Source organism: Sesamum indicum, linkage group LG16 (genome assembly GCF_000512975.1).
Source record: "Sesamum indicum cultivar Zhongzhi No. 13 linkage group LG16, S_indicum_v1.0, whole genome shotgun sequence".
Classification (NCBI taxonomy): Eukaryota; Viridiplantae; Streptophyta; class Magnoliopsida; order Lamiales; family Pedaliaceae; genus Sesamum; species Sesamum indicum.
Genome location: NC_026160.1, coordinates 666,908 through 738,996, shown reverse-complemented (window position 1 = coordinate 738,996; position 72,089 = coordinate 666,908). Strand labels below are relative to the sequence as shown.

The window sequence follows — 72,089 nt, the reverse complement described above, 5'->3', positions numbered from 1 at the left end:
CTGGAGTTCTTAATCGGACGATGGAGGCTAGAGAAACTCGATGGGCTAAAAGGGGATGGGAGGCGCGAACAAGAATACGTGTGCAGTCTACCAACTAGGATGAGGAAACTGCAAGAGCAAGCAGTTGAACGAGGTAGGAAAATGGAGCCACATGAGCAAAAATTTAGTTGGATCTTTAACAGAGAAGTTACTATTCAGGTTTAAATGCAACAGGCTCATTGTGAATGTATAAATAGGTAAAACTTGAAATTCTAACCCGAACCAAGTTTGGCCGAACTAAATTAATCATAGAGCAAGTTGAGTAAACCACTCCCCTAAACAAAAGAGAAAGGCAGTTGAGTAACTCTCTGACGCAAGGGACAGAACTGTATATCAAGAAATTAAAGGATGCTATATAACATTAAGTACATTGGTATATATATATAATGGATGGGGTTAGTTTGTTTCCAGGCTATGTATACCATTTCTTTTTAGTAATATATCGATTCAATTAATACATTAATATGATTAAAATTAATAAATGAATAAAACAAATAAATAACTCATATAAATATTCAATGAGACAAATACTCACATTATACGAAAAAAAAAAACCCACAAATTCAGTTGAACTAGAAGCCACATCTCGATTTTTTCTATAAAATCTTAGTCTTAAACTCAACCACAGGACTAAGGCATTATTGATTGGCTATACCATTTCTTTTCTTGTCAAAACTCTTAGAGGCTGTTTGGTTGTGTTTTCATTTTCATTTTCAGTTTTCAACAATTGGAAATGTGTAGAAAAAAGTTTTCCTAAGCATGGAAGAAATTATCTACTCAGAAAGCATGGAAGAAAAAAGTTTTCCTAAGCATGTGTTTATTTTTTGAAACACAAGAATGAAGTTTTTGTCACATTTAAAAGGTTCAAAACACATATTGAGAAAGAAACTAATTTTTAACTGAAACCTCTAACGATCGATAGAGGTGGCGAGTTTACTTCTATGAATTCAAAGCCTTTTTGTGAAAAACATGGAATTTGACATGCTATGACTGTTCCAAATATACCACACGAAAATGACGTTGCAGAAAGAAAGAATAGAACAATTCAAAAAATATGGCGAGAATGATGTCGAAAAGTATTTCTTTACTAACTACACCAGTTAAAGTGCACAACGTATAATATGATTATTCCTTTTGTACTTATTTTGTCATGGTCCGTAATTTGAAAGAGCATAAGCTATATGCTCTATTTAGTGGGTGTTTAGCTAAGTTTATAAGCTAATCGAAACATCTTAAAAGATGTTTGAGAGTTTACAAGCTCTAAAAAATTGTGTTGTATTTTTTTTAAATAGTTTATAAAATCTCAAAATAAGATGTTTTTGAACTTATAATCTCTTTAAAAAAAATTAACTTCTCAAAATAAAATATTTTTGATCTTATAATCTCTTCAAAAAAAAGTTAACTTCTTTTAACTTTTTCAAAACATCTATAAGCTCTATAAATTAATATGTTATGAAACAAAAAAATCCTTATTCCCACACAAACACACTCTCTCTCCTCTCTCTCTCTCACTCACACACATACACATTCTCTCTTTCTCTCTATAATTTAAAATATTTTATTGCTATTTATTCTTTTGCATTTAGAAAAAATACTTCATTATTTAATAGTAATATAGTTAAATATAAAAAAAATTGCTATTTATATTATATTTACCGAAAAACACAAATTCAAGATATTATAAACGACTAAAAATAGTTATTGATAAAGGAAATATGAATTATATATCTATATTAATATTCGACTAGCAAAAATATAAGAAATACTTTTATATTTTTTGAAGAAATTATCTATGGACTTTTTATTTAGAGTTAAACTAATGTGAACTACTTATGAAAGTATTTTAAAAATACTTAAATACAAAATATGTTAAGAAATAACAACTTATTTCAGCAATAAAAGACCTTATAATGCCAAACACCCTAACATTTTATAAGTTTTAACATCTTATTTTATCGAAACGATTTTAAATTTTATTTTTAAAATAGAATCCAATATTTTATAATCTCGTAAAATATCTTATAAAATGCAGGAGCATATAAAATATTTTAATAAATTTAATCAAACAATCATTCCGACATTATGTTAAATGAGATCACATGAAGTTAGGTGCTACTAATAATGACTTGAAAAACCCCTACTAAAAGAGGGAAATGCTGAGAACAACTTTTTGCAAGGGAAAGGTGGTCAGGTCCTCAACTGCACATTGCATTTTGGGAAAAATGGAATTTTGGTGTTGTATGTTAGGAAGTGCATGGGATATTTTTAAGTCTTGTCTGAATATATTTTTATAATTTTAAATTTTTTAATATTTTTAATTTATTTCCGAATCGAATTAGATGAAAATTGTATTTGATTTGCACATAACTCAATTAAATTTCAAATTCCTACGGAAAAGGACTAAAATTAAAAATTTAAAAGATATATGACTAAATTATAAAAATTAATTCGCGCAGGGCCAAAAAAGTCATTCCAATAAGAGGATGTTTGGCTAAGTTTGTAAGCTTCTCAGAACATTTTAAAAAAATATTTGAGAGCTTATAAACTCTTAATATTTGTTTGGTTTATTTTTTTTTAAAGAGTTTATATGAGGGTAAATTATATTTTTGGTCCCAAAAGTGGACTCGGTTCCAATTTTAGTCCATACTAAGGGCAATTCGCACATTTGGTCCCGTAAGTGGATTTTTTTTTCAATTTCAATCCCGGTTAGGGATTTCCGTTAAAACTTAACGGCAGCTGCTGAAATCCGTTAGGTGCTGTTAAATATGGAAGGAAAGCATGTAGAATTGGAGGGAAAGCATGGAGAATTGGAGGAAAAATCAACAATTTGGTGGAAATTACACTATACCCAAGTAACGATTACAGATATTTATCGGGCACATGCTCGGTTAAAATGATACCCACCATTGACAGGCCAAGTATAGCTTGATCTTTATTTTGTGTTGTTGACGATGCTCCCACACTCATTTTATACCATATGATGAGTCACTATAGAGTTCAATGAGTACTCAACAAGTTCCAATATTGGCCAGATATTATTTATTTCATAGTTATATTTTGCAAAAACTATAATTTTAATCATGTAACTTAGGAAGACTGACATTTTTTATCATAATTTGGGTCTGCAATTTTTTTAATTTTTATAATTTTAGTCCTTTTTCAGCCAAATTTATAGGAAAATCGTATGCGACTTACACATGATTTTAATATTAGTCCTGTAAATCAATTTGTATAGTCAAAAATGCCAACTCCCAAAAATTATATAATTAAACATGCCAACTTCTCCTAATTAAAGACTAAAATTGCAATTTTATTGGATCATGTGCCGGCCACATGTAATTTTCTGACCAAACTGACTTTACAATGACGAATTGACAAAACTATAAAGTTACAAGACTAAATTTCAAAGATCAATTCGTATAGTATCAAAAAATACCACCTCCATAAACTACACGACTAAAATTACATTTTTTTTCCTATATTTTATATGCATGTGACTTTGTAAATGATCTTAATATCCCAAATAATTTTTCGATGAAGCATTATAAAATAATTGAAGTGGATCATTTTAAGCAGTCACTAAGCCAAAGGTTGAGTGGTTGGTAGGGCATGCTAAGGTAGCATTAAATAAACAACCATCGTAGGTGTCTTGAACGGCAACTACACCATCCTATACGTAGGTAGTAAATGTAATGGAGGGCGTTTGGTGATTATCATATTAGCCTTCGCTTGATATGATCTTTCTACGAGTCATTAATACGTATATGATTCATTTCATTACTTTTATTATTTTTTTATTATTTGGTATTTAATTCTACACTCACACAAGGTTGGCCTCAGTAAGTGGTTTGAACTAACCTTTCTCCTGTCCTGAATGACATTCTTTCATCATGAATAAAAGTTTCCTTGATTTCAAAAGAAGAACAAAAAAAAAAAAAAGAAATATTGACTCTAAAATCACAAAAAGTGTAACGTGTGGGACGTAAATTACAATTTTTGGCTTGAGAGATCATTAAAATGAAAACCTAACTTTTGAATTGTTAGCTTGCTTCATCAAATGACTACTTATCTTTGATTGGTCACAAATGTACTAAAATAATTAATAGTTTAACAATATTTTCTATTTCGAACTTTTCGATGATAACAATATAAATTGAGGGTTAAATCCATTTTGACCCCCTGTAATATGTAAAAATATTAAAAATTCCCGTATGAAATTTTTAATATAAAAAATCACCCCTATGTTACGAATAAATACCGACCCTGGTCAATTTGAACCTATTTTTTTAGAAATAATGACTAAAATACCCCTTCTAGTCAACTGGTCAAGCTAGGCCTATTAATATATAATTTAATACTATTAAAATATATTTATAATATATAAAAATATAGTTTATAAAAAAGATAAAATAATAATTATAAACCCCGCCACCCCCCACCCCGTCTTCTCCCCCCACCCACCCCCACCCTTCTCGTGCCCTCCCTGCGCAGAAAATGGGCGACGACCGTGAAAGGGCATGTGAGTGAAGGACAAAAGTATAAGAAAAAAAAAAGGTACTTTCATATAAAAATCGCAGTCAAAACGCGTGTGACTCAAATTTTATACGAAGGGGTTTTTTTGAACTTTATTTTATATCACAGGAAGTATTTGATACTTTAATTTTTATAGGAAATTTTTTTAACATTCCTATCATCACATGGGGGGTCTCTGAATTTTTCCCTATAAATTGATGACATAACTTTAGTTGTAGCATCAGGTCAATAGCCATGAAAACTTTACTATTCTCCACCACCATCATCCCACTTGCATGCGGTGGAGCCACCACTTTTCGACGTCCACAATCCATCTCCGCCATCTCAAAACAACCGGTGTCAACACTGCATCAACGTAGAATTACCCATCCAATGCCACCAGAAAAACTAGAAGTGTTCAAGTCACTGGAATCATGGGCCTCCGATTATGTACTGCCACTCCTCAAGCCCGTGAACAAATGCTGGCAGCCGAGTGACTTTCTCCCTGATCCCACCCAGCCTACTGACGACTTCATGGATGAAGTTCGGATGTTGCGCGAGCGTACGATGGGGCTTCCGGATGAATATTTTGTAGTATTGGTGGGGGATATGATTACTGAAGAAGCACTACCTACATATCAATCTACAATAAATGCATGTGATGGGATTCGAGATGAGAGTGGAGCAAGCCGGAGCCCATGGGCTACTTGGCTGCGATCTTGGACTGCAGAGGAAAATAGGCATGGAGATTTGCTTAGGACGTATCTTTATCTTTCGGGCCGGGTTGATATGTCGATGATTGAGAAGACAATACATCAATTGATTGGAGCTGGAATGGTAAGACACTGTTTATTCTTACTTTCATTCTCAATTTTCACTTTCATATTTTCAAATTGAGCACATTATCTCCTTATAAAGATAATATAGCAATTTACCCTCCTGTACTTTTTAAAATGAAGCAATCATTCTAAAAAGTATAGTGAGGTAAATTGTTGTATTTTAAAAAATACAGAGAGATAAATCGCTATTTGTTTTTTCATAAGAGAATAATTTACTCATTTGTGATATCACAAGAGGATTACTTGCATTTTTTCCTTTTTTTTTTTTTATCTCAAATGCCACCAGTTGAAATATTGTAATAGTTTTTGTGTGGATTGTAACTAATTTTTTTTTTATCACAAATCCCACCAGTTGAAATATTGTAATAGGTTTTATGTTATATATATATATATATATATATATATATATATATATGATATGCATATAAATATGGATATGTAAAGCTGTGTATATTGCATATACAATCACATATAAGTATAAAAATACATCTATATATGATTCAAATAGCAATTTATATATATTTTTTAAAATAAAAATGTTTCATTATTTGGTTCTTACGGCTCCCAAGTTTGAAAAGTTGTGGTATGGAGTGTTGACGCGGCTTGTTACTTGATCGATCCCCATGCATAAAATATTAACTTTATATGAAATTCATAATTTTCTTTTTAAAATGCATCTTGCTAGGATATGGGCCCTTAGGGCATTATAGACTGGACATTATATATCTTGTGCTATAGAGGGGCAAATATTTTTTAGTCCCATAAAATAAAGACATAATTTTTTTTGGTACCGCAACAATTATGGCAGGTGATATTTTTAGTCCCATGAAACTCAAAATCTCGCCTTTTTAGTCTAAAAATGTATGATTTTGGGACATTTTCGTCCCAAAATTCCAACAACCAACACTACAAGAAAATGACTCAATAGATATAAAAAAAAATTGATACTAAAATCAGTGTCGAGCTAATTAGTAAATAAAACTTTCGTTGTTAATTAAATTATTTAGCATATAGTTTAAACAATTTGTTGTTAAATTTGTTAGTAAGTAAATTTTCGTTGCTAAATACACTATCAAATAAATTTTTTGTATTAAATAATATAGAGTAGCAATGAGAATTTTACTTGTTAATCAGCTCGGAGCTAATTTCTTATCATTGCTATTGAACTATTTTCTTATAGTGCAAGAGATCGTGATTTCGAGTAGTGTGGATATAGGTATATATCTAGTCTATTTTTAATAGCACGTAGTCTATTTCTTTGTTTACTTTGAATTTATTGATTGGTTTAGAAATTATGCATTGCTTACGTGAATATTAATAATAATAATATGTTAGTTAATTTAAAATTAAATAGCAATTTATTTTTTAAAAAAAGTAAATAAATCTTTTACCTCTCACCATAATATTTATTCTAGGGGCTTGCTAATTTAAGTATTCATACTAATTAAGTACATTTTTTAACTTTTATATCCTTGATTCTAAAGAAATGTCTATGTTAAGTTGACATTTTTTTCTTTAACTATTATCCAATTTGCAAGTTCCTATCTTCATTTTTTTGTGTTTTTTGTTTAACTTATATATTACTATTTTTTAGAGATTAATTTACCCATTTACAATATTATAGAGGGTTTTTTGCGTTTTTCCTATTAAATAAATATATACACATCATGTGTATAATTCTTTGAAAATAAAACAAATGATATGGACATGTAGTAGAAGATATTTTGTTGTCCATGAAATATCAACTTCATTTATTGATATGCATCAACCATCCATAGGATGTCGGGTGGGACAACAATCCTTATCTAACGTTCGTCTACACATCATTCCAAGAGCGAGCCACCTTTATTGCTCATGGTAATACAGCTCGACTAGCGAAGGAGGGAGGGGATCCGGTTCTTGCAAGGATATGTGGGACGATTGCGGCCGACGAGAAGCGCCATGAGCATGCATATGTGAGAATCATCAAGAAGCTACTCGAGATCGATCCAAATGAAACCATGCTAGCCATAAGTAAAATGATGAGAAAGAGAGTCATAATGCCAAGTCACCTAATGTGCGATGGTCGGGACCCTCATCTTTTCCAACATTTCTCATCCGTGACCGAACGGATTGGGGTTTACACGGCTATTGATTATATCGAAATCTTGGAGTTCTTGATCGAAGAGTGGAATTTGGAGAAGCTCGAGGGGCTAAAAGGCGACGGGAGGCATGCGCAAGAACATGTCTGCGATATACCGACTAGGATGAGGAAAGTGCTGGAGCAAGCGGTTGAACGAGTTGGGAAAATGGAGGCTAAAGGCCAAAACTTCAGTTGGATCTTTAACAGAGAAGTTACTATGTAGGGTTAAATATAACAATTCTCTGTGTGAAAATATAAAGTTAAAAGGGTTTTCTTAAATAAAGAAAAGACAATGTGCGCGACCCCCTGTTGCATAAGGTAGTGATTTTTAGTCTTTTTAACTAATATTATGATTTAATGTTAGACTTCTGTGTAACATATGTTTATATAAGATTATCAAAAATAAAAACAAGCTTTTTTTAAATATGTCAAGTGAAATTATTTTATATTAAAAAAGAAAAAAAGAAAAGAAGCATTCCGCCTCTTGGAGGCAAAATGCTTATCTTGAACATTTCAAAAACAGAGGCTTTATGAGGAGAAAATAATAAACTTCAGCACATTTAGGATCTGAATTAATGATCTAACAAGTGCAATATATTTGTTGTTTGATTGGTGTATTATTTAGAAAAATAATTAATTACATGATAAGTATATCATATTTACTCTATAGTTAGTTAAGTTAGAACGAGATTGATTTAATTAAAAAAAAATTGACATCAACAAATACTAACTAACTACAATAGCTGCAATGGGTGGAGGACATCTATGAACTACCTACAATGGGATTTGTATCGGTAGATTTTTTAATGGGTGGAAAACATCCAAATTCGAACCCGCTACAATAGCTCATACCCAAATACAGACTCAATAGTTTTTATTAGGTATAGGCCCGAATTCATACTTTTTGGAATAAGTAACAACTATTAATATTTATTGCGTTCAGCTCCGAATTGAATGATGCCCGCCCATTCACATGTTTATGTACATATTACTCGAAAACTTAAAGACTCAAGCTAGATAACCAAAAGTTTGGAAATTCTGACTCGGACTCGATTCGACCAAATATGAACTAATCATATGGTAAGTGTAATACACTTACCGTATAATAGGTGTACAGTTCAGAGCAGGTAACCAATCACATAACAAATGTGATACACTTGCTTTATGATTGATTTAGTTTGGTCAAATCTGATTCGGGTATGAATTATTTTGAAATATGAAAAACCTGACAATGTATTATGGCACCAAATCTACCCACAAAAACCAAAAAATTAGGAGAGAGAAAAGACGAAGAAGAAGATGATGAACTGTAAAAGAAAGAGGGGAATTTTATAAAAATTGAAACAGATCTGATACCAACTCCTCTGTACATCTCCTCAAACTAGAATTCTCACTAAGTACAACACTCTGTTCTCTAAATTTACACCTACTGTCAATACTAATTACACTAATATTTTCACTCTCTCTCACTGTTATCCACCTCTCTCCCCATTCCCATCTCTCCCTCCCTGAATTCATCGACAACTCCTTCACCCTCTGCGCTGCACAATCCAACAAATCTTGATGCCTCACCTCATTTATACCTTGTGAAAATTCTTCCTCAATTGAGCTCCAAATCCCCTGATCAAGAATACTCGTCGGCGAGCCTGTGCTGTTCATGATCATTTTCACATGGGAAGATTGAAATTCCTGGAGAAAACGATGTCCGAGGAGCTGTTTAGCTGTCCATCTCTCTCTTGGATCAACCCTCAAACACTTGCTCAAGAAATCCCTTGCTATATCGGACAAGAACGTTGGAATCCTAGGCGTCTCGCCCGAAAATGCAATCCGGTGAAGTGTGGACGGTTCGTTAGGCCACGGGGACTTCCCGGTGGACATCTCAATTATCGTGCAGCCCAGAGCCCAGATGTCAGCCGGGAAGCTTTGCTCCTCTCCACGTGCGACTTCCGGCGCCATGAACATCGGCGTGCCACCGATGGATGCCTCGTCGGCTGCCTTGGCACAGCCAAAATCAGCGATCTTGACATCTTCTTGGCTCAATAGTATGTTGCTCCCTTTAACATCGCAATGCACTATTCCCCTTGAGTGCAAGTACTCTAGTCCCTTTAGTACACGACTCGTGTAGTAACCGATTGTTGATTCGTCTAAGCGGCCACCCTGCCGGCGAATTTCATCAACAAGCGTGCCGTCGGGCGCATACTCAATCATAAGATTGAACAGAGCCTTGCCATTCTCTACGCTAACGCCGCACCCCTTGTAACCAATAATATGAGGGGAATTCAAAGACGAAAGAATTCTCTGCTCACTCCGTAAAGACTTTGACTGCGATAGCTCGGCTGATTTCACCGCGAAGGTATCGCCGTTCCGGCGGCAGACAGCGGTCGACACGGTGGCGGAGGCTCCCTGGCCTATGGTGTGGCCTCTAGTCCAGTCCATTTGGTGTGTTTTGTGTGTGTTTTTGACACGTTGTAAGTTTGGTTTGGAGCAACATATATATATAAGTACGGAATGATGAGAATTATAAGGTGGCAATTTGGGATTTATACAAATGTGAATATGTTGTCCAAATTAGTTGGGAACTGGTGAGTTGAAGGTTGCTTTAACGGGAACTTAAAACGTGGCGACATATTTATGGTTTATTGGCCAATGAGAGGCCAATGGGGTAGGCCGATGGGGGTCATTACATGGCCAGGTGGGCTGTCGACACGTGGCAACTTTCCGAACAAGGATGAAGAGTCGAGAAATATGATTACATGGACCATACCACATCAAAATTTAAATTAATTCAATCAATTTACAACACGTAACACTTCAAGAAAAGAAAAAACACTGTTTTTGTGATAGCATTAGTTTAATGGAAATTATATTTAATTTGTAGTTGCTAAATATCTCCAATCGCAAACATTTTATCCTAACCTTTTATGTTATTAAAAAATATAATTAGTAAATCCTTTTGAAAAAAGATCGTTGGCGAGAAATATTAAGAATATTAACAAATTTAAATTATACGCTCTCTATAGTTTAATTTATAAAATTTTAATTGACGACAAGTGCATAAATTTATTGTAAGTATGACCTGACTTAATTAGAATATTGATGTTCGTGAATATGAGGTCGGGAGTTGTAATTGCATTTATACATGGATATTAATTTATTTTAATAGTAGTTATTTATTTATTGTAATAGTAATTATTAATTAATATATATGATGTAATTATAATTAATTTACTAAAAAAAAATAAATTATCGGCACCGTATAATAATTGTATAGTGTAGGTAGGTGGATGGCTGAGATTGGATAATCGAAACTGGATGCGTGAATTTGTAATGAAGTGGGGAATGACTTTGAAGAATAAAGAAGGGAGGTGTGGTGGGTGACTGCTGAAGTGGGTTGAGCCAACCAACCGATGTTTGATTTTTATTTGAATTTTTGTACCTTTATTTGGTTCACACCTTTGAATTTTTTAAGGGTTCATTCCTCAACATTAATATCTCCTTCCCACATACATAGTCAATTTTTTTTAAAAGAAAGTCAAAGTTAAAATAGGTAACTTTGTTCAACTTGTATAGTTTAATTTAAGAATAATTACACTGTTATTTCGGAAATTTGGTGTAATTATATGTAAATTTATTTTAAATTGAGAAATTACATCTGATACTTCTGGCATTTGTTTTTTGCGTAATTATTTATAGACTCATCAGTTAGTTAAAAATCATAAAATTTACTGATATTAACAAACACGTTGAATGCAAATCTGTATTTACTCCAAGGTCACTTATTACTGGCATATTGCGAGTCAAATAAATCTTTTTTGATCAGACTATTTTTATATGGTATCTTCACACGATAATGCATGTGAAAAGGTATATATGTATTTTGGGGAAGCTAAATTTGGACCGTGCCAAGAATATTTGTTTTCATGATTGAATTATGAGGTGTGATTTTGGTCTTTTTCATGATCACCTTCTAGATGAAACACAAGCAAGGAACAATCATTTTTTTGAATCTTAAGACATAAACAATCCATCTCATCAACACTAAAATCGTGTGTTGTAGCAGCGCTTCCTAACTTTGAAAGGAAGAATAATTAACTGAGTTTCACTGAGGAAAATACGAGAAAACTAAAGGTTGTCACAATTCATTTTCTTCTAATCAATAAATCGGTTATATTTATTTTATAAATCTCAATTCTAATTATTATATATACAAATCAGTATATCAATTATCATCACGTAGTAATATTTAGGGTTAACGACATTTTATCATTCGAACTTTGATCGTTTTAACACTTTGTCATCTAAATTTTTTTTTTCGATGTCAACTTACTGTCTCAACTTTAGAATATTCTACAATTTGTCATTTATAACTGTCCCCTCCCCCCCACCCCCAAGTATTTTATCGTAAAATATCACATGCGGGACACATGTGATATTTAAAAGGTTATGTGATGTGATATTTTAATATACGCACAACATGTGATGTTTTTCCGACAGAAAAAAAAAAAGAACAAAAAACCTGTCATATATAGCAGAGTGCAAATTTTGCAAAGTTGAGATGATAAAATATAATTTACTCTAATATTTATAACTGACAAACAACTATTATTATAAAAATAAACCAACACCCATATATAAGCATGGGATTTAAATTCATAATATTATAATTGAGTTAATGCAATTTACCTGATACCGCAAACAAGTAAATTACCCCCTATGAAAAATAATAGCAATTTTTCCACAAAAAGGTAAATTGTTTCATTTTAAAAAACATAGAAGATAAATTGCTGTATTTTTAAAAATACAGAAAGTTACATTATATTTTTTTTATATATAAAATAATAATTTGCTCATTTATAATATCACAAAAAGTATACTTATAACTTATATTTGTGAAACGTTGGACTGTCGTAACTCCAAAGATGTATGTAGCTAGGAACGTCACTACACATGATTGGTGACTACTTATTAAGAAAGCTATTGAAAAGTGATGAGCTACTTTTGATGACTATGGATGACATGTGTCCCACTCATCACTACTTATCCAACTTAAGGGTAGGAGGGATATTGGGAATGATCCATTTTCTTGAGTTTTTTCTTTTTAATTTAAAAAAAAAAAAAGTTTGTGCCATGTCAAGTTTTCAATTAGTTATATTACCATACTTCAAGATGAAGCCTAACATCATTAGAAAACTTAGACAAGTAATTAAAGTTAGTTAAGTTAGCTAGTAAAAAATTATTTAAATAATAATAAGAAGAAGAGATAATTACACTGACACCCATAATTTATGATCTGTTTATACGAACGATCTTTATCATTTGTAGTAATTACAAGAATAGGCCTCGAAAGCTAAAAGAGAAGTGTGATTTTGTGTAATGATGTTGATTTTCTAGGGGTGTATGTGTGACTTTTTAAAAAATTAAGGGGGTTTGTGTAAATAAAATCGATGGTTTTCTAGTGGGTATGTATGTAATTTTCCATCACACGTGCAAAGAAAAAGTAGAAATTGTAGATATTTTTTTTTTATTTGAAGAGATAAACTGTTATTAATTGAAATAACTGGATTACAATCGTTTTCGTCAAATATCGATAATACCTAACAAAGACAATTATAACAATCATACCCTGATCAATAACATCATATCAATGGGATTTAAACAACACATATCATTACAGTGGGCAATACCTATTATGCAGTATAACAACATCCTACATGTAAAGCGTTGTGTACGAAACCACGACTCTAAGATCATGGGCCTCAATTTCGCCAACTAAACTAAGCCTCATTGGCTGAAATCATAAATATCTATACTAGAAAAAGACAAATTGATTTGAGTTGATACAAATTAGAGAATTAGGAGTTGATAGAAAGACAAAATAAAGAAGAATATGTTTGAAAGAGGTTTGGAGTAGAAGTCAAAAGGCATTCAAGAAAAGGGTTTCATAAGAAGTTGCAACTAATTTTACCAAAGTTTAATTGACAAACACTAGACAACAAATGGTGGAATTTAATTATAGTTGTAAATTAAAAAGGGTTCTTTTATTGTGTGTTTTTTTGGCAGGTTAGTCCATCTGCTGCCCATTGCCAACTCTATTGGTTAGCTCTAGTTATCTAAACCATACCCCCTCTGTCAATATTTTAATATTTAATATTTTTTTTATCTGTAATTTAAGTTTAGTATATTTTTAATTTAGGGATAATTACACGTTTCTCCCTTAAAGTTTGGTGTAATTATATGTAGACCTTTTATAGTTTGGGATAAGTTACTATATTAGTCAAAATTCACTGAATTTGCTGATATTAACAAAAAAAATAAACTAAATAAAAATTGATATTTACCTTCAGTTAATTGATTACTGAATTATTGCAGGTCAAATAGTTTTTTTTAGAGCTAAACTACCTTTATAACGGTAAAGATATACCTTCTCATGTGCATTAACGCGTGGAAAATTTTAACATGTAATAAGTTAATATAAACTTTTTCTGATTTCTTTTATTTATATTAGCAAATTCGATGAGTTTTGTCTAATGTAGGAACTAATTTGTTAGAGGGAAGCAAATATCAGGAATGTTAGATGTAATCACCCAAACACAGGGAGTCTACTTGTAATTACACTAAATCTCAGGGAAGAAAAGTCAATTATTCCTTTAATTTAAATATTTATGAAATTCTTAAAAATAGTTCAATTGCGTATATCTGAGCAGTTGCCGCACTTTATGGTATGAAACGTCGTTAGGTAATTAAACTCATATTTTAAAAATATTTTAGAAAATATCAATTACATAACGAGCATATACTATAATTATATAGAGTTAATCTCTACAATATCATCGAGTCAATTGCTTATTTATGTTGATAATGATGATCAAGTACAAAATAATCTACACAACTAGCCCTCACTTGTATAATGAGTATAGACACCGATGGGGTAGGAGAGCCGTTAATGAATTTTAGGTGAATGACTACGCAGTGCATGGCGTAGCTTTCAAGACAACTGATGATTGACAAACTGTTGTGCCGTAGGTCAAACTGAGCAGTTGCAGCACTACTTTATTACAATTAGCTTATGATTAATTGCATTTTATTGTCTGAAAATTTAAAAGAATTATATATAATAAATTATAGGGTAAAATATACTTTGCCTCCTTGAATTATTCGTCATGTAATATTTACTCTTGAAGTAATAAATGTAACACTTATCCCGTTGATTGACAAAAATACCCCGCAAGTCTTGATCAATAATATTATTTTTAATATATTTTAGTATTTTATACGTTAAATCATCACTAAATTATTTTTAATTAATTTTTTTAATAAGTGAAGAATTTAAATTAAAGTGGAGTATAAATTCATATATATATAGTAGATACACAATAAATATAATATAACCAACAATTCATTTATGCTTCTTAAAAGAAATTGATAAATATATATTTGTGTGATTAACCAAAAGTTAAATATTTTTATAAAAAAATGAATAAATATATTTTATCATACTTTTTAAAGAAAATATGTTAAAAAAAATCGATATTTATTATTTATTTTTATCTAAAAGAATAAATAGTTAATAACTTGATTTTATTACCAAATCAATAAAATCTTTTCATGAAATTTTTTTGTGTATTTATTGTACTCATTTATTAGTTAACGTTGAGTCTGTGAAAAAAATAAAATTTGAGCTATTTACCTCATTGATTATATTTTACTTTATTATAAATAAAACATATTTTTTTCAATTAAGAAAATTGTAATTAAACTTAAAATGCAAAATTACTAAAAAAAATTCTTTGAACTAAATATGTATATATATGTAATATAAGGGCAATATTGTTTAAAAATTTAATTGTAGAAATAAAAGGTAATTGTTACATGACGAATAGTTCAGGAGCAAAGTGTATTTTACCTAAATTATATATATTTTCTTAATATAACTCAACCACTCGTCAAAAGAAAGTGTAAAGAGTAAGTGGTTTCACAGAACATAAGTTGCACCAACCTTCTCCAAATGGAAGATAATTAATTAAGGGAATTTGATTTCCAGTCCTATAATATAAGGGAAATTACAAGATTGGCACTACTGGCCCATTTGGTATTGTTTCCAAATGCACACTGTTTTGGATTTTGAAAATAGGGTTGATTATAGTTTTCTTTTCTGAGATTTGGTGTAATTACATATAAATGTTTTATGATTTGAGAAATTATATTTAGTATTCTTAATATTTGTTTTCATCTAACAAATTAGTCCATTTGTTAGTCAAAGTTTATCGAATTTACTAATATTAACAAAAAAAATTTATATTTACCCCGATAGATTTATTACTGACCTGTTGCAGGTTAAATAAATTTTTTTATAATTAAATTATACACCTTCACGTGTTAATGTATGTGAGGAGATATATCTTCACTGTTATAAAGGTAGTTTAGTCCGAAAAAAATATTTGACTTATAATAAGCCAGGTAAATATTAATTTTTCTATTAACATCAGCAAATTCAGTGAATTTGACTAATAAAAGAATTTATTTGTTAGATAGAAACAAACTTCAAAAGTTATATATATAATTTTTCAAACTATAGAAAATTTACATATAATTTCATCATATTTTAAAAGTGGAAAACATAATTATCCTTTAAATATGTTTGGTCAGGCACTTCCATTGAGAAGGCGCAATCCCACTGGCAAATGCTTCACAAAGCAATCTAGTGGAAATGGCTTAAGTGAAATACTTTTTATGCCCTCATAATTGTTTTCTTTCCCCTGTGCCAGAGGCGTGCAAGTATTCTTGTAACGTGACCTCTTACCTACAGTAAAACAACCTCTTCTCATTCAATCTTCTGACGCCCTGTTTTATTATATTAACGGATAATTATACTCATTTTTTCTAAAAAAAGGTTTTGTGTAGTTACACGTAGATTAGTTTGAAAAATTATATCTTATATTTTTTATATTTGCTTCTGTTTAAAAAATAAGTCTCTTTATTAGTTAAAATTTACTGAATTTGCTTATATCAACAAAAATTGATATTTATCATCGATGTACTTATTACTGACTTATTGCAAGTTAAATAATTTATTCGGACTAAACTACCCTTATAACAGTGAAGATATACCCCTTCACATACATTAATATATGAAAAACTATGAGGGTAATTTGATTATAAAAAAATTTATTTGACTTGCAATAAGTTAACTGGGGCTAAAAATAGATTTTTTTTAATTGTTTTTGTTAATATCAGTAAATTCGATGAATTTTTAGTAAAGAAAGTACTTATTTTGTTAGATGGAAGCAAACCTTAGGGTGCAAGATGTAATTTCCTAAAATACAGGAGATCTATGTGTCATTACACCAAACTTTAGAGGAGAGGAATGTAATTATCCCAAATATTAAATGTTATGTATCATTTTTAAGAAATTAACTTATGATACCAATAAGATTTAATATTTTTGACCTAATTATATGCAACTTGATTACTTTAATTTGTAAAAATTAGAAAGTATCAAATGGATTTGGAAATAAATTGTTGGATATAATACAAATATATTGAAACTTTAAGGTACTAAATTGAAATTTTATAAAGTTATTAGAGTTAAATTATATAAATTTAGAAATTGAGGGCCAATTTTTAATTTTAATAGAAGTATAAAAAAAATAAAAAGAGAGAAATAGAAAATTGGGAGTCTGATGTGGTGGTGTGAAGACAAAGTCACACGTGTTGCCATTTCAAATTATTGTGTCAAGATACATACATATCTATATAAACAATGGGAGTGTTTGCGGATACTTTAAAAATACGTTTTTCAATTTTGAATCCCCAAAAAATATTTTTGAAGTGTTTGGATGTATTTTCAGCTTTTTGAAACGGCTGAGCAAAGCATTTTTAAGCCAAAAGTTCGAAATAGTTTGGGGGGTGCTTCTAGCACTTTGGTTTTTTGCAAATAAATCCAACTCTATTTTGGTTGTTTTACCCTTGTTATAATAATTTTAATTCAACTTTTATTATTTTTAATTTATTTTTATAATTGTACATTTAAAGTTGATAATTTGAACAATTTAACAATAATCAGATTTACACTTTCACATATTTAATATTTTAAATTTTTTAAATTTTATTTGCTATTACATCTAATTATATTATTTCGTTCACATATTATAATTTGATTAAACACAGTTTTTGTAATATTTTTTAAAAAATAAGTATTAAATATACTAATCGGAATAGAATTTATTATTTTTTTGTGAAAAAATAATTATTAAAACAAACAACAAGTTAAAAAATAAGAACAAAATAGCATTTGTTTAACATAGGGAAAACAATTATCTTTAATTAATTAAGTTTATTTTGGAAATGATTTTTTTCTCCAAATATTATCAAATTTAGTTTTTAACTAGCTTTTAATTTTTTATAGAAACACTACTCACTTTTGATTCTACTATAATTTTCAACTTTTTCTACAAAAATCACTTCTCTATAAGTAGAAGTTTTTGCAAACACTCCCAATAGTAGGCCCAGAAGGTGTTTGGCTAAGCTTATAAGCTCCTCAAAACATCTTATAAGATGTTTGAGAGCTTATAAGCTCTAAATATTTGTTTGGCTAATTTCTTTTTAAAGAGTTTATAAGATCTCAAAATAAAATGTTTTGGATATATAAGCTCTTTTAAAAAAATTAACTTTCCTAATTTTTTTTTATAAAATTTTATAAGCTATATAAAATTAATATGCCATAAGACAACATCGTTCATACATGACGTGGGGATATTTCCTACATCCCTTATTGAGACCTTCACAATTGGGATTAAGACCTACAGAGATCAAGACAAACAACATTTCTGAAGGTATGTTTAGTGAAAGGTAGGGCCTTGGAGGACCTATAGCGCGAACGTATTGGAAGGTTATGAGAGACCTCTGTACACAAAGGACGGAATGTTAGAAAACCACTGCCAGAGCCGCCCGCACTACTCTGTTTGCACAATGTTGGTCCCCTGGACCACCTCTTGTCTTTATCAGCTGGGCTAGTACCCTCCTGCAGAGACTCTTCAAGCCAAAGAAAAAAATACGTGAGATCATACCAAAGCTAGAAAGGATGTTCAAAATCCTCCGTACTATCAATCGACACAGATGCCAATGGCATAACCTTTGACAATTGGGATCTTGCGGATATATACTTCCCACATAACGATCCCGTAGTCATTACTGTAGATTTAGCCAACTTCGTCGTACAGAAGGTGCTAGTAGATAGTGGTAGTTCAGCTGATATCATTTTAAAAAATGTGGTAGAAAGAATGGGTTTGCTTATGACGGATATAAAACCAATTAATACCCCACTCATGGGGTCCGGAGGGGGAAGCATAGCCCCCGCATGAGTCATAAGCTTGCCAACATCCCTTAGAGCAGATCCATGCCAAAAGACCATAATGGTCAGGTACTTGGTTGTTACATACCTTTCGCATATAATATTAAACTGGGACAAATTGCTTTAATCAGTTTTATATGGTGGTATCAACTTATCACCTTAAAGTTAAATTCCCCAATAAGCAATGGAATGAGACTGGTGAAAGGAGACCAGGAACAAGTAAGGAAGTGTTACATCCCAACAACAAAGGGAAACCGTGTGCCAGGAAAGAACTTTGGAGCCAAAGAGAAAAAGAAGATGGCATACCTTGACATTCAACCAGAGATCAAGAAGAAAAAGATGAAAAGAAATTGAGACTGCTGAGCACAAAATAATTGATTTGGTCCCAAGAGAGAAAGAGCGTACAACTCGGATTGAAAGCCAACTCCCCGAGGACATGGCATACGACTTGTAGAATTCCTAAGGAAAAATGTGAATATGTTTGCTTGGTCAGCATCCGATTTCCAAGGTATCAGCCTTGAAGTTATTGACATCGACTGAATGTGGATCCGAACGTGAAGTCGATAAGGCAGAAGAGAAGAAACTTTGGGCATGATAGGAACCTGATTATTGAGAACGAAATGAACAAATTGCTGGCAGCAAGGTATGTCCAAGAAGTCCAATACAAATGTGGTGATCGTCACCAAACCCGGGGAGAAATGGAGAATGTGCATTAATTTCACAGATCTCAACAAAGCTTGTCCAAGAGATCCCTGTCCCTTGCCCTGCATGGACCAACTAGTAGATTCAACTGCGGGCTATGCACTCTTGAATATGATGGATGCTTTTTAGGGATACCATCAAATACTTATGGCAAAAGAAGATTGTGTGAAAATTTCATTCATCACGAAAAATGGCACATACAGCTACAGGGTCATAACTTGCAAACTGAAAAATGCTAAGGAGCAACCTATCAAAGATTGGTGAATCAATGTTCAAATAACTGATTGAAAAAACCATGGAGGTGTATGTTGATAACATGTTAGTTAAAAAAAATGAAGCAGACACAACACTTGAAACATTTGGAAGAGTCTTTTATGATTATGAGAAAGTACGAAATAAAGCTGAATCCAGCGAAATGCGCCGTCAGGGTCAGAGGAGAAAAATTCTTGGGATAGATGGTCACTGAGAGAGGAATAGAGGTCAACCCGGAGAAGATCAAAGCGATCTTGCAAAATGCCAATGCCAAAATCCGTGGAAGACATCCAAAAACTGGCAAGAAAAATGGCATCTCTTAGCAGATTCATTTTAAAGGCTGCAAATAAAGATTTACCCTTTTTTAATATCCTGAGAAATTTTAAAAATTTTGAGTGGACCCCTGAGTGCGACAAAGCTTTTAACTATTTGAAAGAATACATGTCTTTACTCCCCTACTAGCAAAGCTTATAGAATGAGAATCGTTATATTTGTACTTGGTTGTGACAAAATATGCTGCAAGCTCCATTTCAATAAGACTTCTGAATCGTGACCAGCGACCAGTTTACTATGTGGTCGCATGTTCAAAGGTGCAGAGAAAAATTACTTGCTGATTGAGAAGTATGCATTAGCCTAATAGTTACTGCAAGAAAGTTGAAACCAAACTTTCTGTCTGATGCTATAATTGTGTTAATTGATTAACCTTGAAGCAAGTCTTAACAAGACTCGATGCGTCAAGAAGGCTAGTGAAACAAAGAATTTCACATAAACCTATTATCATCTAGAAAATAGTTTATTTTTTCAATCTAAAACTCGTGACCATAATGCATTAAGATCTGTAAAAAACTTGTGTAACCAAATGAATCACGTCTATGTATGTCTACATATCGTTCAAGTCACACCATGAATTACCCTATACTATGTCGAATTCTGTCTTAGTTCATCAACATAACTAATTAAATTTAAGAGTTGATCATGCTCGCAAATTATAAAAACAAGAACAAGAGGTGGTAGTATTTCCTCGAGGTGGTGCTTGATTCTTTGCCAATCCACTCTACTAGGCCCTTGTTCTTATAATGTCGCTTGTCACCATTCTTGATTTTTCTCTTTCTCATGTGAGATTGATTCCATGCCTTGGTATGTTCCTTGTACAATTCGACATTCTCGCAGGCTTGTTCCCTTCATCTCTTCAACTTATTAGGTCGTCGCCCCTTGTTCTCACTTGTCTTTTTCCAAGTAGACCATGCTTCAACTGGTGCTTTTACTTTTCGATTGGAAGTACATATTCATTCAAAAGCAACACCTTCTCTTATTTTGACTTTAATTCTTGTCCAATGTTTACAACATTTGTAACCTCTTTATACTCTTCTTTCGTACCCTACAAATTATTCCCATTAAAATTTTCTGTGTAATTTCATTTAAATCCTCACATTTGACTAAATGTACATGATCAGCCCTAGGGATATCAAGGCTACCAATTACAAATATATCATGCTCATGTACAAATTGAAGTAATCAAAACGTTTTCTTCCTTTTTCTCCTTTCAGCAGCCATATAGTAAACATGTATCGCTCTTTCTTTTTTGCCTTTTTTTCTTAATTTGTTATTAGATTATACTAATTATGTTAATTATATGTTTAATTAGTTAATCATTAACTAATCATTACTAATTAAACTCTAACAATTCTCCTTAATTAATTGTTAAGTCATTGATTATAAGATTGTTAGATATAACTATATTATAAATAATATTTATCATATTCTCCTCAGACATTTCCTCACCCGCCCACTTCATCCCCTTACTTGCCGTCAGCTCCTGTCTCCGCCTCCCCTCCTCAGCCGGTCTCTCTCTCCCAACCACCTCCTCTGCCCGTCGCCGTTGCCTTCTCTCTCTCCCTATATATATATTTATCATCTCTTAAGATTTTGTATAATTACATACAAATTTTAATTTGAAAAATTATATCTAATATCTCTAAGGTTTACTTTCGTCTAATAAATAAGTTTTCTATTAGTTAAAATTCGTCAAACTTGTCGATGTTAACAATAAATTGGATAACAATTTCATACTTACCCCTATTGACTTATTAGCGATTTGTTGCGGGTCAAATAATTTTTTATGATCAAATTACCTTTATATATTTTCACACATTAATGCATGTGAGGAGGTATATTTTCACTATTACAAGAGTAGTTTAGTCAGAAAAAAAAATCGTTTAACCTGCAATAAGTCAGTAATATTAATATGAATAAATTTAATGAATTTTAACTAATAGCAAGACAAACCTATTTGTTAAATGTAAGCAAGTTTCAGAGATATTACATGTTATTTTTCAAACCACAAAAAATTAATCGATAATTATACCAAATCTAAAAAGAACATGTCCTAATAGTCTATAATAAAACAATGACACAATATTTTATCCTTACAAGTGTTGGTAACAACTTTTGTATAATTCTTGTCATTATTAAATTACAAAAATCCTTATCGTGATCAAACAAAAAATGTCACTTAGTACATATATTAGTGATAATTTTTATGCCACGCTTTAATGTTTAATCCCTAATAATATATATATATATATATATATATATTGGTAGTGTTTAAATTTAGTTGAGAAAATAAAGAAGTTTATTTTACCATATGAATTACAATTCATGATTGACATTTTATTACTTTCATAATCTTATTCCACAACTTCAAAACCTTAATTCTAAAAAATAAAATCTTACATTAAGAAACATGTTGTAAGACGTATGAACTTATAGAAAAATTTAGATTACTTTAGGATTGATTGATTTGAATTTGCGAGAAAAATTTTAAAAAAAGTATTTCAAATGACTTTATGACAAAATAGTTTAAAATCGGACAAAAATCCCTTTTGGTCCTTGTACTTTTGGTCAAAATTGATTTTTGGTCCCTAAATTTTTCGAGACACAAATTTGATTTTTAATTTTTACAATTTTGATCGAACCATTAAAATTGAATTTTACAGATGTTAAGTTTGGAGGGAAGCGAATGGACCAAAATCATAATAATTTGTAAAATTTAGAAACCAAAAAGTCATACCTCAAAAGGTGTACAGGCCAATATCATAATAATTTATAAAGATTATGAACTAAAATTGAGTTTGTCCCATAGTACAGAAACCAAAAGTCTACTCTTTAAAATTGGGAAAAATGCAACCAACCCCTTTATGATATCACAAATGAGCAAATTATCCTTTTATGAAAAATAAATAGCGATTTACCTCCTTATATTTTTTAAAATACAATAATTTACTTCCCTATGTTTTTTAAAATGAAGCAATTTACCTCCATGTATAAGGAGGTAAATTGCTTCATTTTAAAAAGTATATGGAGATAAATTGCTATATTTTTTTCATAGGGAGATAATGTGCTCATTTTTAATATCACATGGGTAAATTGCTATTCACCCCTTTAAAATCTATTAATATTCAACAAAATATTATCTAAATCTAAAATCCAAGGATTTGAAATCCTTTCAAGTGTACAATTATCCAAATAAATTAGTTAAACTTAACCAAACACCCTCTAATGAACAACCATTGATGAACTTACAATTAAAGGTAAAGCTTAGTTGAAAATGAACTTTCACATTAACACCAACAATGCAGAAGAAGATGAACAGCTATTATTTCCAACAGTGAACAAGAACATGGTTTCTGGTACCCGACCTTGAAGGGTCAATCCATGGAGAATTACAGGAGCTTCAAAGTCATTCAGAGTATGTAAATATCACAACATACAGTGTTGAAGATCTGAGTAGAAATCGGAGAAGGATACGTCATATATATACACTCTCTCAAGCAGCTTCAGCAAAGCCAACTTTCATATTCCCGTAGTCAAACACAGTGTGATACTGCCCCATGAAAACATCCCCCAAGATCCTGTAAAATCATGCACACGACATCCACAGCAGCTATAAGTCGGGCGAGAGCGACCTCCGATGAGTCAATTGTTTGCTAAAGCATAAATGCATTTTTCATCCTATAAATTAGCATGACTTAAAACGTAATTCTGTCTATTCGTTCTATAATTTTATTCCACAATCTATTAGCTTACGAGCAACCTAGTCTAATTTGGTAAGCAATTTAAAAGTTAGCTTGAAAAATTCAATATTAGTCTAATTTTTAGCATAACATCGGATTTTATGAAATTTACCCCAAAACATCTCTATTTTTTTCCAATTTTCGGCCAATTTGGTTAGGTCCGAAGTGTGTATTTTTCCCTTGAGTATGTACAATAAGTAACAAGAGCTTTGGTTCATTGGCTAAGTTTACGAGGGAATGCCAAATATTTGTTTAGGAAGCGATAATAAAATGTGCGGGGAAGTGCAAGAAGCATTCTACTAATGGAGAATGACAAAGCGGAAGATTACCATAGAGGGCCGCGAGGCGGAGGCACATCTAAGGCTGTGAATCCACTAATGCACTGAGCTGCATCACCCTCACCGACTTTGAGGACATACTGACCAGCAAAAACAATAAAACACGGAGGTAATGTAATTACGCATAAAACATGGACCTTTTTATGCATCCAATCAACTAAGTAACAAAAGCAAAGGAAATGTGTTGTAGAATCACAGCATGTAGACATCAAGGAAATGCGATGGACAAAATAGGGTTAGGAAAATTTCGCACACCCCTGGAACAGTGATGAATAAAGAAAGACAAACTTCCAGAACTCAATTTCTTGGGAGGCATGACAGTAATTCTCAAAACTAGGAGTGAAGAACGTACATGTTTACTCTTCCGTTATATGTCAGTGTGAGCAAGCTCTTCCATATTTCATTCTTGCATTAGAAAAGACATTTTACCCTTTTTTTCTTTATCAACGTTTCTTCATTTTCTACCTCATTTAGTTCCACTTTCTCCATTTATCAAATATAGCTCTAATTTCTAGAGTTCTCTCTTTACCTTTCGCAGTTGTGGGATGATGAACTACATGTTTCTGTAGTCACAGTGATCTTATCAGAATCTGAAGATAGACTGGAGGCCGACGTATGCCCAATTTCATTTTTATCTTTATCTGTTTCTTTCCAAGTCAGAAATAAGATTTTTAGAACATTATTGCAGTTGAAAATAACATCAATTGGAAACAAATTCACCAAACACATCAATGCGGCATTTCTCAAGAATGTCAACACATTGCTGCTCGGAGGTGAAGCAAGCTAATCAAATCAAAAATGGATGACAACATCTAGAGCTCAATACTAATTTCGTTCTACCTCTTACAATGGAGTCTATATCCTGCATAAGTTGTTCACATGTGCATTCAAACCAAGGATAATGAATAGAAAGGCTAATTTCCACTAGAACATAGCACGAATATTTTTAAGAAAGAAAAAAAGTGCATATAAAGGTAAGATGGAAAAGAAGTCCACTTTGCATACCTGCTCTGGGGTGAGATCAAATGATTTACCACCTATGGTAAAGGAAACATTTGGCATAGAAGAAAGGACACTGCAGTCGACAGCTGATTCTCCCATTGGACTTGGAAGCCGGTCACATAGCTGGCGTTCAAATTAAAGCTTTCAGACCACACACACACACACCAAAAAAAAAGGGTATAGACCTCTCCAAGATATGGATTTTCTCTACCTCGTTAATGTAGTCCAAAATCTTTTCTTCTGTTACGTTCCGTCTAAGTTGATTCTGCATCCATACAACTGCCATTTGGCAAGCGGTGCACATCTCATCATGGAGACCATATGAATCTTTAGTGCTGTCCTTGTCCACCACACTCTCAATAATCATACTGAATATAGTGTCAAAATGAACTCCATGTCAAACATATACAATTGACTCCAGTTGACAAGAAGGAATTAATAGCAATTATCATGCAAGAAAAAGGTACTTATCTGAAAGCACTGAAGTTGAAATCAGGAGAATATGATGTTTCATAATAGTTGCCCAAATTTAACAACAAGATTTGGTCATGATATAGAATGATTAAGCCAGCAACAAAATAGAATGAATACAAGGATGTACGAATATTATTTGATCTACATGACATTTTTACTTTTAAAAGGTTTAAAACACACTTTACATGTGTGCTCATAGTTGCATTCACCCTCTTAAAGAAAAAAGGTAAATCCCTCATGGAGAAAAGATATGGCATTGATGAAAATTTTTAAGACGAAAATACACAATAACCCCCCCCCCCCCCCAAATATATATATATATATATATATATATATATATGTGTGTGTGTTTTATAACAATAATTCCTAGAAGCTAATTTGAGTATGTTGAATTTTTTATCTAAATAAAATTTATTTGTAACTAACATATAAATATGTAAAAACTCCATAAGTTGAAGATCCTTATATTTTTTATGTAATTCTTCAAAAAATTTATATAGCATCTATTTCATATCATCGTATCCCTAAAATATGTGTATAAATTTTTATAAATGACATTGTAAAATATTTGTTGAAAAGCACCTCAATTAATTCTTTAATATCTAACAGACAAATAAAATAACTACTGTCCATATAAGTGTATGCTATATGCATTATGCCATATGTATTAAAACTTTACAATGTTCATACATATAAATTAATACCTAAAATAATTATATCAAAATGGGTAATTTGATTTGGTTATGTTCACACACACACACACACACAAACATATATATATATATATATTAGTAATTGCACAAAATGATGTCGAACTTATAATATATGCATTGATGTGCATAAAATGTAAGTGAACATATACAACCTGTGCATATATAATATTAATCTACAAGAATGTTCGATAATTTTGTGAATGTCTTAGCTATAATTATCTTAAATATTTATCTAAAGTAATTGAATATAAAGCATATAGTTTGTATATAACATAAAATATTACTTTTATAGAACTATGTATACAATATACATAATTAAATAACAAGATATTACAGATATCATGTGCATTTTTCACGTAAACAAATTTTCTCTACGAAAAGCAGTTCTTCTACACATTTCTATACTATATATATTTATACAAATTCTAAACTTTAAACATTATTTTACAAATAGAAGTTTAATAAGAATTTAAAATCACAAAAGGTAGTCATATGGGGTGTTTGTGACAGAACATACAAGGGAATTTTCAACCTAAAACTTTTGGTTGACGCCACGTCCTTTTTTCTAGGGGGTTTTTAGCTACCTTTTAACCTTGAAGGGGGGTAAAACATGTATTTAACCCTTAGTAAGAAAATAATTGAACCTCACCTAACATCACGAATGCCATCAGAGGAGCATAAACCTATTCTTGAGCAGATTCTCTGAGGTTCTTCCTGTAAACAACATGAAAAGCAGAATTCAGCTGTTAGAAAAGTAAAGTAGCCTAATAAGTAATAACTAGAGTGTTACAGATATGATATTCTTCAATTTATCAACTGATATATTGCAGTTTATCAAATATTCTCGAGAAAAAAATGAACTAGAGAAAAATGCAGAATATAACATACCTTAGATAACAACATCTCCAGTATGGTTTTGCCGTATAGGGAAACGACAGATTTGCATTCCTGGCTTACAACACCAGTAGCTCCAATGGCATGATTAATTAAAGTAACAACAGTCTGAAAATAGGATTTCCAACATGTTACCAGAATACGATAAGCTTCTGAATGCATACATAACATTCACTTAAAAATGATTTTTTACTAAGGTGACATGTGTTTAATCTAAAAGTCTATAGTCATAATTATGATATTGTTGGAGCAAATAAATGGATTATGGCTCGCTGCTCGCGCTGCCTTGTGTATGAAATTTCTAAATGAGAACGTGAAAAATCCTTAAATAGAAAAAGAAAAAGAAAATGTGAGAGAACGTCTTAGAAGTCATCTGTCATGTAACATCCATCTTCATATGCCATTTGGCACCATTGGAGAAGAAATGAATTTGATTGTAGGTTGAATAAGTCACTGAGAATACATTTGAAATAAGCTACTGTAGGTTTAATGAGTAATTGAGAATACATACAGTTGGTCCTGCTAATAAGGAGGTTCCAGAGTCGGCTATTGCAGAGCAACCACCAGAACAAAATCCTGGAGAAACGTACAGATTAGATCTATGAATTTTGCTAGGAAAGTAAAGATAAATGGTAATAAAACCATCAAAATGCACAAGCAAGATAGAAATAGAAGTTCCATAAATCACCAGTTGTCTCCCCGCCAATTAGAACTTCACCCATGTCAAACTGAGAACAGAGAAAGTCAAGGAAATGAGTGCAAGCATGCAAAGATATTCAGAAAGTGAGAGGTTAAGAAGGAGCACCTGCCAGTAACCCTTTTGAGTAACAGGAACATATGTATGTTCCCCCTTGAAATGATTAGGATCAACACCACCAAAAACAAGTTCACCCCCATCTTCCTCGTTACCTTTTCGATTTAACCAAAATGAAAAAACTGGGTCTTTCACTAGACCTTGATTCACCATATTGTACCTGTTAGAAAAGAAATTGGATGAATAGAAGAAATATTGATGCAGAAACTACCAAATGATAGACCACTCACTTTAGCATTTGAAAGAGGATGATTCGAGTCTTTCTATCAAATAGAAGTAATTCATTTTGATTCTAACTGTTTTCTACGACTTGGGATATTTTGTTAATGTAAAAGACAATAATACTTTTTTTTATTTTGAATTCACAACAATTCCATCTATTAGTCATAGTTTTACATTCTCACTCTCTTTTGTTTGAGTTCATAGTAATACGGGTTCAGTTTTTCTCTGAGTTTATAGCATTAGTGTTTGATCTTATACTAACTTGCAATCTACTAATTCGATAGGAAAGAGGCCTTGTTATATTTACGTGCATCTGGACTATTCCAGAATTAAAACTTTTTTCTAACTGTTTGTAGGACAATACTTATACATACTTGTTCTACATCAGCTGTCCACTATAAGAATGTTCATACATCTTAGTGGATCAGCTGTCCTTACTTCAAATCAGCAGACAGTTTAAGTGTGTGTATCTGTCTCTTTGTTTAAATTTCTTACCAGACAGGAACAGCATTCCCAACAGAAATTTCCTGAAATCCAAGTCCAAGAATACCATCAAACTTGGCTGCCAAGAAGGTAATGCCTGGCTCTTTTGTCGCTTCAATGAAATCCTAATGACAAAAGGATATAGAAGTTAATACAAGGCAAATTCATAAAATGGTTTCTCATTTTTATTTCTTTTTAAGATATACCTGATCCTTAACAACAAGGTTGCCGAGTTGAACGTGATCTCGGCTGAAAAAACCGGAGATAGATCCAGTTCCATAATGGATTGCAGCAGATTTACCTTCATAAAGAATAAATCCATATATGAAACTTCTCTTGTGCATGGTACACAGCACAAAATGAATGTGGGTAGCAATGAGCATTTTCATAGTGCTCCATCCATTGAGAAGGCCATATTTAGATATTAAAACAAGTTCGTGCCATCATGATATACATTAACAATCAATTTCTTCGGAGCATTGATTTTCTTCAAGCATGTGCAAGATACCCCATGAAGTTATTTAGAGATGAAACTGGGAAACAACAATTGCTCTCATATTAATCAACTGTTGGCAAAAAAGAACCACCAGTACTTGGAATGAGCTCATACATGTCGTATTTCATTGTGTCACCAATAAATTATCATCTAATACATATAGAAAGAAACCAGACTTGAAAGAACTTTTCAGTTTTCAAGTATTCATTGTCAAACAAATGCTAAAACTTATGTCTAAGGAACTTCCCTAACATTGTATAAAACAATTATCATAAATGCATGAGCCACAGTTCACAAACTGCCTATTGTATTTACATACTCAGCCCACAATGGAGGAACAATAAAAGAACTATAGTTACCATTCTTTTTGTAGGTACTTGAACGGCTTGACTTATACTTCGAATGGAAAAGGCAGGCAACCTGCAACCAATGGAAAACCCATAAGCAGAAAAAACACATGCGGAAATGCAGTAATACTTTTCAATAATATTGATCAAACAATAGTAACAAGAAGACTCACAGAAAAGTAGCACTTTGATGATGGCACCCAAAGATTAGAACTTCCAGTGTCAAAAATCACAGTGAATTTCTGGGGAGGTGTCCCAATACCAATCTCACCAAAATATTGAGCATCCAAGTAGTTCTTCAGAGAAATGATATCAGTACCCGAAACTTCATTAACACCACCTAAATTATTAGAACCCCCCTGCTTTGAGCCAAGAGTTTCCGAGAACCGGTTGATCTGATTCAGCTTCCTCTTCTTTAGCCCAATTCTCAACAACCCATCAGCACGGGCCGAAAACACAGTAGAAAACAGCAGAAAGAGCAGCACAAGTGCAGCAAAACCGTATCTTTTACCCATTGCACAAACTGCAAAGAGCCATTTACAAAAGCTCTGTAATTAACTTCAACCCCTATGCGTTGACCCATAAAAACACTAAAGAGTTCACTGATCATGAGCAAAAATTTGAAGGGCCTTTAATAGGAATTATAGGACTCCCATTCTCTTGCCTAAAACTAAATGGGCTGTTTTTCATAAGCTTTTTTCATAGTAAACTCCATATTCAGACACCTATTGCAATCGGCAGACTATTTTCTTGGTCTATTGATTGTTTTTCCAACTACCTAGAAGCCTAAAAACAGCTACAAAGTATAGGATCGTAACAAAAATTCATCATCTTCAATTAAGTGATCTTCTGCAAAAATAATTCAAGTTTGTAAAAGTTACCTGAGTCCTGAAGGAGAAGATGAGAGAAGAGGACAAAAACGAGCAAACCGAGAAAGAAGTGTAGTCAATGGTTTGGTGGGAGCCTTGGGGGCTGAAAAGTGACCAATTACGCAATATACTCGCAGTGAAGGCGCATTCAATTTGTTTAAATTTTTAAGGGATAGTTACACTCACAATCCAGAGGTATGATTTAACGATGGAACCCACTATTTCTTTATTCATTTAATCTTTTTTTTATTGACTATATTTTTGACACCTAGCAAAAGAAAATTTCTTATTTCTTTCGTATTTCACAGTAAAATACCTAAAAAAAGAAAAAATCGTGGTCGGGAAGGTTATAGTAGCCAAAGCCATTGGAATTTGTATAAATCTTTATATTTTACAAAATTATATTTAATATTTTTTTAAATTTATTTTTATTTAATAAATAAGTTATTTCATTAGTCAAAATTCATTGAAATGATGATATTAACCAAAAAACTAAAAAATAAAATCTATATTACCCCCAATTGATTTATTACTGACTTATAGTAGATCAAATGAATTTTTCTATAAGCAAAATTACCTTCATACGTCTTCATACTTTAATGCTTGCGATGAGATATATTTTCATCATTATAAGGGTAGTTTAGTTCGAAAAAAATTATTCGACTTATAATAAGTTATTAATAAGCTAATTTACGGTAAATATCAAGTCTTATTAAGTTTTTTTGTTAATATCAGCAAATTCAGTAAATTTTGATTAACGGGGGACTTATTTGTTAGATGGAATGGAAGGAAACTCAAGGATGTTAAATATAATTTCTCAAACCACAGGGGAGCTTTGTGTAATTACACCAAATCTTATGAGAGAGGAGTGTAATTATCTCAAAATTTAATTTTTACAAGTGTGGCGTCGTTCTTACGTATAATTAATACTTTTTATATTTTAAAAATATTATAAATAAAACTAAAGTATATAAATTAATATATTGCATTGAAAAAATTAATTTATTGATTAATAAAAAATTTAAAAAGTTGAATATGTTAATTACTTTCCCACTTATAAGCGCATAATACAGCATTGTCATTGACGTGTTTTGTGAGTGTGGATAGACCTTTTTAATTTAAATTCTCTTATTATTCAATTTTATTATTTGTATTTCTTTGAAATAATTACCTATTTTTTTTTTGGTTTAGTAATAAATAATATGATTGAATAAAAAATAGGAGAAAAGAGGGTGAAAGTATTGGAGCCGAATTATGAGAAATAATATAATCATGTTTCAACTAATATTGATCTTTATTTCTCACTCTAAAACTCTCTCTCAACAATCATCTTCTTCAGACTCCCACCACTCCTCAGCCGTCGCCGGCGACACCACTCGCTCCACTTGACCAGCTCATCACCGCCGAACCCTCCCCCCGTTCAATTTCTTCCTTCGCGCACTCACTGTCTACTGCTCACCGCCGCCAGCTCCGCCTCACCTCAACCTTTATTCTGCTGTCATTCTCCCACCTGTTGAAGCTCCCATGGCAGACCCCCACCCTCAGCCCTCTTCCTCCGTACCAACTCCTTTGATGGTTTTCCCATGAGGATTTTCAAGTGGACCCCAGACTTTGATCCTCAAATTGAGTCTCTTATTGCTCCAGCCAGGCTCAAGCTGCCGAACCTGCCCTGTCGTCTCTTTGAAAAAAATGCCCTCTATAGTATTGCTAAGCAAGTTGGCAAACCCCTCAGGATGGACGAAGCAACGCAGATCTATCACGACGAAATCTGGCAAGAATTTGTGTGGAAATTGATCTTACAGCACCCACAATGCAATGTCCGTATAATTTTTCACATAATTGAGATTAATTGGTAATTATTTAGAAATTTAAATTTAATTATAAATAAATTATACATTAAATTTGAATATAATAAAATGTGAACGGATTAAATTGGAGTTTGTTATAATATTTATGGGCAAATTATATTAATTAAGAAATTAGGAGGACGTAACGGGTATTTTTAAAAAAAAATTAAATTAAATAAAAAAAGAGAAAAGAAAAGAAAATTATAATTTACTAGCCATTTATTTCCTTTTATAGAATTTTCCATGGGCTGAAAAATGGGGGTTGGCAAATTTTATCAATTAAGATGCAAGGCCCAACGAATTTTTATTTAAATCTAATTTAATAAAATCCACCCAATTGAGCCCAATATGTATTTAATTAGATTAAATACATAAGCTCATATTGTCCTCATTAATAAGATCCAACTTATTAAATGATGAGGACAAGCCCAATATAAATTAATGCCATTAATTTATTCTTGGGATTTTTCCATCCATTGGAACTCTTATTTTGCAAGTAATCCAATTTACTTGTGAAATTAATTCCAAATTAACTCATTGTTCTTTCCCGATGATTTGTGTATAACTCTTTAGGTTCATGACCCTAGAGACTAGGTGAATGACCGTGTGAACATTTAGGTTCTCGAGTCCATATGGGTACGGTCCTTCCGTCCTGTCTCCCGGCCTTAGTCTAGGCATGGAATTAGGTGTCGATTCTCATCCTGGACTAAACATCTATACTTAATACTTAAGATTGCATTACGCCAAGTTTCTCAACATAGAAGCCTCCTTTTCATATTCAATCAACGACTATAGCCATAGATTCATATAGTGTGAACACATCTCCAAGTGCATAGGAGATACCTTTGTCTCATACTAACAGGGGATGGATCCTCTTATTGGAACTCACCGTCTTCGTTACATACTCCGACTGTATTGAACAAGGCTTATGATAATTATATTTATGATACAATCACCTCTCGTGCACATCCAAGATACAGTCATCGTATGCACGTGACTGCCGTGATTCCTCAAGTCTGAGGACTACGCCCATATTATCAGAGTCGGAGATTCGAGTAATACTGACCAATCCTCCAAGGCTTCCATGTGACAATCCCTGCGAGTCAGTTCAGTCAGTTGACCACCTTGTCAATTAACCGACTGAAATTGCATAGACCTCCAACGTCTGTCGCTGATGAAATGCGACACTCATCCCATGAATGCAATACTCAGTGCAAGTCTCAGTAGGACTCTCGATGTCTAGTCTTAGGTCCTCGACTTGAAACATTTCGGACCAACCATCAGAAGTTGGTTTCAAAATCGTCATCCAATGCGCAACCCAACTCATGGGTTATTAAATGGTCTGTGGGCATCTATTATGACGTCGAAGCAGTGCTTAACGTAATTGGTAAGCACAACAGATACGTGTCCAAAGATGAATACTTATCATATTCGTTGGAACAATATTACTTAAATAAAGATTGCTTTAACGATTCTCAAAACTACCAACCCCAATTGACTTTTTTATCACAATATATTCAATTCAATTTCACTATTGATAGTCTCTTTCCACGATGAAATAAATACATATTATATATAATACCATTTTTTAAATATTTTGCAGACTTTGTGAAAACGACTGTGTGCTGATGCTGACGATGCCCAAAAAGGAAAAAAAAAATGATGAAGGAAATTCACAAAGGAAGTTCAGATAACCATTCTTGGGCTCATCCTTTGCCAAATAGGGCTCTCATTTGAATTCTTTGGATTTTATGGGTCGGGTAGCAAAGACGTCATTGTAGTTGTATTAGAGTTTTAGTATAAAGTGATACTAAATATTTAAAGTTCTATATGTTCTTTTGTACTAAATATTAAATTTGAAGTTATCTAAAGTTCTATATTTTCTTTCAATTTGAAGTTATTTATTTGTTTATGTTTTGATTTTCTATATAACTAATCCACTAATTTCTTTAGGATAGGAGAACATGAATTCCAATATTATTGGAGATTTAGCTCCAAGCGTTCTATCAAATTAAATTCGGAAAATATACAAGCAATTTTCTTGTATTATTGTAAAAAAATAAATTATTCCTATAATAATAATAATAAAATAATTTATCTTTATATATTTTTAAAAATATATTAATTTATCTTTTTGTGTTTTTAAAAATAAAACATTTATCTTTTTAGATAATAAGGTAAATGAATATTAAATTTATATATAGAGAGAGAAGGGCAGGGTGAATGAAGGGGACAGAATGGCGGCGGCAACATGGAGGAGGGAGAGGAGGCGACGGCATACAGGAGGGGAAGGTACAACGGCAGGATAGTGAGGGGCAGTGTGGGAAAGAGGGGGCAGGCAGGGGCAACGAGGGAGGGGGGAGGAGGGAGATGAAAAAATAATTATAAAAATATTTTTATATTAGAAATAATTACACTCTTCTTCCCTATGGTAATTAGTGTAATTATACGTAAACCTCCTGTGGTTTGAAAAATTATAATACCCCTGAAGTTTATTTCCGTCTAACAAATAAGTCCGTTTATTGGTCAAATTTTCTCGAATTTACTGATATTAACAAAAGAAATTGAATAAAATTTTCATATTTACCCCGATTGACTTATTACTGATTTATTGCAGGTCAAATAAATCTTTTTGTGATAAAATTATCCATATACATCTTCATATGTTAATGCATGTGATGAGGTATATCTTCATTGTTATAAGGGTAGTTTAATCAGATATTTTTTTTAACCTACAATAAATCGGTACTAAGTCTCGAAGGTAAATATCAATTTTTATTCAGTTTTTTTATTAATATCAGCAAATTCAATAAATTTTGACTAACAGATGGATCAATTTGTTATATAAAAACTAACTTCAAGAGTATTAAATGTAATTTTTCAAACGACAAAGGATCTATGTGCGATTATATTAAATTTCAAAGGAGGATAGTGTAATTATTTCTTTATATTATTATCATAAATATTAATATTTTTTAGGAAAAATTGCATAATACCCCCTGTGTTATGTTAAAATTGCACGAAACTTACCTGTGTTAAACAAATAGCCATAAAAGACCCTGTAAATTTTAAAACCCTGCAAAAAAGACCCCCTCCGTCCAAAACTGACGGAAGGTGCTGTACACGCGGGGGAAATGAGAATGGGGGCCTTTTTTGACTGTATTTCAGCCTTTATGGTAGTGTTAAGGTCTAAAATACCCTTCCCCTCCCATTACATATACACTTAACTTCCTCCCACAAACATACTACACAAAATTCAGATTTTAGGGTGCTGCAAGCTTAGTTTTCTCCAGGTAATTTTTTTTAATTATTTATTTAACATTATTTTTTTAAAATATTTATTTATGATATTTATTTATTGTTCTTTTTGTAGCAATGTCTTTTGCTTCTCAAAAATCCACTTCGAAAGATGGAAAAATTGATTTACGATATAGAAATTCAAAGTGTTATTGCCAAAAAAATGCCGCAATTAGAGTTGTAGGTCCAAGCAAAGAAAGTGAAGGGAAATTATTTTGTAATTGTAGAACAAATGAATGTAACTTTTTTTGTTGGTTGGACCCTATTAGTATTTTTGAAAAATTTTCACAGTCAACATCAACACAATCTATTAAATTCGAAGAAGAAGCCCAGTCCAGACAGATGAAAATGGAGGACGATTTTGATGAAGTACTATCTATATGCAAAAATTTGGCATCTAATATCAAGAGACTTGAAGCAAATGAACGAATGATGAAGGCATTTTTTTTAATTCTTATTGTTTTGCTTGTTGCAATATTATTCAAGTAGTTATATGTTGTAATTTAACGGATGTATTTTGGATGTTCACAATTGAAGTTGATTCCATTTTGTATGTATTTTCCCTGTAAATATACTTGAAGAACAAAGTAGTACCAAAAAAACCAATAAATATGAATAATTAAATTCCTGTAGCACAACAAAACACTTAGCTAAATAATCATTCACTGTAGCACATCAAACACTTAAACAAATACCATGTTAGATTACTAGAACTTTGCCAAAACACTTAATATTTCACAGTACCACAACAAAACACACTTCATTGTACCACAACAAAATACACCTCATTGTACCACAACTTAAATAAAAACCCATCTTACATCTTACAAAACACACTTCATTTCAATCTTTCTTCGTAGATGCATCTAGCCCCTTGGATGAGCTTGACCCAGTGCTTGGCCTATAGGAGGCAGAAAGGTTTTTCAACTGATTAGTCAAAGTTGGTTTGCTGGATCGACAACACTCTCTTTGGAAACCAGTACTCGTACTTGAACCTTCAGATCTTTTTTGTATTTTTGTTGATGTGGATATCGGGACTGGTTGTTTTCTCCTTCTTGGAGCATTAGACACCGACACATTCTTATTGGATGGTGGTTGGCTAGTTGCAGGTCTTTGTTCAGTATCTAGGGGAATCTAAACCAACAATATTTTGATTAATTTACAGGTGGAATATTATTATGAATGAAACCAAAGTCCAAATTCTATAAATCTACTCACCTCAAATGGTGAACTAAATTGTGTAGACCTCGGTGGTACAAAAGTTGGCCTTCTTAACCTTTGAAAAACTCCATGCTTCTGTAGGATATGATAATTGATGTATGAATGTTAAGTAAATGACGACTTTTCATTTGTTTTTCAATATATGAAAATTGTAACAAATCTACCTCATTTGTCCTTATCCACATTTGGAAACCATACTCTACTACCACCTACATATTTAATTATAGGCACCCATTCAATTACACCACCAATCTATATATCAAAATCAGCATAATCAGCCAACACCATTCTGCAATTAAATATACAAATAAAAAATTCAGCAACCAACATATACAAGTGGGGACACAACCCCTTTGCAAATAACTGTTAATTAAATAAGAAAGTGGGGACACAACCCCTTTGCGGATAACCCCTTTGCATAATTAAATGAACAAATATAAAATACAACTTTTCAAGAAAATGGGGTTAGGGTGTGGGGACCAACAGTGGAAGAATCCACTATTCAAAGCATTTGGTGGAAATTTACAATAAATATTCGGTCAAAAAGGTAGGAAAATATACCTTTTTCGCACTGTTATGCCTCTAAACGTGTTATCTCAACAGCTCGATTTCGACCAAGAATTACTCTTGAGCATCCAAGGGTACTGGAGCATGCAAATAATACAGTCTTCATTAGATTCTCTTACAACCACTCCAAGCAAATTAGTTAGAAATTATACCAATTTGCATATACAACATGGGCACTCCAAATTACAGCTTGTATCTTAATGAATTTCAAAAGCAACAAAAATTAGAAGCCATTGAACCCTCCAACTTTCCCCTATTTCAACAAGGAAATCCTGCACATTGCAAATACTAAACTGACCCTACACATACATTTACCTATGTAGAATTCTTTGATTATTTTTTACTAATCCCAATAGAACTCTATAATTTTTTATTATAGTTCACATTATCATTATAACTAACATCAGGTGTTCAAATTGTCCCGTTCCTTTGATTTTTTTTTTAATCTTAACAATTAACAATATCCTTGTCTCCTCGGGCCAGGTTGACATATATATTAACAATCTTCAAAAGAAAGAAAATGGTAGCAACATCAGATATGGTTGTCATGTAATATATTAGAATTTGTAGGTTGTTAACCCACTCAACACCACAACAAAAGGAAAAAGAAGAAATATAATATAATATATATATATATATATAGAGAGAGAGAGAGAGAGATAGACACAGATAGAGTACACATACACACATATATAGAGAGAGAGGGAGGGAGTGAGGTCTGATGATCCAAAATATGGCTCCAAAGCAATAAAGTGCTTATAGTCGCAACACGTACTAGCGGCAGACAAAAGTTCACTCTGAACTTGATGTAACTATTTATAACCAAAACTACCAGAACATCTCCTCAACAAACTCTCTGAATATGTAAATAATAATTATTACATTCGCAAGCATGAAAAAAGTATTTCTGATACCTGCTTTAGTAAATATCAATTTCAGAATTATTCCACAAATTCGAATTCACAAACCCTAATTTTTACTTCGTTTTCTCAAACAATAGCTTCACAAAACTCGATTTTAAGGCTAAAACAACTAAACTTGTGCAGATATTGGAGAATTTTGAAAGATTCAACCAAAAATTGCAAGCCCTAACCTGTATGTCGTCGTCTTCCCCTCTTCTCCCAACTTCTTCACGGCGTTGAAGAAAGAAAATGAAACATTCACCCTTTTCTTTTTTTGTACTGTGGTAATAAGTTAAAAAGGGCATAACGGGGACTTAAGCAAAAAATTAACTCCGTCAGATGGCAGAGATGGAATTGGGCAAGTGAGAAATATTTATAATTTTAGGGAGTTTTTTTTGCATATAAAAATAACACGGGGGGTTTTTAGCCGAGTTTTCATAACACAGGGGGGTTTTATGCAATTTTTCCTATTTTTTATATATTTGTATGTGAAATAATATTCTATTGTTAAAAAATTCATGCAAAAACACACAACGGGAGCAAGGAGAGTTTTCGTTTCATTTCAAAAAATAAAAGAGGTATTTTTATTGTTATTTTTTTCACATAATCCTTTTTTTTTTTTTCACATTTCTTGTATATGTAGTGAAATTGAGAAGAAGAACAAGATCAAATTAGGAAAGAAATAATAAGGTTAGGGCGAAACTAGTTGGCTACGATTGGGTCGCATCTCTTGCTCGATGAGGACACGCATGGTGTGGAGCTGAGGTTGCTGGCAAACGACGAAGCAGAAGATGATGTGCGTGTTCGAAAAGTCACATTTAAAACTTTTTAAGCACCGATTGGCGGCAGAGACATGGCGATAACGATGGAGGTTGGGATTAGTGAGGTGTTGGTGGGTGGTGGTTATGTGGTGTTGTCTATTTTCCCTCCAGGACCAGCCCTACATGGGCTGGCAAGGTGAGTTGGCAGGAGTGATATGATTTAAAAAAACCACATCATCCCTGTCACATGAGCACAACCTGAAAAATATTATCAGCACACGCCAAGTCGTGGGAATTTGGAGAAATTCTCAAAATTAGGAGGTCACGTCCGCATCATGTGCATGATTTTTCAATTAAATTAGGATATTTTGTCCTTAAATTGTTATTTTCTAAAAATTACACTCTTAATTCGCTATTTTAGATTAGACATGGCTGTAAATAACTTAACTATACAAAATTGGATTTTTCCGCATAATATATTATAAAGGAGTCAGATGATAAGTATAAATTAAAATCAAATGTGATGATCCAATTCATTTGAATACAAATTAAAATGAAAAGTCATGGAAACCGCGTCAAACGTTATCCCATCAATATTAAACAATTTTTGAGGATGTTTCTATTGACTTGGTACTTGACTGCTATCTATGAATAGGACTTGAAAATTAACACCATCTACATGCAACATGCTCACCATATTTCTCCCCTTCTTTAATATTAATTCCTCTCATCTCTCTTGTTTTTCTTCCCAAACTTTTGGCTTCACGCGGAGAATAACACAAAAGGCATTGACAAATATCTGCAAGAATTGAACAACACTTGCAAAAATCGATCCTCAAATTTCTGAATCCGTACAAAGGTAATCACATCTTTTCTATATTTTTCTTTCGTAATTCATATATCATTCTTTTTGACGTCTACATCAACATGACTATTACATTATTCAAATAAAAAAGAAAAAAATAAAACAAATGTATCATATGATTTCAGCCTTTAATTTTTATGGAGGAAAAAAGAAAACCCTCCAAGAAACCAAAAAAAACTATGGTAAAAAAGAAAGGGAAATAATGGTTTTCAAAGTTTTTACTTGATCAATTGACTTGAAACCCTGAGCTGCTGAGTTTATTGTTGCCATTGCTGTTATTGTTGCTGGTGGCAACACTGCCATTATTGTTGCTGCTGTTGCTGTTGTTGCTGGCGTTGTTCGGATACTGCCCCCCGCCGATGAATGAAGAGATGGCTGCTGCTAAAGCAGCGGTGAAGTTTGGATCAGTAGCAAGAGCATTGACAGTGTCACTCAACTGGCCCTGGTGGACTGAAGGAAGTGTAGTTGATAGTTGATTGCTGCCTTGATCCATTTCTTGGGACATTTGGAGGCCTGAAAACTTGGACTGGTTGTACAATCCCTGCCCGAAGAGTTGAGGCAGAAGGCCTGGTGCCGGGTTGGCTGGCGTGCCGATGTTTGGTGGATTGTTAAGGAAGGGGAGAGGGAACTGTCCTGAGGGTCTTGGGAACTGTAGGGGGTTGGGGGACTGTGTTAGGTCTAGTGTGACGGTGGGGAATGGCGCTGAGGCTGAGATTGTGGCCATGCTGGAGGAGCAAGGGAGGAGTGTTCTTGCTAGGAAGTTGGAGTTCATTAGGCCGTCGGCGCTTGGCATTGATCCCGAGAGTAGCATTCTTGCGGCCGATGATGTCGTTGAGGCCATGGCCATCGCGGCAGGTGGCAATGGGTGGTTGTGGTTGCCTTCGTAGGTCGTTATGAGGATGCTTCTGTCGCCGGCGCATCTTTGGACCTGGATAGCATTGGGAGATCTATATGTTAATGTTGAGTTTGAAGTGTTCTAGATTGATGGGAACTATAGAGAATGTTTCAGATATCATAAGATACTTCTTCTGTCGTCTCATAAATGATGTCTTGATTTCTTTTTGCGTCCGTGGCACATATTCTTGTTTCATTTCCAAAGAATATCAAGAAAGGAAGGCAAATCGCAAAGAATTGAATGAAGACATATCAGCAAACATACTTGTTTCCGAACTGGGCAACCAGCAGCCATGGTGCAGCGGTAATAAGCCCGTGGGCACGGGTTCCCCTTCGCCATTTTCTGCCCATACTTGCGCCATTGGCATCCATCCGTGATCTATCATCATTCAGACCAACAAATTAATCCATTACGCCTTTACTATGTGAAACAGATTCAGACACAATCACATATATTAGCCAACATATATACCATGGGAGCCTCGGAGCGAGCACGAACTGAGACACGGGCCTTCCTCATAGTAGCCTCAGTGGCTTGATCAGCATTCCTAGAAGAGTGTCCGAGCCGAGCAACCTTGTTTTCAGAACACTGGTCCTGATCTCCTCCTCCAACGTCCTTGTCGGGCGTTGGAGGCTGTTGCCTGCCCGTCCGCCCCTCGGATGATGTCGACAACGAAACCTCATCGTCATCAGCTGCCGCTCCCAGCCCAAGATCCATAAACTGCCTAGGCACCACCTGTCCATTTCCCTGCCCACTTTTGCCTTCTTCTGCACTCCCTCCATTTTGCATCAGGGTGAGCAAGTGCATCTGAAGGCCGTTGTAATTGTTCGTCACCTGATTCAGCATCTCCCTCAGACGCTGATTCTCGGTATTCATTCTCTCCATTTCAGCTTGAAGAAACGCCATCTGCTATTGATTTTTACACAAGCGATCATCATCAAGACTTGATAATTACACACACACACACACACACACACACACACACATCTATATATATATATATATGCATGCATGTAGTATTATAAGCACTTTTTGCTGTATTCTGACCTCAGTTTTTGATCTTTTGTCTTCTGAATTTGAAGATATTCGGTCGTCCAAGATGGACTCATCACTACCAGTGTTTGCAGTGGTGAGAAGATGCAAACCAGTCTGCAGAAATCACAACCATAACTAAGTCATCAACTACTAAGACATTGCCAAGTATTTATTAGATTTTTCAGGGAAAAAAAAACTTACAAGTGAAGAAATAAAACATTAGCACCTTATAAAAGAAAGGAGTTTTCAACTTAATTTTTAAAATCTTAACCAGCTGCTTTGAGTTTGATCATATTAATTATAAAATTATCGTCAATACTAATACATCATGAGAGTCCGTAATCTGATTTTTTTCGGAGTTTATTTTTAAAATAATATTTAAAAATCTCATAAGTTTTGAAAGTATTTTATAAGATGTACGCATGGGTTTTAACTGTTACATTCCTAACCAGCCATAATTGATTTTTGTGGTTTGAAAATTACTTTCTGAGCATCCATGAACGTAGTTTTAGAACCCTTTTCAGATCAAACTCGATACATGGAAAAAATAAAATTATATAAATTTGGAGGGAAATATAATTATATATCAGAAATGAAGGTTGATTGAGATGACAGACATAAGTTAAACATACATTTACTTTGAAATCCAAGACTGAGTTAAGGCCGGTCAAATGCGCCGTTGCGTTGGCGTCTCCGGCGTCATCGCCGCCACCTCCACCGCCCTGTTTCTTGTCGGAAAAGAAATCCATTTCGTCGACGACCTTGCGCTGGCCGTTGGGATTGTCAGCTGGATCATGATCATGATCGTGGTCGTGGTCGTGAGAGGCGGAGCTGAGACTGACGGGGAACTGAATGGTGGGAGGTGGTGGTGGTGGCGGCGCCTCCATGGATGACGGAGGTTTTGGTTGAAGAGTGAGGTGCAGGTGTGGACGGTGGGAGTGGGTTTTGGGTAGAGAGAGATTAGAGGATTGGTGGGTTGAAGTTGGGTTGTGAAGAAAGAATGTGATGAGAGTGTGATCTGGATCAAAGGAGAGTCCACTGCCTCTGGCCATATATTCTTGAGAGGAACAGATAGAGCAAATGACTCGGCTATTGAATGGGAAGGTTGAGACTATAGAATGAAGACCAAATTATAGGAGAAGGGGTGGGGGTGGGGGGAGGATGGGGGTACTCAAAGTCACATGCAATATACAACTATATACATACATAAACATACATACATACATATATATATATATATACACACACTAATAAAAGAAATATAGTTTTCTATCATGATTAATTACTATAGTGAAAATTAAAAAAATTATCGTAGATAATAGCATAAATTATATTGATATTTTTTTAAATTAAGTCAAAATACACCAAACGTCCTCGTCTTTTGCATAATTACAACAATACCCCTTGAAGTGTGTTAGTGTAATATTTTTCATACAGGAGTTTGCATAAGTTTTGTCATTAAATCGAGAGTGTAGTTGTAATTATAATTATAGCCTTAAGGGGTATATTTATAATTTTTAAGAAATATAAGATAGTTGTGTATTTTATCCTAATTCCAAGAGTATCAATATAATTAGCCTAAATAACAATTAATCAGCACGGCACAAATACTGCTATTAGCTGTTATTTCTACAGAGAAGACTAATATATTAGTTATAGTTAATATAACCATAACTGTTGTGATCATATTATTTTATCGTTTAATAGTATTTTCAGTTCTATTATTATATTATTTTAGCATTTTAGTCCTATAATTCATCGGAGTTGTAAAATAATTTTTCACTTTTATTAAATTTTCAACCATCTTTGAAAATTTCAATCAATTTTGTCTAAAAATTGTGAAATTAGAAAAGATGAATGATCATTTTACAATCCAAACAAATTACAAGACTAAAGTGTCAAAAAATTATAGGGATAATTACACTCTCTTCCTCTGAAGTTCGGTGCAATTATACATAGACTCCCTCTATGGTTTGAAAAATTCCATCCAGCACCTATGAGGTTTGTTTCTGTCTAACAAATAAGTCCCTTAATTAGTCAAAATTCACCAATTTGTTTATATTAACAAAAAAAATCTATATTAACCCTCGATTGACTTATTACTGACTTATTGAAGATCAAATAAATCTTTTTATGATCGTATTACCCTCATACATCTTCATGCATTAATGCATGTGAAGAGGTATATTTTCATTGTTATAAGGATAGTCTAGTCCTAAAAAAAATATTTCACTTGCAATAAATCAGTAATCAGTCAATCGAGAGTAAATATCAATTCTCATTCAGTTTTTATTTTTTATTAATATCAACAAATTCAATGAACTTTAACTAACAAAAGAAACTCGTTTATTATATGAACGCAAACTTCAAGAATATCAAATGTAATTTTCCAAACCACAGAAAATGTACGTAAAATCACACCAAACTTCAAATGAAAAAATGTATAATTATTCCAAAATTATAATTATAAAACTAAAAATATAATTAGATAATTAATTGATCATAGCAGATAATATTGATTTTTAATTGGAGGGGAAGGGGGAGGGGATATATTGGAAGAGAAATTGATGGGATTTGATATATTTGGGAGGGGAGTGAGGTCTATTTTCGTCTTGTTTCCACTAACAATGTCATTAGTGTGAAAGTGGATCTCATACTGAGTCTTCTGACTCTCCGTCAAATCCTAACGTCGTATTACACTTGTCTTGTCACTGTCACTGTCACTGGCACAACCACTTATTTAGTCTTAATTTTAGTTTCCTTCGTTTTCTTGTTATTCCTGCAGTATATATGTTTTCAACTTGTTATGGTCAGCTGCTGTACAAATTGTTCCGCAAATACGGACCTCCATTTGTTTTACAGATCCAATCATTTCTGTTCTCATCTCTATTTTAATTTCATTGATAAGATTTATTTTTTACAATCATAAGATTTATCTAAATGTATTTAATTGCTTTTTTTTTAATTGGTTATTGCAGAAATAATAAGTTGATATGACGTTGACATTTATATGGACCGTGCCCAAATGTCCTTTGCTTCGTCAATTATGAGCAACAAAGTAAAAAAGAAATAAAGAAAGTTATAAAAAATAATGTAATACTATATTAATTCTAATCTACGTAATCATATATTAATTCTTTCCGACTAATTTAGACTTTTTTCTATTGTTTTTTCCCCTACTTTTATTTAGATAAAAAAAATGTATATATTTCAATTTTATTTATTCTATTGTTCATATATATATATATATAACTTTTCTTTAATTATTTTCTCCTCCCACTGATAGTATTGTACGTAATCTTTAGAGAAAAATAATAAAATCGTTGAAAAATTATTGCATTGAAATTAATGATGAATATATTCATGTTCTTGTTTGATAAATATTTTTATTATTACGATTTTTAAATTCTTGATATAGCAAAATTATATTAGCATAACTTCAATTTGTTTATCTTTTAATACAAAATGAAGAGAAGGGTTATTCAATATAATTACAAAAACTTGTATTTTTCTTTTCAATCTGTTTTTCCGTACCGAACAAGTGGAAATATTTGATGTTTACTTCCTTTTCAATGATACCAAACAGCTTGAAGGAAAATTATTATTCTTTCTCTCCCCCTTTCACTTTCCTTTTCCTCTAATTTAAACCAAACGAACTCTAAGTCTGTTGCCAAATTCCAACCCAAGTTAGACCAATGAATCAGGCCAACAGTCCAACATCAGCAAGCTTAAGCTATCAACCCAATCAACCAAGTAATACCTCGACCCGTTGGCGAGATAACAATAATATCAAGGCATATCCTCTTAAGAAACATATCAACAGCATTCTATACCTTGGATACACATCACCACCAGAGTACGTCAGTTATGGACGAACATGCCAGTTGTAGCCTGTTGGATAAAGATGACAAATGAGCACTTTGATTTTCACCTACTGCAGCTTAATGAAAAGTTATTTTCCACTTACTCTCAAGTCTCAACCCTCACACGCGATTTTCAATACTCTTCAGTAATAAAGCTCTTTTATTTTTCTACAAATTCTTTTTTATTAATTTAAATATTGGAGTGTTGATCATTATTTTGCAAATTAGTCCTTTGATACTATTAAGATACACTGAAATATTTCGATATAGAAATTTGAGTAAATTATAATTATCTTCCCTGAAATTTGGTATAATTACGAATGTCCCTAGTTTTTTGAAAAATTATAAATACCCATTAAACGAAAAATAATTATATAGCCCCTAGACAGTGAGGTGGACATTATTATTTTACCCTTGTTGAATTGTTTAAAAAAATAAAAAAAATATATCAAAAAATATTAAAATATTTGAGGGTGGGTAAAATAAATAATTTAGAGGGAATATTAGTTCATAAAAATATTTTAAAAAATTACAAAATATATATGAAATTATAATTTATAATTGAAAAATGCATTTTGGTCAGTTCACCACAAAAATTGAATAAAAACATAACGGAATGGGCTCGTTGTTAGACTGATGTTAAAATCTTGGAGTTATTTGTAATTTTTCAAATAACGAGAAGATATTTGTAATTATATCAAATTTAAGAAAAAATTATCATAATTTACAAAAGAGGAGAGAAATACAACAAAAAAGTAAGTGGTTGAAGTCAAGAGCTACCAGTGTAGGATGAGATGTCCATATTTGGGATTGGCAATGGTGGGCCCAAATTGCAATTGGCAGAAGTTGTAGGTGCAAATTGCAAATTGACATTGATTGAGATCGTGGGATTTTGTCAAAGGGGATGAGTTGGACGCGTCCCTAGACTTCGCCGCCCTGATTTGTCCGCCACTCGCCAATCATACATTCATATCACCCCAATTTTCAAAATCGGGATTGATCGAATATAATAAAAAATAATATATCAGAATACATTACAATAATAAAAAAATACAAAACTATACATAATTTTTTTAAGCTAATGTAAGAATTAAAAGTATTCCAAAATTTGATGATAAAATCTTGGAGTGACAAATGGGTGGGTTGATTTTGGTATCGGAATCGCACCGATGACTATCGCATAATGCGGTGCTCTAACCTCTGAGCTAAGCCGGCCCACATAATATAAATTTTCCATGCATAGGGATGGATCGAATTCAAAATGTGTTTGAATTAATAAGTTGAAAATGGATCGATAATGCTCATTTCTTTATATTTAATGTTTATGAAATTTAAATTTTGGACCTATTAGAACCCATAAATTATTTAAACAAAATCATATCGGACTCATATTAAAAAAAAAATTGAAACCCATCCCGACCCAGAACTAGGTGGATTGAGTTGGAACTACGGGTTTCCACCGATATTGCAACCTCTAGTAAATCCATTGTTAAAGTGGTTAAGTCAAGAATAAAAATCGAAAAATGGCATAATAACAAAAACAACAAATTATTTACCATTATAATTAAGTCATAACAAAATTTTATTGCCAATAAATAATTAACATCTCATATTTTTAAAAATAAAATATAAATCTTATTCTATTAATTATGATTCAATTAGCATCATACCTAATCATAGGAGATAAAAAAATTATTAGATTATGAGCTTAATAAGTTTATTCATATTAATATATAATTCAAATAATCATTATAATGTGGTGTTGGTTCGTCGATAATTTTCTCAATTTTTATATTTCAGGGTAGGAAGGGTTATGAAGAAACCCTAAAATTCTAATTTTTAATAAATAAATTAAAAAATACATCAAAACTAATATTTTCTTCAACATGTTTTCTTAGATTTAAATGGGCATGAATAAGGTAATATTAATTAAAATAAATAAATTGATTTATGTAAGAACAAGTATGCTCAAGAATATTGTAAGCAACTTATATTTAATTTACCAACTAAAATTAATTTTTAACCCCTCACACTTAATAGACAGCTTAGATTCATGAACTCCAACTCACGTGAAGGGAGTGTTTGTGAACACTTTGAAAAAGCGTTTTTTATTTGGCTTAAAAAATGTATTCTTGAAGTATTTGGGATGTCGGCTTCTACTTTTGAAACGACTAAAAAAAACATTTTTAGACCAAAAGCTCAAAGCACATTGGGCGGTGCTTTTAACTGCTTTGACTTGTTTATAAATAAATTTAATATTTTTTGACTATTTTATCCTTATTATAATAATTTTAATTCAACTTTACCGTTTTTTTATTTACACTTTCACATACTTTATATTTTATTTTTTTTATATTTTATGTGCTATATCATCTAATTATATCATTATTTGATTAATTAATAAAGTAATAATTTTCTCAATCATGCAAATTTAACTATTGTGTATGAATCAACAATTATATTACTTAGTGGGAGCATTATTAAATTTGATATATTTTTTTTTAATATTTTTAAAAACATAAATACTGAATACTAATCGAAATAAAATTTATGATTTTTTGTAGAAAAATAATTATTAGTGACAAACAACAAGTAAAATACAGTATCTTTTTAACATATAGGGAAAAAACATCTTTTATCAATTAAGTTTATTTTAGAAATGATTTTTTTTTCAAATATTATCTAATTCAACTTTTATTTATTTTATACTTTTTTTACTAATACTTCCCACCTTTGATTCTGCTGCAACTTCCTTCTATAAATGCAGAAGTTTTTGCAGAAACTCACCAACTCTATTATGTACAAATCATCTTAATTGTCTGAATTTGGACACTTTTTAGGAATTTTTTCAGAAAAACAAAATGTACATTCTCAGTGTAGACTCAGGTCAATGACTTTAAGGAAAGAGCCAAGTACAGGACTAAGTGATGGGCCTAATGATAGACTTCATCTCTCATTTTGTTTGTCAATGGTTGACTGTTTTTGTGTTATTATCTACTTTCCACCTCTTTTCTCACAAGAATTTACTAAAATTGTTGATATTAATTAAAAAAATTGAATAAAAATTGATATTTACCCTCGATTTATTACTAATTTATTGCAGATCAAATAATTTTTTTAAACTAAACTACCCTTGTAACGGTGAAAATATACCTCGTCACATGCATTAATTCTTGAAAACATGTGAGGATAATTTGATCAACAAAAGATTTAAGTAGCGTTTTAGAAAAATACTTTTTAGCTTTTGGCTCCCGAAAAGTACTTTTAAAGTGTTTAGGATGCCAACTTCTGCTTTTGAAACGACTAAAAAAAGTACTTTTAGACCAAAAGTTATAAACACTTTAGGGGTACTTTTAGCGGCTTTGGAATTTTGTATAATTTGTATAATGTAATAATAATAATTGAATTTACGCTTTCATGTATTTACTATTTTAAAAATTTTTATATTTATTTTCTATATCATCTAATTATATTATTTCATTCATATATTATTATTTGATTAATTAATAATATATATATATATATTGCAATCATGAATCAACAATTATATTACTTAGTGGGAGCATTATTAAATTAAATATATACTTTTTAATATTTTAAAAAAATTAAGTATGAAATATACTAATCAAATAAATTTTATTATTTTCTATGAAAAAATAATTATTATTGATAAACAACAAGTGAAATAATAAGCATAAAATATCATCTTTTTAATAGGAACAAAACAATCTTTAATTAATTAAGTTTATTTTAGAAGTGATTTTTCTTCAAATACTATCCAATTTAATTTTTATCTGCTTTTCACTTTTTTTTACAAATAAATATTCACTTTTGATTCTGTTACAACTTTCAACTTTCTCTACAAAAATTACTTCTTTAAAAGTATAAGTTTTTGCAAATATTCGAACTCAATAAAATGATCTAAGGAGTTCGAAGGATGAATTTAGAAAAATATAATCATTTTAATTAATTAGAAGAATTTATTATTAGGTAATACCGTAATTAATGATATATAAATATAATTTTATTATGAATTTAATGAACTTGAATTTTCAGATAAAAGAGCACTTATTCAGTAAAAATGTTTAAATTAAAAATATATATAATGAAAAAATCTTATGAAGTTATAACATATAATAAAGTGAATATGGTAGTCAAGATTGTAAGAATTTTTTTTATTTGAAAATTGTAAGAATTTCGTTATATTCACAAAAGTTATGTTTATATGTCATTGAACAAGTTATTATTTAAATAATGGTAAATTACGACTACCTCTCAAAAGATTTGGTATAATTATAAATATTCCCTAGTCATTTGAGAAATTACAAATACATTACTCAAATGAATAATGATTATGTAGCCTTAGACAATGAAGTAAAACGGGGTTTGATTGTTACCGTTCAAGAACAATGAAGTAGAAATTACTACTCATCCTTTTTCGAAAAAAAATCTAAAAAATATTTGAAAAAAATTTTAAAAATAAAAAATTGATGATAGGTAAAGCAAATATCCATAGGGCATGAGTTTACGCATTAAAAAAACAAAATAAAAGTAATGATAATCTATAGGGCATATTAATCACTAATAGAAAATGGATAGAAATATACATGAGGCTAACGGAATGAACTCGTTGTTAGATAGATATTAAAATTTTAGAATACTTGTAATTTTTCAAATAATGAGAAGGTATTTGTATTCGTGTCAAATTTTAAAAGAGGTTGTTGTAATATACCCTTAAAATAATTACCCAACTGTAAATATTTTCAATTAAAAATAATTATATTTTCGTAAACTTATATACAAGGGACCAAATTACAGTGGAAAATGAGGGGTTAAAAATATTTTTTTGTAAGCAAAGATTACAAATTTAAAGGACTCATTCAAAGTGAATTGAAAAATAATAGACTGCTTTGAACCTAAATTGGGATTAAAAATGTAGGACTATAAGCATTAATTGAACATACATAGATACATGCATTCTATTAAGACTAGTAAAATAAATGCGGGTCACTAAATCTCTCTCTTTTTTTTTTTTTTTTTCAAAATTAGTGGTTATAGCAAGTCGTCCTGCGTGCATATAATAAATAATTATTGACTCTTTAAAATTTATTATAAATAAAAATAAGATTATAAACCAACACATCACATTTAATAATTTAGTAAATAAATAAAATAAAACTAACTTAAGAACGTTATTACACAAAAAAAAAAAAAATTGATTTGGGTGAAATTTTCGTGTTAGTATAAATAGATAATATAAATCATATGGATGAGAAAAAGAATTTGAGTAGAAGTAGTTGATAATCCATAGACATCTTTGATAATTTAAAAAATTGGTGCCGCAGTGTAAATAACTGCTACTTGCGAGTGAGAAAAGATTTTTCTTTTTGTATAGTATAGATATATATTTTTATAGAACTTCATTAAAAAAATAATAAATCGTTTAATTTTATGTATATTAATTCATTGTATAGACACAAATATACTTTATACATAAATATATGGTTGCTTGGCGAGGATGGAGATTCCTCAAGCTCGAGTCGAGCCAGTGTTGCACCCTAATCCAAACTCAACCTGACCCGTCTATTTGCCATACATACTCGGAATCATCAGAACAGGCATTTATCTGACTTCTAAGGTAGAATTTTTTCCTTTACAAATTTACTAGGAAGATTAAAGCATAGATACATAAAGATTCATGTCTCGACATTTTTGTGGCATGCTAAACTCAAACTCATAATCACTCAACTAAGAACTTACAAATTTAGCTTCCGATGAATGAAAAAAAAAAGATCGAATCCAGGAGCGTTGCTTGCTTCCTCGACTGCATTTGCAGGAACCCTTCTCTGCTAAAATGGAGAAGTTAAGCAAAGCCACTCTCTCTGTCTCTCTCCCCCGCCTCTCTCTTTATCTCTGTGTATGTAACATGTATTAACGTGATTGCATATATGGGTAAAGGTAGGAATCGAGGGTCCAACCAATTTGTTGCTAACTCTCAGAAAACGGCCTTCCAAATGGCGTCCTCGCCTTCCCCACACCTACGATGAACCTCCTTTATCCTATCAACCGACCGACATATCCCACTACAGCTCCAATCAAATGAAGCAACACAGACGTTCCCTGCCTGTGCCTTCCATTCACAATCTGCATAGAGGGAGCAGCAAAGAAGGTTTAGTTCGTTTATGGTTGTCACTTGCAAAGAATGCAAACAACAGTTGAAGTTTGAATTCGTCTATACAACAGATTCCTTCACACATTAATGTGCATTATTTACACCCATCTCAAGTAAATATGTAAAAGTAGCATACAAGAAGAGAGACTCTTAGAGTGGGTGCTGAATAGAATTTTCCTTAAAACGTGTCAGGTCGTCTCCGGATGCATTCTCAAATTTTGCAGTTCGGTGTGTAAAGTTTACAAACATCAAGAGGCGTGGATGTAACTGAATGAGAAGGTATTCATAATTATATTAAACCTCACGTTCCGTAATCTCAACCCAAAGTTCGAAACATGTTAGCTTGAGGGAAGATTTTTTCTTTATAAGTCCACTAACAGTTCTTTCTGTTCCTATTGAATGAGGAATGGTTTCGCCAATTGATAAACAGAGAGAGATTTTACCTGGTGGGGTTCCACAACACAATCTCCGATCATCGATATGCCGCACGTCAAGTCCGATAAACCAAGATCCAAGAGACACATCCTCATTGGCATACTTGTGCAGGACATGCCTGTCAGAATTGAGAAAATTGATGAGACCAAGATATACTGATATATCACATCTTAATGCTGCATCCAGAAGTGAAACTCAACTGGTTTACTGAAATATAAGACGCCAAATCTTTTGAAATGGCATATAATTGTCCCGTTGCATGGCGGAAATACTTGTTTCCGGGCTCCCCAAATTTCCAGTGTTCAGGCTCATGGTATCGCACTCCCCTGTAATTGAAGGAATAAGCTAAAGCTGGAAACACATTTAGGACGTGCAGAAAAAGGTTTGAGACTACTATAGTACCTCTGAGCAAGGACAGGACCAGATTTCATACATCCTATGTACACCCTCGGCTTTTTCCGGTGTCTAGCTAATGTTTCTCCAAGTGTTGCTGCAAATATTTATCAAAATTACCAAAAAAGGAACTCAAGGGAAACAATTCCAAAGCCCTTAGAGATATCAAGAAAAAATCTTCAAAACAAAAGGATCAACATCAAGATTTTGCTTGGTTGTATATTATCTACTGAATATTGAAACCTTTTCTTGAAATAAATAGATGAAGCTTTAATTACCTATATTGACATGAACATCGTCGTCTACTTTGACATAGTACTCCGCATCCCACAAAGACACAGCAGTAGCAAAATAAGTCTTTGTCTTGGCAGACAACTCAAGATAGCCCTCAACATGGTCCTGAGTAGGGAAATGAACACTTGGGATTTTACCAACCATAGTGAATAAAGGAAGTATTAAGTTAAAGAATAAATAAAATGTATTACCAGCCTTAAGATGTCCCCGTGCTTTTGGTCTTCAGCTTCAATGGCTCTATCTAGTATACCCCCTAAGGTTGCACTGCGTAACAGAAAGACCAGGTTGGTGATCACTACGAGCGGATTATATAGTCCAAGAGTTAAAAACATTAACCCATTTCTAAGCAAAAAATGTAAAATACATATATGAGCTTGGTATGAGGAAATGAGGTTTTCACTGTCTCTTACGAAGACTAAATATTAAAACCATCCTATAGAGAATATCTGTCGCTTTCGTGGTAAATAAAAAATCCTTAAATAACGATAGATCATATAACAAGAGGCAACAAGGTTTCGGGCAAATGGGACGCTTATGTGACAATTTCTGCTGATTTTGTATCCAAAAACTAAATCTCAATTTTATATCCAAGAGCAACTTTTCAGCATGAGATAAACTCACTTTCATTTCGTTCAGCGAGTTTGTTATGTTAAAACCACCCGATACAAGAAAGAAGAAGAACAATCAAGAAGGAAAAAAGTATGTTGACGGACAAATAAATGTGCTTTGGCTGATGAAGCTATTTCCATGGGCAATGGTAATCAAATAAAGATCTTGAGTACCAGAACAAAATGAGATTCGCTCATTAATTATCCTAACCACCACCTGTACATATATTAGCACCAACACCGATAAATTTCGAACTGGAAAAAGGAAGCCTATCAAGACCCACCGTCGACTTAATTCATCCTCAGGCCGGACTTCAATCGGTCTCGACATTTTTCTCATATCAACAATTATGCAATAAATCAAAAGAAGTATAAGGAAAGAATTCATTTTATCAAGAGATCATTAGATGCAGAGTAATATTTGCCAGAATACATTATATAATCAAGCTGCTACGCAAGGAATAAATACTAATTGCCACTGTTATTGAGATAGATGTGATTTCCCACCTATGACCAATGACAAAGCGGATGATGATCCCTTTCTCTGATTCAAGCTTTCTTCGTTCGTCTCCTATTGTACAAATGTTCAAGAATACTAAATTTAGATGCTGCCGTAAAAGAAGCAATTGGAACAGCATAGATTATTTATGAGCTAGAGATGGGAGGATAGAGAAGCATCCAATTGACAAACCTTGTGGCATCCATGTTGCACGAACTGAATCTCTTCTTTTCCGGCTGCTAAATGCAGTATTTATTCCAATAACCATGAAATACTTTTTTGTCTCTGTAGAATCCTTGTTTTCAGCAGTTTCTGACGTGGGAGAGCCACTCAGAATTGACTCCTGTGCTGCCTTTGCAGCAGCTAACTCCATCTCCAGGTTAGAAATGGTCTTGTCCAATGTCCTACAGAGAAGTACGGTTCATTATAACTAAAGGGAAAAAAGCAATAATTAGAAAAGGTAGAGTTCTCCGCTGAACTCACTGTATAGCATGTTGAGTCTTAGAAACTTCCCGGAAGATTTCCTTCGGTACCCTTTTTACACCGTCCTGTTGCAAGCTTGTGGAGTCAAATAAGTGGTGAAAAGTGTTTCAACGGTGACTATAAGACATATATAGAAGATAATAACAACAGAACAATGTTTTGCAGCTACAAATGAGGCATGAAGTATCCCAAATCTGAAAGGTTAGGATAAGAGGAAAATACTCACAAATTTTGGATCACAACCTTCTGTCACTAGTTTCAATCTCTCTGCTTCGACTGCAGTTGTTCTTGTGACTCCTTTTGCTTCAGGAGTGGTCCATACTCTGTTGCCAAAGGCATTTAAGTCAATATAAAAGCAATTTCCTAGGAGCGTGACAATATCAACACGTTTTGATCATATACCATTTTAGAGCTCAGATCGAGGATAAGGGATCAAATGTATAATCAAAGAAGTATTACAGTAGAAGAATGAATAGGATTAACGTCCCCGAAAGAAATAGTCAGCCATCTTTTTTCTACGGAAAAACTTGAGAACGGAAGTCATCCCAACAACTTCCTTGAGAACTATCTCTGACATAAACTCTAAACAGTAAACGTTTTAAGTAATCACTTGAAAGCCACAACCACTTGTAAGATGTGCTTAGACAAAGGTCATCGACGGAAAAGAAAATTGACAAGAAAGAAAGACCAAAAGAAGAACAAGTTCAGGTCATATTTTTCAAGCTTCAAACCTCTGCAAGTATGATGAACAGAGAGTACGCTATGGAAAGATAAGAAAGATACACAGATGTCTAAACCAGAAATTTTTATTGAGATCTACAGCACCCTCACCAATACATAGGCAATTTTAAGTAGCAAGGCAGAAGAAAATCCCTTACATAACCAAAAATCAAAATACGAGTCACAACTATGTCCTAACCACCAAAATAGCTTCAAAAAGTGCTAAACTTCTGCTAAAACACTCATAGTTTCACACCTCTCCAGGAAATATGGATCACCAGCCACCCTTCAGAGCCATGAACTAAAATTCATCAACGAATTCGATAACTAAAAGATTACTGATCTTCATTGGTGGCAAAGAAGCAAAAAAATAAGCCTTCAAAATGTTTACACAGTATAAACAAACACCCAATCCAACAACAAACAGACAAGAACCACAAAAATCAAACCCCAGGAAAAGAAATTGGAGATTGAAATAAACTGATTCAAGTTAAACTAAAGCATAATAATCTTTTACCTACTGGTGAAGAGCATTCCCGCAGAGAAACTAGCAATACAAAGGAAAACAGTCCATTTCTGAGATATAACAGTTCTTGAAACCTGCTCTCCACCTCTGTTCTTCATGGACATTTCCCCAATACAATAGTCTACCCTTCAAGCTTAACTCCCAAGTCCCTTTTTCAAGAAAATCCCATGAGCCAAATCAAAACGCTGAAAATTTGAATCCCAGAAGCTCAGAATTTGATGGGGGGGCTTGCTCTATCGAGAAATATTGAGGAAGATCACATAGAAACAGTTGAGATGACAAAAGAATTGCATTGTCCTCATATTATATTCTTCTCAAGTTTTGTTCCCTTTTACTTTATTCCTTGCCTCTCTCTCTCTCTCTCTCACTGTGTGTATGGGTGTGTGGAGAGATCAGCAGCACACTTTGCAGGGAAGGGACTTGAAATAGAAGTGAGAGAAGACTGACTAACTGTCCCCAGTTCCTACACCGAATTTACCAAACGGTCCTTGTCGCCAATGCCAGACGGCAGGGACTCTCTGATTATACTGTAGCGTGGCCCCATCGGGCGGCTTGGCTTAGTACTCTTGTGTTTAATACATTAAGATAAACTATGAGTTGTTATTTAATACGACATAATTATAAATATTTGTTGGTTGTTTATTAAAATATTATTAATATTCTTAATATTTAATAAAATTATATAATTTTTTTATGAAAGTTTAAAATTGTCAATTTTGACTTACTATATTTTTTTTATTTTTTTTAAATAATATAAAAAAATCAAACAAAATGGATGAAAAAATTTTAAAAAATATAAAAAAAAATTATCCAATTAGTCTGTAAATAAAATAAATAATTTAATTTATAATTTACAAGGATATTTTAATTAGTTCACCATAATGAATGGAAACCTAATGAAAATTAATATTGGGATAGTTGTTAGACGGTTGTTAAAATCACGGTGTATTTGTAATTATATCAAACTTGAGGAAAGTTCGTTGTAATTTATACTATAAAATTGGATAAATTATTACGTCAACGCCCAACGAGATTAGATTTAATTACAGGTTCACTCCTTAAGAAGATGTCAGTGCAATATATCTTGAAGGTATTTGTGTAAAATTTTATCATTGAATATAGAGTATACTTGTAGTAACAATTATAACTTCAAGCTGTGCGTGCATATATTAAACTGAATACAAATTATAGTATCATTTTATAAGTGTGAGGATTTGTTTGATTTAATAGTATTTATTGATCTACTATAATAGTAAGGGTAAATTACGACAACATTCTCTGATTTTTAGTATAATTAAGAATACCTCCTTATTGTTTGAAAAATTACAAGTACCTCCTAATGTTTGATAAAAGAAATAAAAATGAATGGGGTGGATGGAAAATTTTAAAAATTATAAAAAAAAATTACCACTAAGTCCATAAAAATATAAAAGAATTTAAAAAATAATTAAAATTATAGTCCTTAGTCCATAAGGGTATTTTAATCAGTTCATCATAAAAAATAGATGAACACCTAACGGTGACTAACTAATTGGGCTAATTGTTAGATGACCGTTAGAATCAAATGTATTGATAATTTTTCAAACAACGAGTGAGTATTTGTACTCATGCCAGATCTCAGGGAAGATCATTGTAATTTACTTATAATAATAATTATTTATTAGTTATACATATTTAATTGACAATTTATGTACATTAATTTTAAATAATTAAAATTTATGATGTAATTGTTATCGATAAAAAAAAATTAAGTCAAGACAATATTTAATTTTGAGTCCACAATAAGGAAAAATTATTACAATATGCATTAAAAAATATGAAGAGAGTTATAAGTACAAAAATATACATGCTAATGTTAAATGAAAGACAAAATCGAATATTTATACAATTCTTTTTCCTAATATTAGTATTTTTCGTCCAAACCTTAACGAAAAGTGTAAATAGAGAATTTTCATAGGAGGGTACGTGTAATTTTAAAACTCTTTAAAGAAAAGTATACTTTTGTATTTTTAGAGGAGATTTAAGGGTAATTATCCCTGTGAAAATAGATAGTAAAATAATTTATATTTAGTATTTATCGTAAATATAAGGCTCCGTTTGGATTCGAATGAATAATTTAAAAACGAGTTTCAAAGGGATTTAAAATTTATTACAAAACTACTAAATATATCTCAAAATGATGACTGAAATATCTAAAATTTTACCCAACATATAAATTTTAAAGTAATTTACTACCAAGAAATTAAAATTCTTAACTCCAAACTTGTGAATCCAAACACATATTTTGAGAGTATAAAATCAAGATACAGTTGTATGTTGCTTCTACTTTTAAGGTATTTTTCTTTATTGCAGAAAATAAAAAGAGAAAGATAGAGATAAAAAAAAAGTCTGTTTTTCAGATTTTTTTAATATGTTTAATTTTATAATTTATATTTTGCATTTATTTGAATTAAAAAAAATCAAGTTAAAACATATTGACCTATATATTTTGTTAAAATAATAAAATTTATTTTTTGGAATATAACCTAAAATTTACAAGCAATAACATCTGGCCATCAACATTTGATTGAGTTGACATTATATTTCCTTGATAAAAAGTCGGGGCTTGAGAAAAAAAAAAGGAAAAAAAAAATCAAATAGTATTTTATCATCAATATTTGATTAAATTGAAATTATATGTCCTCGATGAAGGAGTGATTTAGGTTCAAACTCAAGTTCCCTCACCCCCACCCAGGGGCGCGTATCGGGTCGGTAGTTTCAATCGTGTCCTCAAAAGGTTGAATAACTATTTTAGCTATTCGATTCCTACCCAAAAATTTACATAGGACTCTGAAACTTTGAGTACCCAATTAAATTGGGTGAATCAGGTACCCGACTCAATTATCTAATATTTTTTAATATATATATATATATATTTATATATATGTATGTATTTATACATAATGAAGAGGCACAAAAAAATGCTTCTTTTTCTGTAAATAGAAGGTAACAACTTCTTAATACAAAGACAGAGACTGTCGAAACAACTTCTGGTTTTATTTCAATATTTTTTTTATCTATTTTTTATATATTAAAATTTAAATTTTAAGTTTATAAATTATGAATATCTTAATATATACTTTACTCATTTAGTACAATAAAGTGAAGTAAGAAAACAAATTTTTTAACTTCAATCAACTAAACAAAACAATGAAATTCAAGAATAAATAAAATAAAGCTAAAAATATAAGAAAATTTAAATATTGCATATGTATGATAAATTTATGTCACCTATATTTTAGGGTTTTATAGAAATATAAATTATGAGAATAAGAAAAAGATAAAATAAAATTTGAAAGATGGAGTATTGTTGGGCACCGACATTGCGCGAGATGTTGTTTGCTCTACTTTTTTATGAGCTTTATGATTTGTTCTGAAAAAGTATCTCACTAGAAAAAAGAAGTCTATAAGATACTCAAAATCCTCGTCTGCAACCAATGTATGAAAGAATAAGAGTTGAATAAAGGAGAAGAGGAGTAGAAAGAAAACTTTGAAAGGAGGAGAAATAAAAAAAAAATTAAAATATCAGGTATTCAATCGGATAGTTCGGGTAGAGAGACACTATAAAAGGTACAATATTTAACCATTATTTACTATCATAATTAAAAATAAAATAGCAATATCAAATAATAGTCGATCACAGCCATGCAATGATTATTGGCCGTGATATCTATGAGGATGGCTAAAGCATTTGCCTTGACTTTTTTTCCTGGTGAAAAATCTATATTTTTGTATCGATTTTCTGAATCATGATTAATAAAAATTATTTGCTACTATATTTGGTCCATAGCTATTAAAATTATAGCCAATAGCCATAATTTTTCCTAGTGAGAGATTACCTGAAACTCGACCCAACTTTTAAAAATCAGGTATCAGGTTATTCAATATCGAATTTTTGTTAAAACAATATTTGAACAAATTTTCAAACCCAATTGAGTCAGGTTAGATCAGGACCTAAAATATCTGACTCAAATGTCCACCCCATGAAATCAAAATTAAAAAAAAAAAAGAAAAAATAAAAAAAATAATAGCATCTAGTGTCTGAGAAGCCGCACGTGACAGCCACGGCGAGGGGGTCCCGAGGTGGGGGAAGAAGCACGTGATAGAATCTTAATTTGAAACGTGGCAGCATAATAATGGGTGCTTATTTTGCAGAGGAACTCGACCTTTGTTTAATGATGAAGGGAACACCCTCCCATTCTCCGGCACGTGCATACTCTGCACCCCAAACATGTCCCATCCCCACCAACATCCCCCTGACACGTGCCATTATTCTTCCTTAAGGGCGTTTTCGTCTTTTCATTTCACTTTTTTTTTCTTAATAATATTTCATTTTTCCATCCAAGATCGTAAGTTTTACGGGGTGTTTTCAATAATTTAATAAGATAAACACACTTTCCTTCAATCAAATCTGATGTAATTATATATAATTTTTTTGTAGTTTGAAAAATTACATTCAATATTTTAACGTTTGTTTTTGTCTAAAACATAAGTCGCTCGTTAGTTAAAATTCATTGAATTCGTTGATATTAACAAAAAAATTAGATAAAAATATATATTTATCTCGATTAATTTATTACTGATTTATTGCATGTCAAATAAATATTTTCATGATCAAATTATTCTTATTCATCTTCACACATCAATACATGTGAAGAGGATAACTTCACTGTTGTAATGCCGTTTAGTCACACGAATGATATAGACACATGTTTTTTTTTTTTTTTTAAATTAGAAGATATAATTACATTAGATTATAATTTAAGAGTGCGATCACTTACAATAGATGCGTGGACGTGACATCAGTGTGACATGGAACGTATTCTTCGCCATGCTTCCCCCTCCATTCTCAAGGCAAAAAAAAGATCTGCGATCACACATTTGTGTCACAAATTGATAATCAAACTTAGTTATAATTTTTAATTTGTAAAAAAGCAACACTAGAATGTGAAATAAGATCCAAGATAAAATTATATTTTTAGTCCTTTGCTTTACACAATTTTCAAAATACTCCTAAATTGATAAAACTAGACACACTTAACTCTGCTTCGCGAAATTTTAAAAATAGTTCCAAAATTGAGAAAACTCGAACACATTTAATCCCATGTCCAAGTTTTCATAAAAAACTAGGCAACAAGGACACGTGCAATGCACACGTTCGTTAGTTTGGTTGCTTTCACAACTGATGGACAAGCACATTGAACGTGTCCTTACCGTCTTTTTTTTTTAAATGAAAACTTGAATATAAAAATAATTGTGTTGAGTTTTCTCAATCTTGGGACTACTTTTAACATTTCGTAAAACATCGGATTTAATTTGTTAAATTTTCTCAATTATGGAATCATTTTAAAAATTTTATAAATAAGAAAACTAAAAATATTGACCCCAATTTTATGGAATTTAAAGTGTAATTTCGTGGAAGGGAGAAATTGACTGATTTCTTTATAGGTCCATGCAATTGTGAGGCACAAAAAAATTCAAATTTTTGTGTTAGAAACATTGTATAAAATATTAGGTTTGAGGGAATAAAAATATATTGACCCTTTTTGTCCCATATCGTCCATACAATAACATAATTGCATGCACCTACCTATTGCAAATAACTTATGTACATTTATTTCCACAATTTTGGAATTTAGCATTTAATGTGGTGGTTATCTCTTCAAGTAATTAATGCCATATGGCCAATGAATATGGCATGTATGGCTATGAATGCACAAAATACTGTTATAAAAATCAGGTTAAGAATACATGCGATACAGTGATTCACGTGGTTCTGATTCAGTGGGAATGCAGAATTGAATTTTTTTATCGTAAATTTGTTAAGTTTTGCATTATATTTAATATATATAAATAAATAGAGAAAAGTATTATTTTAGTCCGCTAAGTATACCTAATTTTAATTTTAGTCCGATTACTATGTCCATTTTTGTTTAGGTCCAGTAACTTACGAAATTGTTTACTTTTAGTCCTCTGGCAGATTTTCGAACAATTTTACCCATATGAGTGCATATGGACTAAAACTGTCTTTCAAAAATTGCATAGGGGTAAAATTGTTCGAAAATCTGCCAGAGGACTAAAAGTAAGCAATTTCGTAAGTTACTGGACTTAAACAAAAATGGACATAGTTATCGGACTAAAATTAAAATTAGGCATACTTAGCGGACTAAAATAATACTTTTCTCTAAATAAATATAATATAATTTTTGTATATGGAGCGATTATTAATAAATGTAATATAAGATTGAGTATGAATTTATAGTAGAAAATTCAGTTCGATCGAGTGGCATGGTCTCATAGGCCAACCTTTGATTGATGTGAAAGGAGAATGACGGCAGTAGCTCGACGCTCACGATTACTTTAACCTAATACTTTTGATTAAGCGGACTATTGCGTCATAATCAAACACCTAAAAAAATGCTTTTACGGTGCAGTCAAGTAATAATGAAAAAATGTAATTGTTGAATAAATACTTACAAGAAAACAAAGGATTAATTGCAATTTACCCTCCGTAACAAAATTAATAAGTATAAAAATTTTCAAAAAAAGGAGGATGCGGTGGCAATACGACTCCTGAATTTTATAAAAAGAGGCTTACTGCCTCCGCATAAGAGGGTCGTGCTGTGGTTTTTTTTGTAAAATTTTAGAGGGCCAAATTGCTATTTTTTTTAAAAGAAACTTTTTATTTATTAGTGTTTTTAATAGGAGGATTTTTGTATTTAACGTACCACAAAAAGAAATAAAAAAAGATTAATATATAGACTCCATAAAATGGGCAAATAGCTAATGAAGTCCGAGATCGTCGATAAAGATTGGTGTTGATCATCCATAAGTGGACCTGTTTTTAATTTTGGTCCCACACTCAGGCCAATTCGCAGTTTTACGTGTGGGACCGAAATTGGAAATAGGTCCACTTATGGGACCAAAAATTTAATTTACCCTAATCCATGCATGATACATATGCGAGTATCTCTTCTAGTAAGATATATAAGAATTAAAATATGTTTTTTTTGATAGAAACGATAACATACATAAATATATTAATATCTCAACAAATTAAGCAGTATATCGAGTTGATCAATACATCAATACATAGACAAAATTATATTTTTAGTCTCATGGGTAGAGGGTTCAACGATTTTAGTCTTTTATTTCTTGGAATATTCAAAATGGTTCCGAAATTGAAAAGACTCACACATTTAGTTCTCTACTTTTAGATATTTATGGGACTAAATGTGTCGAGTTTTCTCAGTTTTGGGACCATTTGAAATTCCATAAAGCATAAGACTAAAAACGTGTCGAATTTTTTTAATTTTTGAACCATTCTGAGAATCTCGTAAAGTATAGAACCGAAAGTATTGAACCCCCTATCCTGTATGGGATTAAAATTATAATTAAAAACCACACATTGATACAAAAAAAATCTGTAAAATAAATTTCAATATATAAACTCACATAAAGTAAAATTGTGAGACAAATATACATATATTTGGTAATACCTAAATATATGATTTCCAATTCGTTCATAAAATTCAATTTTAACCACTAAACTAAAACACGCGTCAGCGCAAATAAAATGCTCTGAAAGTAAAAAATGGTGTAAAATTGTTTTTGCAACGGCCAAAATGTACGTTATATAGATATACAACATGCATGCATGTTTCTAATAGATTGAGGAAATAATTAACTGCGTAATTAGCACTAATTAAGCCGACGGCAGCAGATTACAAACATCGTATCAAACTGACAAAAACATCATCTACAAAACAAAAAATTAATCTAATTACAGCCATTAATTTGTGGTAATCACGACAAACAGTACTCCTTCCTATGATTTGAAATAATGTTAATAATTCAGACAGACTTAGTTGTGCTGAACTGGTCGGTTTGGATTTTATCTGAACCGTCAGATCAAACTCTGTTGTACTTCCAACACCTGTTGGATTTACTCCAATTTCAAGATAATATTTTATTTTTTTAATTTAACAAATTGTTCAGATCATCGGATTACGCACAAACACATCTGTAAGGACTGTTATTATTGTAGTAAATTAATTAATATATAGGAAATTACGAAGACAATTATTTGGATTTAGGATAATTTAAAGAAATTAAGGCATGCATGCACGCACGTGAAGTAGTTCGATTACACCTGATGATGTTTGTTTTTTTTGTAATATATATAAATACGTCGATATTTTTAAAACAAGTAATATAATATTACAACATTCAATACACAGTATACGATAATTACACGATTACATCAATATCTTGATAAATTGAGTAGTACATCAGTATTCGATCAATTCATTACTATAATTAAGAAGAGTCAATAACCTTACATAAAGTGAAATAGATACCGACATATTTGATGAAAATTGAATCCATGACATCGAATTCGTTTATATCGGACAAACATTTTCTTTGAATATTATGTTTTTACACTACGAATACTTACAAATTATATGGCAGATAGGTTTTTATGTCATGCCACCTATTGTGGGCATGCAGCAGAGTGGACTTTGAACTTTTAGATCTTGTATGTTAATGTCAATATTTTATTTTATGATATTATTATATTCGAGTTCAAATATTTTATTCTAAATTAATATTTTGTATTCAATATTGATACCATAATTATCTAATATGTGTACAAAATATACGTATTTGAGATGATAAATTACAACGAGCTTTTCTGAGGTATTTTGTAATGACACTTATCTCTTATTGTTTGAAAATTTCAAAGAGAGTTCTACTATTAAACAAACACCAGCCCCCTAGTGATAGTCCATTCTAGAGAGTATCCGTTAAACGGTCATTAATTTCAAAAGAGTATTTGTAATTTTTTAAACAATGAGAAGGTTTTTATAATTATAACAGATCTCGGGAATCTGTTATAATTTATCCTTAATTTTAAGTATATTGTATGTGTATATAAAATGAAATATCAATTTAAAGTAGAATATTCAAACTGCATCATATATATGTTTCCATTATTCACAACCCACTCATCCAAGTGGTTACATGTGCATGATTCCACACATTTAAATTAAAGAAAACTTAAATAAATGTTTATTATTTATTTTATTAAAAAAATTGTATTTACTTAGAAGAATAAACTATTTATTTAGAAGTACCTCATGAGCTTACAAACATCAATGAGAATAACATTGGTAAAAGTATATATTTGACATTTCGGAGCTACGTATTTACAATATAATCCATTGATCTAAAGACGATTAAAAGATCGTCGAGATCAGTAATATCACGAGTCGGGCTCGGACTGAACCACTCAAACAAAAAATGCCCCAGATCTTTACAGCATTCCGTTATTTTCAGGCCGTGTCTGGAGGCATTTTGATCACGTCATGGAATTCAGGTGTGGCCCCCACATCAGACACGACTGATCAGAGTTTCTTGTAGATTAAATTAATCAATTTATATACAGATCGATAATTAGCGTCTCTGGCTTAATAAATTGTTTCTTTTTTATTTGTTAAAAAAAAGAAGAAGAATATAGAAGGAGAAAAAATTGGTTCCTTTATTCACTATGAAAATGAAAGCTTATGCTACACATGAAAGGAACATTTTTTTCCTCAAGGAGCAACAAAAAAGTTGAAACTGAAAAGAGAATTTAAATGGTATTGAGATATATAAAAGTTCACATTATCTTTCTTGCTTTTTCCAATCCTCAATTGATTGATAGTGAGATTTCACAAAAGTGTAGTCATTATCATAGACAATAAAAAAAATCTTTCATCCATAGTTCCATTATATATATAGCTAGGGACCATATGGTAATTTCCCATTATCATTCAGAACTTTTCAAGCCAAGTTAAATTAAAATAAAAAAAAAATACGACACAAGACTATATTTTTGGTCCTGTAATTTTAGGGCGTTAGTACTTTCGGTCTTATAACTTTATTTACATATTTAGTCATTTTCTGATGAATTTGAGTTTAAACATCTCATGTTTGGTCATTTTTTTTTTCTTAGCAATTTTAGTCTTGTGTTGACAATTTGGATCCCTTCACATTCCAATAGATCTTTTTTTTTTGCTCTGTAACTAGGAGTCGTTATGATCAAAATTATCAATACATGACTAAATTTGTTAAAAAATAAATAAATATAAGATGTTCATGACTAAAATCGTCAAAAGCACGACCAAAAATGCTAATAATCTAAAATTACAATACAAAAGATATAATTTTGCCAAATTACAATTGACTATTATAAATCTATTAAAAATTTAGATTTTCTTTCTCTTTGTTTCATTTATTTACTTAACTTATATAAGTATGATGCACGTACTTGTAAACTTTTTTGTATATGCTAAAAATTTGGGGATAAAATAATAATGCATGCGACGAGAAAAGAAAAGATTAAAATTTTAGAACACAAAATCTTACGTTGGTTGCAATGAGTTTTCTCGTACGCTCATGGTTGTTTGGGCTCTTTTATTAGGGTTAAATAATTGTGGAGTTATAATAGACAATCACTAATTATCAATTATGTAATTAGAGTGTGTACCAATTATATTAATGGAACTATGTACAAAGCCCCTCATAATAAAATATACGGACACTATTGATATTACAATCTCATATGTGATTATAAAGAACCGTATCACTTCAGTGCCAATTGAAAAAATTTAGTTTGAACTCGATTTGTTTATACATGAATCAATCATATAGGAAGTGCAATACACTTGTCATGTGATTGGTGTACAATTCAGAAAAAAGTGACCATTCACAGAGTAAGTATAGATTAGTTTGATCAGTTAAATCTGATCCGGATAAAAATTTTTCCGACGGCAAATATCACTCACGAGCTCTATTATGTTTTTACCAAAGGATTGAGTCATCGATCTTTGACCATGGGCTTGAAGGGCTTTATTGGAATCCTCTCGTAGCTTCCTTAGTTGTGTTCTTGCAATCTGGTTCCTTGATTTGAATTTAATCAAATAAAATCTTGGCCATTGATTAAGATCCCAATTAATAGACACGCGCGACTCTATGTAAGAAAGTTGCAATGAAAATACATCGTACAACTAGGTTTTGGACACCATCAATTTACTCTTACCGGATTAACTGCATTTTACCCTCATATAAAAATACTAAAGGCATAAGACTCCCTTCAAGAAAAAAAAAAAAAAAAAAAGTAAAATGACTGTTCGACTCCTAAACTTCTTAAGAAAGAACGAAACTCACCGTGTCCAGCATTAGGGCTCATGTTGCCCTTTTCTTAAAAGTTAGGGAGTCGCGATATCATCTCCTTTTCTCAACCCCACCTTTTTTTTTAAGTGAAACAATAGAATAAGTCAATTACAATCATTATTATCAAATATAACAATCATATACTATTCGTCAATATCAAATAACTATATATCATCAACACCTACAGTAAAGTAGAATTACATTTACTATAAAAATTGAAACATTCCATATGTTGGTAGAGTTCGAACATATAACCTTAGAGTCACGGGATCTCAACTTCATCTATTGAGTTAAGCCTCGTCGATTCTTTTTTTGCCAAAAAACCTTTTTTTTTTTTTTTTTTGGCCTATTAGTATTGGCATTTAACCCTATTCCGAACACTACCAAGAAAACCCTCTAGCATTCAGGCATCAATCCTTTAAAAAATTTCCATGTATCTCTAAGATTCAAGGTTAAAGATGGAAATAATATCAATGACATGTGATCTGCCCCCTAACATGATCACCCTCTCGATTGAATTTTCTATTTCAAATCATATAACATAAGTATTTACGATAACTTTTGATTTTATAGCAAAAATAGATAATTAAAAAAGTTATAAGTTTAGCGATTAGAAAAAGTTAGGAAGGTTTGAACAAAAATTAAACGTGAAAAATAGTCGAAGTTGGAGTGTTTGGAAAAACAGCTTAATGCGTACAATTGTAGTAATAAGTTGCAAAATTTGGTAAGCCGGGGTTGCTTACAACTTTTGACTTAATTAATCAACTTAATTTAAGCAGTTCAAAAACAGAAACTGTAAAAAAGAACCGTCTTTTCAACTTTTTTTCTGCAGTAAGCTAATAAAACGCTTAAAAATAGACATTTGCAAACACCACCTACATCTTATTTTTCATTTAATGTATACATGCCACATATATAAAAATTATATTATTTATTTATTTAAAAAATATTTTATACACACGAAGCTATATATTAAATAAAATATAAAATATAAAAAAAATTGAAATAGAAAACCCGATCGTTGTTTCCATCGAAGAGGATGAAACGCTCCATAAGCTTTTATCACATTTTTGTAACCTGATCAGCATTACAGCGTTGTTCTTCGCTGGTCCTGCAGGTACACTGCATCCGAGCAAATCACAACTGATGATTTTGGGTCTGATATCACGTTGATTCGCACATCGATTTATGATGGGATCAATGGTCCTCCACCATGTTGATCTGCCCCCTCGGAAATTTCTATCATTTTACCCTTGATTTAGACCTTGAGTTAAATAGACTATTTTTTAATATTAATTTTGATCTGATTGGGAAATTTTCCCTTAGTTTGGATAGGATTTTGTAGTTTGAGAAGCCATAGAAAATAACTAGCATATTTCTTGGAATTTTCCTAGTCTAAAATATTTATATGATATGATAATTTAAGTAAACTGATTTGTATTTTTCATATTATAGGTCATCCAAATTGAATTTATTTTGACGTGATTCGATGTCGTGGGGCCAATCAGGTGATATTCAATTCTCGAGTTAGGGAAGAGGGTACTTGAGAAAACAGTGCAAATTAGAATTGTTAGATAGGTCCTAACGAAAATCTTGTGATGCCTAAGTCAAGTTAGGATTAAATTGGAGTAAGAGTTTGAAAAGTTGGGATATAATAAAATCAGAATAATAATGACATGCCTTCATTTATAGTTGTTTGGGGTGTTTGTACTTGTACGGAAACAAATGGCAGCATCCAAGTTGTCCAAGTGTCAGATAATCGACGAACTTGTCTCTGGGTGCAAGGATTTTGGACCTTTTTTGAAATTTTCAACCTCCGACGGGGGGTTGGACCAATCACATTTATACATGTATCTATTAGCGATAGCTGGTGTACGATTTATGAGGTGTTTGACTAAACTTGTATAAGAACTTCATACATTTTATAAAATATTTTTTGAAAATTATAAGGACGTTAGATCTTTCTTTTGAAAATAAGCTATTGAAGTGTTTGCAACAATGGAGGAAGGATTCATGTGGTCATGCCAAAAAATAGTTACTAACATCGATCCTTTTCCCCTTACATTTTTAATTATAAAAAAGGGATAATCACATTTCCTTGGGTTTTATGTAATTTCACCTAAATTTTCTGTGCTGAAAAATTGTATTTAAGATTTACTTTTGTCTAACAAATAAGTCCGTTCGCTAGTCAAACTTTATTGAATTTGCTGATATTAACAAAAAATACTGAATGCAAATTTATATTTACTCTCGATTGAATTATTATTGACTTATTGCAGTTCAAATATTTTTTTCGATTAAACTATCCTTATAAGGGTGAAGATATACCTCCTCACATGCATTAACGCGTAAAGACATATGAAAGTAATTTGGTAATAAAAAGATTTATCTGACCTGCAATAAATTATTGAAAAGTCAATCGGAATAATTCTAGATATTTTTATGTTATCTTTTTTGTTGATGTGAGTAAATTCGATGAATATTGACCAACGGAAGGACTTATACAGTAAACGAAAGCAAATATTATAGATGCTAGGTATAATTTCGGAAAATTTACGTGTAATTATATCAAATCTCATGAGAGATTGTGCAATTATCTCTAAAAAAAAAAAAAGATAATAATATATTGAAGTACTATGATATTTATAATAAACATGCGTTATCTCTAGATCCAAAGTATTAAGAACTTAAAATTTGAATTAAAATGAAGGAACTAATTACTTTGAGTAAGAGAGGGGTAATATGAATAGATTGAAATTCCCTAGGGAGATATGCATATGGGGTATGTTATTATAATACTCATTAGAGAGGGTCATAAAACTTAGTTAGATCTGGATCATTAATGCTGGCTAACCATAAATAATCAGGAATCATGTGATCAAAAAGTTGAGGTGATTAGGCTAGCTGCCCAATTGTTGTGGGCCAAGAATCATGTGATTGCCCCAACAAAGAAGGTGGTTCATGCAAGCCAACAACATGGGATAGTTGAAATATGAACCCTAAATATTTTTATTTATTTATTTATTTTGTGTGTGTTTGTTTTTGGTCAATTATTGTGAATTTACAAGAAGGTCAATGGAAGTAAAGAAACTAGAAATAAGACCCTTTTTAAGTGTTTTTAATTTGAATTAAGGCATTAATATTACATCACTTACAAATTTAAATTAATTAAAAATATAACTGTCAACTTTATTTAAATAAAATATGTATATTGATTCTATACTACTTATAACATAAAATAAAATTTTATTAACTAATTTAAATATATTTTTATTTTCGCACATATACCTGTACTGAATCACATAAATTTTCTACTGAAAATTGAAAATTCATCTAAATCTACACTATTATAAAAAAAAAAAATCTTTTGTCATACCAATTTTCGTAATACTTATTTACCCTTTAATTCATTTTTTCTATTTAAAAAATTGGTCAAAAAGGTATTCCATATTTTTTAATAATTACATAATTACCGTGTTTCTCTCTCAAACTCTTCATATTTGTTTTCCTCACAAACTTTCATATTTTTAAGAAATATATAATTATAATTTATTTTTTCTCTCTCACCTTCTCAGTATTTTTTTACTCACAAACTTCCATATTCTTAATAAATTCTAAATAATAATTTATGTTTTCTTTCCCAATGCCCCAATTTTTTTAATCTCACACAGTTTTAATAATTTCTCTCCATTTTATATAATGATTTTTTTTTATATATATTTGCGGGAACCGTGTGCAATAATAGCTAATAAAAGCAAAATCAAACATGGGCTTAACTTTTATATTTAAAAGGCCCAAAACCATTTGTAATGTTTGGTAGAGTTGTTTGGTTTTTGTTGGGCTTTTGGTGAAAATAAAATGACAATATATATTCGTCAATTGCTTGGCCAAGTCACATATTTGTATACTAGAACAAAACCCCTGGCCCCTGCCAAGGTACGGCAATATTTTCAATTTAAATCGTGACTATAATAATAAATATTTAATAACACATACTTATTTGGTTGGACAAAAATTATTTCTATATATTCTTGGATTGAAAAGTCTTTTCTCTCTGGTTAATTTTATTTTCTGGATCTAGATTTCAACAAAACCCCGCATTTATTTTATTTTGTTTTATCTTAAAAAATTAGTTTAATATTAGTTTATGTGAACTCGACCCTACTCGTAAAAATTTTAATATAAAATTATTTTTTAGTAGTTTCTCAATTTTTTTGCAAAAAGGGTTAGAAATTGAACATAAATATATTTTCTTAAATTTTTGGGGGTAAAATGTATATTTTGATAGTTTTGATGGAGTAGAGTGTAATATCATTTGAGCAAAATTCACCCTATGAAAAGTTTACAACCATTGGAGTGTAGGTTGGGCCGGATCCTCAGAATGTGAATCCAATGATTCACTACTGTTTATGCGCCCAATTGGATCTTGACCCGGTTGCATCCGGGCTTGGTCCACTATCAAGATATGGATCTTCTCTCTGCAGCAAAACAGCTTCTTCAATGGCGGTCTCGGAAGGAGCAGCAGCATTATCCGCCTGCGGCAATAATCAGATTTGATTGCTTGTGATATAGCGATACTTGGGCAAGTTTGATCGAGTCAACCAGAATACTGCTAGAGGAAAAAGATAACTACTAGTTGTGTTGAGATACTGGTAGTGGTCACACCTTGGGTGCTCCAGCAATGGCGGTGGACAAGGACAAGCTCAGAGTAGCAGCGTTCACGATAGCTGCCACCTGTTTCTTAGCGCTTGTAATCTCCATTCGCTTCGTCGGGCAATTCTTGATGAAGTCAAGAAGGAAGAAGTCGTGTTATTTGACTACGGAATCCAAACCCCAGTATGCGTTCAAGCGGGTCTTGGCAGATAACTCGTACTCGCAATTCAAACACCTCAAGCTCCATGCAGCAGAC

General features: G+C 31.7%; 7 protein-coding genes and 1 long non-coding RNA gene across 12 annotated transcripts in view; 3 read left to right on the top strand and 5 right to left on the bottom strand.

Annotated features, from left to right (window-relative positions):
- LOC105178492 (stearoyl-[acyl-carrier-protein] 9-desaturase 6, chloroplastic) overlaps positions 1-446 on the top strand; it is a 6,480-nt gene extending 6,034 nt beyond the window's left edge. For both annotated transcript variants that reach the window (XM_011101975.2, XM_011101974.2), the window contains one exon: positions 1-446. This exon is cut by the window's left edge and continues 369 nt beyond it. In XM_011101975.2, coding sequence (XP_011100277.1) covers positions 1-204 — 204 coding nt within the window. In that variant the 3' untranslated portion in view covers positions 205-446.
- LOC105178491 (stearoyl-[acyl-carrier-protein] 9-desaturase 6, chloroplastic-like) lies at positions 4,807-7,927 on the top strand. The gene is made up of 2 exons (XM_011101973.2): positions 4,807-5,388; positions 7,169-7,927. The coding sequence occupies exons 1-2, from the start codon at positions 4,807-4,809 to the stop codon at positions 7,733-7,735; spliced, it is 1,149 nt and encodes a 382-aa protein (XP_011100275.1). The 3' UTR covers positions 7,736-7,927.
- Positions 8,821-10,036, bottom strand: LOC105178599 (mitogen-activated protein kinase kinase kinase ANP1). The gene has a single exon (XM_011102109.2). The coding sequence runs from the start codon at positions 9,946-9,948 to the stop codon at positions 8,842-8,844; it is 1,107 nt and encodes a 368-aa protein (XP_011100411.1). The 5' UTR covers positions 9,949-10,036; the 3' UTR covers positions 8,821-8,841.
- Positions 23,414-30,713, bottom strand: LOC105178490 (cyprosin). The gene is made up of 14 exons (XM_011101971.2): positions 30,554-30,713; positions 29,846-30,195; positions 29,685-29,745; positions 29,036-29,130; positions 28,842-28,954; positions 28,116-28,284; positions 27,999-28,038; positions 27,822-27,886; positions 27,305-27,418; positions 27,066-27,130; positions 25,441-25,597; positions 25,233-25,352; positions 24,219-24,307; positions 23,414-23,727 (listed from the first exon to the last, which is right to left on the bottom strand). Exons 2-14 carry the CDS (start codon positions 30,185-30,187, stop codon positions 23,643-23,645), a joined length of 1,515 nt encoding a protein of 504 aa, XP_011100273.1. The 5' UTR covers positions 30,188-30,195; positions 30,554-30,713; the 3' UTR covers positions 23,414-23,642.
- Positions 36,380-38,807, bottom strand: LOC105178489. The gene is made up of 5 exons (XR_849136.2): positions 38,567-38,807; positions 37,468-37,550; positions 37,071-37,195; positions 36,904-36,981; positions 36,380-36,819 (listed from the first exon to the last, which is right to left on the bottom strand). It is a non-coding gene; the product is annotated as an uncharacterized LOC105178489 (long non-coding RNA).
- LOC105178598 (WRKY transcription factor 6) lies at positions 39,989-43,044 on the bottom strand. 2 transcript variants are annotated; one of them, XM_020699345.1, is made up of 5 exons: positions 42,564-43,044; positions 41,944-42,045; positions 41,368-41,805; positions 41,161-41,274; positions 39,989-40,929 (listed from the first exon to the last, which is right to left on the bottom strand). In XM_020699345.1, the coding sequence occupies exons 1-5, from the start codon at positions 42,981-42,983 to the stop codon at positions 40,228-40,230; spliced, it is 1,776 nt and encodes a 591-aa protein (XP_020555004.1). In that variant the 5' UTR covers positions 42,984-43,044; the 3' UTR covers positions 39,989-40,227. The 2 variants fall into 2 exon arrangements, with proteins under 2 accessions (XP_020555004.1, XP_011100410.1); XM_011102108.2 differs by having other exon boundaries at positions 41,368-41,802.
- Positions 51,398-56,345, bottom strand: LOC105178488 (probable beta-1,3-galactosyltransferase 2). The gene is made up of 11 exons (XM_011101970.2): positions 55,916-56,345; positions 54,905-55,001; positions 54,679-54,743; positions 54,388-54,599; positions 54,204-54,267; positions 53,280-53,352; positions 53,073-53,193; positions 52,804-52,891; positions 52,602-52,727; positions 52,410-52,519; positions 51,398-51,938 (listed from the first exon to the last, which is right to left on the bottom strand). The coding sequence occupies exons 1-11, from the start codon at positions 56,026-56,028 to the stop codon at positions 51,790-51,792; spliced, it is 1,218 nt and encodes a 405-aa protein (XP_011100272.1). The 5' UTR covers positions 56,029-56,345; the 3' UTR covers positions 51,398-51,789.
- The window catches only part of LOC105178485 (protein RRP6-like 3), a 10,699-nt gene continuing 10,170 nt past the window's right edge, over positions 71,561-72,089 (top strand). For 2 of the 3 annotated variants that reach the window (XM_011101968.2, XM_011101967.2), the window contains exon 1: positions 71,562-72,089. This exon is cut by the window's right edge and continues 13 nt beyond it. In XM_011101968.2, the coding sequence (XP_011100270.1) occupies positions 71,862-72,089 (228 nt within the window). In that variant the 5' untranslated portion in view covers positions 71,562-71,861. The other variant, XM_011101969.2, reaches the window with a different exon arrangement.

Coding starts and splice junctions, on each gene's coding strand:
- LOC105178491 (XM_011101973.2), top strand. CDS start 4,807: ATGAAAACTTTACTATTCTCCACCACCATCATCCCACTTGCATGCGGT. Junction 5,389..7,168: donor AATTGATTGGAGCTGGAATG/GTAAGACACTGT, acceptor AACCATCCATAG/GATGTCGGGTGGGACAACAA.
- LOC105178599 (XM_011102109.2), bottom strand. CDS start 9,948: ATGGACTGGACTAGAGGCCACACCATAGGCCAGGGAGCCTCCGCCACC.
- LOC105178490 (XM_011101971.2), bottom strand. CDS start 30,187: ATGGGTAAAAGATACGGTTTTGCTGCACTTGTGCTGCTCTTTCTGCTG. Junction 29,131..29,684: donor AAGTACCTACAAAAAGAATG/GTAACTATAGTT, acceptor TTCTTTATGAAG/GTAAATCTGCTGCAATCCAT. Junction 27,131..27,304: donor TGGAGATGTTGTTATCTAAG/GTATGTTATATT, acceptor TGTTGTTTACAG/GAAGAACCTCAGAGAATCTG.
- LOC105178598 (XM_020699345.1), bottom strand. CDS start 42,983: ATGGCCAGAGGCAGTGGACTCTCCTTTGATCCAGATCACACTCTCATC. Junction 41,806..41,943: donor ACAAAAGATCAAAAACTGAG/GTCAGAATACAG, acceptor AAAAATCAATAG/CAGATGGCGTTTCTTCAAGC. Junction 41,275..41,367: donor CTCGCTCCGAGGCTCCCATG/GTATATATGTTG, acceptor GAATGATGATAG/ATCACGGATGGATGCCAATG.
- LOC105178488 (XM_011101970.2), bottom strand. CDS start 56,028: ATGTCCATGAAGAACAGAGGTGGAGAGCAGGTTTCAAGAACTGTTATA. Junction 54,268..54,387: donor TGCAACATGGATGCCACAAG/GTTTGTCAATTG, acceptor TTTGTACAATAG/GAGACGAACGAAGAAAGCTT. Junction 53,194..53,279: donor ACGGGGACATCTTAAGGCTG/GTAATACATTTT, acceptor TTCCCTACTCAG/GACCATGTTGAGGGCTATCT.